This window comes from Phaseolus vulgaris, chromosome 10, assembly GCF_051622355.1.
Source record: "Phaseolus vulgaris cultivar YP4 chromosome 10, ASM5162235v1, whole genome shotgun sequence".
Classification (NCBI taxonomy): Eukaryota; Viridiplantae; Streptophyta; class Magnoliopsida; order Fabales; family Fabaceae; genus Phaseolus; species Phaseolus vulgaris.
In genome coordinates this window covers 39,308,862-39,372,703 of record NC_143507.1, presented here as the reverse complement: position 1 = coordinate 39,372,703, position 63,842 = coordinate 39,308,862, and the positions used below count along the sequence as shown (strand labels likewise).

Below are 63,842 nucleotides of genomic sequence, written 5' to 3'. Positions count from 1 at the left end.
TGATCAATATGACAAATAATGGGATTAGAAATCTAAGAAGAATGCAAAGGAGAGAAAAGAAAACTTTTCCAAAAATATGATTATTTTAAAATAAAACTTAAATAACTTATTTTTATTTATATACACTTTTAACATTAATAGTAAAATATTTAAATATTATTTTAATTATATTATTTATACTGTAAAACTATTTCCTAAATCTTACAACTATGAAAATACCTCCATTCCTATACCTATATATTCATATATCTTATGATAATAAAAAATAAATAAATTTAATTAGAAAATTAATATAGTTATTATTATAATTAAAACATAAAAGGTAAAATTCTAACAAGGATACAAAATCTAAAAAAAAAGAAAGTACAGTTAAAAAATTAATTCTCTTATTCATTATTGAAGATAAACTCAAAATTATCGCATCGTAATGGTATTTCTCTTGCTTAACTCAACTTTCAACCCTAAGACAATAGTCATGTGTAGGTGTGATTTGAAGTAAGAGAATTAATTTGAATTAAATAAAAATAAAACATAAAAGAGTTGATTTTAATTAAGTAAAACTAAAATGTATTTTCTCTATTTATTTGAACAATATATATATATATTTATTTATTTTTATTTTTAAAAAAAAAACAAAGACAGTTTAGCTTTCCAGTTTTTAAAATATATGGTTTTAATCAAATTGTGCACATTAAAATTCGAAATTGAAGATATTAACACTGACCAACTCATATACGTCTAATTGACATTTCATGACTATATCTAAAAAAAAAAATGTCATAAAAAATAAAAGAAGATAATTTATATGACAATTAACATTAATAAAAAATCAAAATATGACGCCCTACTTTGTAAAGTTAACATGACATTAATTATGGCTCAATTAATTCTACTGAGCTAAAAAACAATTAACTTTAACAAATAGATTTTTTTAATTTTGAAATGAGAAAAGTGAAATTAAGAATTAAAAGAAGTGAGAAATTAAAATGATATTATTTTAATTGTAATAATATAAAACAAGAAATGATGGCTGCATTGCATGTGAGTGGGCCTAGTGGGGTGTGACGCGTGCATTAAAGGGAACACGTCAGATAGAAACGCTGGCCGTTGATTTTCTGTGGAGGATGCGATTTTTGCGGTGGATTTGCGTTGTGACGTGTTTTGCTTTTCTCTTCCAATGTCTTCCTTTCTCGCTACCGACAAAATGACGTGTCCCCGCATTCACATGCCGCTTTCTTCACTACCTACACACGGTGGGGCCCAACCCACTTTTTTAATGGACCATTTTACCCTTGTGTTTTTTTTCATGAATAATGAATGAATGTGGTAGGAGCATAGTGTAGTAGCATTATTGTTATTCTATCATCTCATTTACTGTATAAACATTAATATAATTTGATCACTCCAATCAATAAATAAGTAATCTATAGTTATATAATTGTATAAAATATTTTATCATTTCTTTAAAAAATAAAATTATTTTAAATTTTTGAATTAATATTAATGTACTTTTCTTAATTTCTTATTTTAGGGCAACAATAAGAAAATAGAACATACTCTCATCTCCATTCTTTAATTTCTTATTTTAAGAGAATAATAAGAGAAGAGAAAATATACTCTCATACGTTTTCATTCCAAATCTCACATATAAGATAAAATAACTTTAATTTATAACTTTAATTTCCAATCACATGTTTTCTCTTTTACATATTATTTTTTGTTTTTCAATTTCGACTCATGCAATTATTTATGTATGTATATAAAATTATTTTTATATGTATATTAAATTTCTATCATAAAAGTTGAGTAAAAAAAAATGCAAATACACATATTTTTCCTAGTTTCAATAATGGGTAATGACTTTAAAATATTTTTATAAAAATTATTCTCCCTAATTTTAAGGCTGATTTTACGATGACGCTCACAAACTCAATAAAATAATACTACTAAATTTTAGGTCTAAATTAAATTTGACTTTTTTTTAACCTAACTCATTTATATTTATATTTATTCTAGGTTGCATTTTTGTGTGTTAAATAATAAGGTGGACGTTTCTCACTTGAGTTGTGATAGTTCTTGGAGCTCATTTTTTTATTCAATGAAGATAGCGAATGAACAATTAGAATAAAAAAATAATTTGTGTTCACAGAACGTAATTTTTACCGATCAGGCATTATTGTAAGGAGAATCGATCAAAGTAACTCTTTTGTAGATTCTTGTTAGAAAGAGAAGAGTGAAAAAATATTTGAAAAATAATTTTACATTAATCAAGTACATTATAATAAACATAAATTTGTTCTCTTATATTTAATACAAATACTTACTAAAAACTGAAACTAAAGATTATTGATAAAAATAAATAAATTTGTATGTCGTGAAAATAATTTAAATCAAACAGTTAGTAAATTTTCAGCAACGTTAACTTTAAAAATAAAAATAAATTATTTAAAAAATAAAAGACCTCAAATTTTACATTTAGGGACTAAAAAATTTTAGCCAATTTTTTTTTTTTTTATGTCATTATTGTAAATGTTAGTTATCTTCACAATGAATATATAGATGTTATTGGTAAAAAATATTTTTGAAAGTTAGAGAGTATTTTTTTTTAATTTGATAGACTAAAATAATATTCAATTTTAAAACATTAATGCTTTTTTATTAAATTAGATTATGGAGAGGAAGTTGGCCCAATTCTCCATGTACAAACCTCCATGAAATGGACAAACTATGTTTTCCTTACGTTTGAGTTGAAAAAAGGCAGTCTCACTAAAGGAGGTTTTCCTTTGGGCCAGCTCGGCCCATCTATTCATGGTAGTAAGTAGATGAAACTACTTTTGTCAACTCCTATTTCTACCAAACAAACGTATCATATCATAACTCCAAATATAAATTTAATTACGTCAAAACAAATGATTTATATTTTTCACCAAGCAATTGGAAAACCACTTTAACCAAGAATAGATACAAAGAGTGAGTTCAAATGCTCTTGGTTTCATCTCTAACCTAAATGATTTTTAAATGTGTATATGCTACAACATAATCATGAAATAAAAATTAATTTTAAAGATAAAAAGTAATTAGTTGCTATAATGATTAAATTATAAACCATTTTAGAGACTACAAAGAAATTTTGTTTTTAAATTAGTTTCTATTATTGCTAAATGGTTTCTAAATTTGTATCTAATTAGCAACCAAAGTTTTTGCTACTAAATTTAGAATCTAAATAATTGATAGTTAAAATTTTGGTAACTAGTTAGATACCAATTTAGAAACTATTTAACAATAATAGAAACTAATTTAGAAACCATTTTTTTAGTTTTTAAAATAATCTCTAATTTAATTACTATAACAACTAATTATTTTTTGTCTCTAAAATTAGTTTTTATTTTATAATTTTCTTGTAGTGTTAATTGTACTCCTTTTAATTATATCATTGGACAAAACATATATTACATTCCATTCCATAATACACTCATTAATTATTAGAGATTCCACAATTATTATATATAAATATTTTTTATATTGTATAAATGAATGCAAATATCTTATAGATCAGTTTTACTTTAGTTAAATTTAAAATTCACTTTTTTAATAGTAATAGTAATAAATAACAGTGATCACTTTCACTTTTTGAGAAGAGAAATAGGTTGAAGTGTTGCTATATGTATGTATGCAGTAATATCTCAAAAATCACCATTAGTGTTTGTTAAATAGTTAACATTAGTTTACTTAATTGAATAATTTAGCTTCGAATACACAGAAAGGAATTGACCCTATAATGCTATATTTTTATAAATGTCATTATCCTTAAGCTCCTTTTAGCAGAATTAGATTTTGTAACAACTTTAGAGTTCTTAGTAAAAAAATGAGTTATTACTAGAATCATATGAATTTATATGTTGGAAGCTTTTAGCCCTTTATATGCGTTTTAGCAAAGCTCATCATTCATAGGTTTGTTAACTAGTCAACTTTTGTAATAACCTATTCAATGTTTGGCTATATCTTGAGAAGCATGCAGTTCCTATAATATGGCTCTCCCTTTGCTACCTTTATCAGTGGAAGAACTTTGTCAAAGTGAAAAAATAAGCAAAATGGGTACCCTTAAGGTATCCAACAGTTTATGCAGATTTTCAAAAATCTTAGTAATTTGCATGGTGGCATTTTCTTTGGTTGATTCAAGTTATTGTGTGTGTGAGTTTGAGGCAATCTTCAATTTTGGGGATTCAAATTCGGATACGGGTGGGTTTCATACAGCTTTTCCTGCACAGCCTGGTTCCTATGGAATGACTTATTTCAAAAAACCAGTTGGTCGTGCTTCTGATGGAAGGCTCATTCTTGATTTTCTTGGTAATGAACCAATTGTTATAACACTATTTTGCACTGTAAAAATTTGTAATGAAATGAATGTGTCATGTAGTGTTTTTACCTTATTCTATTGATTAATATTTGATATTGAACATGCAGCTGAGGGTCTTGGACTTGCACATTTGAGTCCATATCTTGAGTCTATTGGATCAGACTATAGTCATGGAGCTAACTTTGCATCTTCAGCCTCCACTGTGATTCCCCCCATTGCTTCCTTCTTTCTCAGTGGACTCAGTCCATTTTCCCTTTCCATTCAACTCAGTCAGATAAAGCAATTCAAAGCCAGAGTTGATGAACTTCATCAAACAGGTACACAGAAAAATGTCACTACAAATTTACATTTGTTTTATCTAATAATAATGCACTCACCTATAAGTCTTCCTTTTCATGCACCCCACAGGAACTATATCATCATCTGGTCGTTCCTCAGGAACTAAAATTCCTTCTTCACCAGATATATTCAAAAAGGCTATTTACATGTTCTATATTGGCCAAAATGATCTCACTTCCAAAATAGCAGCCACTGGTAGTATTGATGGAGTGAGGGACAGCTTTCCTCAAATTGTTTCACAAATTAATGATGCTATCAAGGTTTGAGTATATATATTCTGCATGTTATGCAGTCATTTTTTGGAACATTTTCGAGTTATGTTCATTCAACCTTGTTGGCAAATTATATATTTCATGTCACAATCCTTAAGAAAAAGCTTTCTTAAACAATTATACTCCTTCCACCCCTAAAAGTCAATGGTAAGTTTTCTTAAGCTCTACAAACTTTTCTTATAAAATATTTTCTTACATAGTAGAAAATAATCTCATTTGCTTGAATATAAAGGAATTCAGTGTAAAAAAAGAGAGTTTTAGATATATAACATAATTAGGACTTATTTATGTCTTTGATATTTAAATTTTACAGTGAATATAGTTTTAGGTTTTCAAATTAAAAAAAAAATCTCTCACATTTACTAAAATATGGTTTTAATCTCAAAATATTAAATTTAAATAATTGAAAGGATTTTTAAAAACTATTTTAGTCTCTCAAATTTATTATATAAGATAAAAATCGCATTTTTTAATTTGAAAAACTAGAATAAACTATTTTAAATTTGGAGGACCAAAATCATATTTTTTGTTTGTTTTAAGAATTAAAAACATAATTCAACCAAAAATTATTTACTCCTCAATTTTAAGGACTTAAAAACATAGTAAACGTAAAACTATTTTTTTTTCTCTTTTGTTGGAGGATAACTTCCAAGTTAGATAATAACATAGAATTTTAGTTTTTTGAATTCTACAACATAATATCAGTTGATTGCCTTTTCAAAGTTGATTTTTTCTTGGAAGAGATTACTCGGGTGTGTATATATAATAAATTCATATAACATTTTTTTGCATTAATTTCTCTTTCAATTTCTTTTATCTTATCAATATTTTACAGCACACACACCCTCTGTATTATGTAACATTTTGTATAAATTTGTTGTACTAAAAAAAAATTATGTTTTTAGGAGCTATATGCATTAGGGGCACGCACATTTATGGTATTCAATCTTGGTCCTGTGGGATGCTATCCAGGATATTTGGTGGAGCTTCCTCATGCTAGTTCTTTTGACTTTGATGAGTTTGGATGCATGATTTCTTACCAGAATGTTGTAAATTACTATAACAAATTGTTGAAGTGGACATTGAGCCAAACCAGAGAAAGATTAGCAGATGTTTCCCTCATCCATGTAGACACTCACTCTGCTTTGTTGGAGCTCTTTCACCATCCCACACTTTATGGTACAAACAAACACATTCCCTTTGCATGTTTATATGTGTAATCCTAACTGCTGATTTTGAATGGTTGAAATTACTTATACATGATGATCATGGTTGCTTATGCATAAAATTAATTTCATTACCAAGTTGTATATGCTGCAATTATACACCAACCATTCTGATTTAACATGTGTAAAGTTGGTTAATGGTTCATGTTTGTTTTCTTTGAACAGGATTTAAGTATGCTACCAAAACATGTTGTGGGTATGGAGGGGGTGACCACAACTTTCATCCCAAAATTTTGTGTGGTAATGTGCTAGCAAGTGCTTGTGCTGAGCCCCAAGAATATGTGAGTTGGGATGGAATCCATTTCACAGAAGCAGCAAACAAGATTGTTGCACATGCTATTCTAAATGGTTCTCTTTTTGACCCCCCTTTCCCTCTCCATGAACGTTGTGATCTACAACCTATTGGTTGATCCAGTGCTTGCAAGTAAAGGTCTTTCTTGTTTACCTATTTAACTATTTTGAAACAGTCAACTATCAAGTTGTTAAATAATGTTTCGATTTTCATCCTTGTTTGAAGCTGTTCAAACAAAAACATGGTACTTATTGTTTGGAGAAAAAAACATATTATGATATAAAGGTTGGACTTTGGTTGTATATGGTATGTGATATGAACTATCCTGCTTCATGTTATGCAGAAGATAATTTGCTTCCAGAGTTGATTTATCTTCCTTGAAAGGTTGTTATGAGTGTGTTGTAGTGCTTTGATTTGAGTTCCAATAAAATTTTCTTAAATTTTAATGATTGTCACTTTCATTAATTTAAGAAAAACTAAAGGGTGTGAGACAAAAATCAAGCCACAAAAACTCTGGTACTTCGTGTACAAACAGAACATGAAATCAAAGTGCTACTGATACTTGTGGTAACTATATAAATATAGGATAGTTTCTGTTGATAAGGATCAAAGTTAAAAAGATAACATTTATGTACTCATTCGTTTGCATAAAGTATCAGAAGTGCTACAAGAGAGAAAGGAGGAAAACTAGATCACCAAATATTAATTACATTTTAATTTTCAAGGATTGGCTGGGTTCTAAGCGATGAAGCTAATGGTAATTTAGTTTCTCCAATCCAAAATGTGTCAAAAAGCTCTTCCCCAGCTGAGTTTTTCTCCATTTTTCTTATTTTTCTCTTCTTGACCTCCATAATCAAAGCTAACAAGATCAAAGCCAAAATGACCAACCCAATGAAACCTATTGCAAACCCCAACACCCACCATGTGGTGAATCTCTTGCCGTGACTCTGAGTATGAAATTCATTTGGGGAAGAAAATGATGGAATTACAAGAGTGTAATGTCCTGGTCTATTTACTTCACAAACATATGGCTTAGTCATGTTTCTGAATTTCACCAACCCCTTAGCAGTAAACCTAGCACAAATAGGAGTGCCTTTTCTCCCACGTTCATCAACATGAGGAAACCAAATTTTGATGGGATCACCACGGACGATAAAGTTAATCTTCTCACCCACCAATGCTGATTCTGAAGAACTGTAAGCCATGACACCAAGAACTGGAGCCACCATTGTGTAGTTAGGCACATTGTAGTAATGAGAAGAACAATTGCCTAAGTTTTCATACAAAATGGCTATTCTTTTCTGGCTTGGTCGAGACATAATTTGTGGTGGAAGGTTGAAGAAACTGTAGTTCATTCCTCTTGACCATAAAGAAAAACTGCGCAATCTAACAACTGAAACTTCCATACCTGTTAAGTTGGAAGGAATGGAAACATTGTAGAGAACACCTGTTCTAGGATTTTTTATCTCTTTATTTGCTTGCATGCGAAGAAAGGAATCCAATGATTCCTGATCATAATAAGTCTGCAAACCTTCAACAATAGATGATGAAAACAGACACACAATTACCAATGTAACTTGCCACCATCTATGAAACCCCATGAATGTCACCCCAGAAGCCTTCTTTTGTCTCTAATATTCAATTCTTGAATGATTCTCATTGAAATCCATGCATGCACTAAACCCATTGAAGCTTTTACGATGCAGTAGTAATTTCACTACTCATCAATGGAAGGAAGGAGAAGTTTTCTCACCACAGACACAAACTCCACTTTCTTCTATTCTAATTTGATTAAAGAAATACAATATACTAACTAAATGTAACACACAATCAGAATCCTTCCCTAACCAAGTATATGCCAAACTTTGGTTGAGAAGGTGCAACAGACCAGAATATCTTTACAACAAACACATTTGGCTTTCTTTTCTTCCTTCTTCACACAAGAGTTTCTTATAACACATATGAAAACTTGTACAAGGTTCTTTGATGATGCAACGTTATGGAGACACTTTATGGATTTGGTTGAGAAGTTAAATGTGTACCACCTTAAAATATGATTAGGTTCCAAAAAGGAACAAGAACACAAGTCTGAATTCTTGAAGTCTTGTTATATGCATGTGGAGATCCTGTTGAGGTTTGTTGTGGCTAGAAATGAGAGGTGTATGTGGCTATATGCTGTATTGTGATGACATTGGTCAAGAAATGAAAAGGGGCATGGAACCTTTCAGAGTTGGTGATGCCTAATAGGGTGTTATTTTGTTATTAACCATTTGTCATTATTAATTATTGGATTGTTGAAGAAGAAGGATATTAATTGAGGTACATGTTTGGTCCTACATGCATTATATTTAGAGTTTTGGTCAAGGAGAGAAAAGGGAAAGAATGAGTTGGTAAACACCTGTGCCAACCAGGACTTGGGTGGAACAGTCTGGTACAAAACATGGGGCGAAAGGCATGCACCTCCAATGCCTATTTTAGGTAAACCATTGTTGGAATGACAAATTAGTTTGTGAGTTTCAAATTACTAGTATAATTCTCATTGGTCTAGGTGTAATTAGTGTAGTGAGGTTAAATATATGTTAATTATTTGCTAAGATGGCATTGGTTAGGCTAAAATTTAGCTTATATTCTTTAAGTAAAATTCCAGGTTTTAATTTAGAAAAAAAATGGGTAAAGGAGAAGTCTTCTCTTTAAATATTAAAATTAGCCATTAGCAAAACAGTGGATATTTATAAAAATATTTTTTTTTTTACAAATTATATAACTAAATTTTGTTCAAAATATAAACATTGTTAAACTGGATCTTCAAATTTTAGGAATACGCATTGTGGCGACATTGTATATTAAGAAATTGAGCAATGATAATTTGACACCTCTGGCTCTAAATTACACTTCTTCAAATGACAAAAATATTCTTTTACATTTCATAACTATCATTTGAAATGTGTAATTTGGAGTAATGCAAAAGGTGGATGTCAAAATAATATTTTTTTAAGAAATTAGAATGACAATAATGTTAATGAGGATTTTAGGTTAAAGAAAAAAAAAGGAAAATAGTAAAGTAGTTTGAAAGAAAAATCTTCAAAAAAATTTGTTAGATTATATATATGTGGTTAATTAATTACAAATATTTAGTATTTTATTGAATACATTACTTACAACACATTTGTATTTAAAATAAGTTATTCATAACAAGATGTATAGTTGTAAAAATAAGTTAACTAGAGTTGATCAACTTGGTGTTAAAGCGGTCGAATTTACTTGATATATAATTCTAAAAATATTAACTTATTTCTAACTTGATCACATAACATTTAAAATAGTTGCTTTTAAAATAAGAAAAAAAATAATCTTTCTTATATATTAAGCAACACATATATAACAAATTAAAATTTTAGAATTAAGAATTAAATACAGAATGCAGAATAAAATAAAAATTAAGAGTATATAATAAATTGTAAAATTAAAAATGTCATAATAATTTACTCTTCAATCCTTATAAATTTCAAGTTTTATTAATTTTAAGATTACTTTTATCTATCAGTACCAAGAGTTTGAATTGTTTATATAATAAATTAAAAAAAATTAAATTTCAATCTAAGATTATAATTATAATTAGGTGAATTTTTTAGGCGAACAAATGTGAGTAATCATGAATAGGTTGGGTCGTAAATGGATCGAGTATAATTTTTTGGGGCTATTATACAAAATGTTTAGGCTTCTTCTTCCATCGTCCCCCACAATTTTGAAAATCTCAAAACTGATCTTGACCTATTATTTGAAAAGGGGTACTGGAGTTTCTTTGTTAGTTTATCTTCTTCATTCATCTCAGGTGCTAGTGCAGGATCTTTGTAGTTGTGCAGAGTAGGGTGACAGAGTAGGTTACGTTGCCGAAGTATTGCTGAGGTTCTAGAGATATATAAACTTCATTTGTGAATCATATATTATTTCACATTTAATGGCGTTTGATTAGAGATGTGTGTTGTTTCTGCTAGGGAGATGGACATAGAGAACTATTGAAGTCTTCGTTTTTCTCTTTCCTTCGTTGGGGTTTCACTGTGTTCACGCTACTCCTTCGGCTCTCAGTCTCGGGTGAATGCCAAATGGGGAAGGTACCTGCAGAAGTCACTCCGACGCTCAAGTCGGTAAAAATGGTGTTCATGTGTATAGTGATAATGACGCACATTCTTCCTTTGAATGTATGCTATTTATATTATTTTAATGGACTTACCTCATTGGATCTGATTAGTGGAATGAATCACACTTATGGTTGTATTACCTAATTCTTAATGGTAGTTTAGCTTCACTGACATTGGTTTAAGTATTAATGGTTATATCTGTCGATTGACGAGACTGTCCGTGGATCTTGGTCAACTCGATCAGGAAGACTGAGTCACTGTCTCCCTACATGTGAAAAAGAATCATAAAATGGATATAAAAAAATTAGCTGACAAAAAAGATATAACAACAATAGTTATAAAAAAAAAATTGTATATCATTCATTCTGCTCACACTTATTCCTGTTTCTAAATTATATTTTAATAGTTTCTTTAAAAGAAAGTCTTAATAGATAAAATTATAATTTAATTTCTCCATTGTGAATTGATAATATAATTTATTTATTCAAAGATTTTATCTATTATAAATTTTAATTATAGTATAATTTATATATTAGTTTTATTTATTCTGTATTTTGATTATATGCAAATAAACTTTGTCCCAAAAGCAATGTATAAGATAAAATACTAGTTTGTTGTTAACTTTTTTTTGATAAAAAACCATTTGCATGAAAGAAGTAATTCTATTCATTACCTCAAACAAAATTATTTTCATAACAAAAAGAGTATAGAGTAAATAGTTTTTTTTTTCAGGGTGTTGTAGTGATAGGTGCATACTAATATCCCATCTTATGAATGAAGGGGTTAATCATCTAAATTCCAGATCATTTATTTTTTTTACAATTAATGTCATACCATGTATAGAGTAAAATTACCTTAAAATGTACACACACAAAAATATTTCCATCCACATGTAAAATAAATCACTTTTTATAATTAATTTATGAAAACGATAAAAATATATAATTAAGTAAAAATATGATTTTTTTTATATGGACAGTAGTTAAAAATAACAAAAAAATGCTAAATTTCTAAATTATGTAAAATTGTAATTTGTAAATTTCCCACTTACATTATGCTTTTTTTTCAAAATGTCTATAGCATTCATTGTCCCTGGTTGTTTCCAGTTGCGGCACTGATTAAGCATGAAAGAAAGAATTATTTTACCATGATACCCTTTATATTTACACAAAGTTTACTTTAATTAATATATTTTTTTTATCCAAATTATTTCTTATCCAACTACAATAATTTATAGATATATTAATAAAATAAAAATAAATAAATTTATATAATAATAATAAAACATATATTAAGTAAAATATAATCAATTATATATAGATTATATGTTAAACGGAAAATGGATTATATATAATATAAATAAAATAATATTAAATAAATTTATATAATAAAAAAAACATAATTATCTATGATAAAAAAAATTATATAATAATAATATTATTTATAAAAAAAATAATATTATTTAAATATAGTATAAAAATTATTTTTTAATTAAAATTTTATAATTATAAATATTTAAATTCCATTCTATTTTATTTAATAAATCATTTATATTTTTTAAGTTAGATATTTATATATAATTGCTATTATTTTAAGAATATTGTTTTAATATTATTATTTTTCTATTGTATAAAAATCTATTTCTCGATATTATAATTAGTTATAATAGTAATTGAAATTATAAGCATAACCCTAACCCATTCTCAAATTCCAAAATATTAAAGTGATCTAGGTATAAAGTCTACACCCTAACATAAGACATGGATAATTAAATATTTCTTATAATTTTTAATATTACAATTTTTATTATAAAGAAAAAAATTATTTTTATTACCTTTTTACAATATTAAGTAACTCATATTTTTTTAAATAGAAATTTAACTATATAAAAAATAATATATAATTTTTTAATTAACTAAAATTTACATATATATATATATATATATTTCATATTTTATTATTCAAATATTTTTAAAGATAAAAGTAATTTTGTAAACTTACATTTTAAACCTTTTAAAAAAAGTTAAAAATTCTCTTAAACCATTTCATCACTCACTCACCCAATAAAATTTTCCCATAAATCCATTTTATATACCTTAATCCGAACAATCTTACTTTTTTTCACACTTTTCTATCAAATCCACACTCTCAATGAAATTTTCCTATAAATCCACTTTATATACCTTAATCCGAACAACCTAATTTTTTTCAAACTTTCCTATCGAATCCACTCTCTCACATCATAGGCATCCACACCATTAAAGTTTCAATTTTAGCAAATTATCTGCTTTAAAAACTACAAGTGGTCTAGACACAGAACAATTGGTCCCATATAAGATATAATTCCTCATTCTATACTCATATATGACTTAAATTTCTTACACAGGGAAGAAGTGAAAAGATAATGGTTTCCATTCAGAGCCATATACATAAAATTTGCTACATTATTTTAACAATGAAATGGGTTCATTACAGGGGTAATAGAGGTAGAGAGGAATTCTATTCTACACCAAGGGATACATACCACTCTTACACAGCAGATAAGAGCAAACAAAAACAAATGGTGCTCACAGAAGATAAACTTCACTTGGTACTTGCCAACACCATTCTATTCAGTTCCAGTAATTTTCTTCTTCAGTACCTCAATGTCTGTAGCTAGCTCCTTCCTGCTAGACTGTATAGAAATACACATAAATTACTTGTAAGATGAACACTGAATAAGACGTGTTGCAGAGGTATAAAAGGGTAAGCATATCTCTTGGTAAAAGTGATCATTCAATCACTTTTGAATTTATTCAATAGCTCATTTGCCCCATAACAAAACATCATAGCACCAGAAAGGAAAAAAATGAAAACAAAACGTACAACTGTGTTAACACCAATGCAATCTGAAGGCATGGTAAAATCTTATGTTCTAAAATCTAACATAGTGAAGTATTCATGATGTGTATTACTTACCTTGAACAGAAGGTATCGGTAGACAAACCATCCAGTGTATCCTAGACCTACCAACTCCAGAATCTTTGGAAGCTGAAACATAAACAGTAGTATTTCAGAATGGTTCACCAAGGTTTTTTATATAGCTTATGAACTCAAACATATATAACCAGAAGTGACAATACAATAAGGTAAAAGTGAATTATATTCACCAAGAGTGATGGCTTACCAAGGGAACTGAGTTGATTGCGCTCACGAGAATCGAAGAGAGCCAAACAGCAACTAAAGCCCCACCACCATAAATAAGCACTGTGGACTTGTTTTCAACAGCATCCCACTGATTATGATAAATGGAGGATATTATTTCCACTTGGTTAAAACTAAACATACTGTTTGCTCAGAGGGAAGGGGAAGGGGAAGAAAATGAGTTTGAACCAAACATTGCGCATGCTTGTGGATTTGTTAAAAGGAAGTTCATGACAAAACCAAATTGCTGAAATCATCCAAGTAGTAAACTTCTTGCCTTTTCCTTCAAATCTGTGAACAACTCATTGGCATCTACTGAGGATGATTCCTCTGAAGAAGCTCTGGTCTGAAGCAGAAAAGATTTTCGGGACACTGAAAAAGGAAAGAAACATCAACTTAGAATTATTATTAGATAAATGAATAAAAAAAAGAAAAGAAACAATAACATGAACAATGAATAAGCAACAGAAGAATTACTAGTCCTAAAGGTAGGAAGGGCATTGAAAGGCTTAACCAAGTAACTAAGTCTAAGACCCTTGGACAAGTATTAATTGGTGGTGGGCATGAATTGGCCCATTCACATTGCAGAAACTAGCTTAACTTTCTGGATTAAACTTTGATTTAGCCAGGTGTATCCATTCAATACAAGATGTTTACCACCCTCATCAATTTCAAAATGCAGAAGTGTTTCATTACACAATGAGCATCACCTTGGACAGGGATGATCAAAACATGGAATAAGTTCAAGCTAGATACGTACGTAACAATCCTTCTTAATCAGTTAATAAGGATTAAAACACATAAAAGAGGAAGTGAGATAAATTATTTCATGAGAGAACAAGATAAAAGAATTGGACAACAGCTTATTAGCACCGACAGGCCTCAAATTAAAGATATAACAATGTAAAAATACAAACATACTATATATGACAATAATAATGCAGAATACTTCATGAGTTTATGTAACTGAAACCCTTTTCCCTTTTTCATTTTATTCTGAAACCAATCTTCGCGGTCGGAAACTAAACATTGGCATCACCCAAAAGGAATTTGAAAACAGTTCGTCACTTCATTGAAGTCTAACCCCATTAGTAAATCAAATCACTCCAATTAAAACATTTCTACCCAATTCTTTGGAGCCACCAAAGTTTACACCTTTTTGTACATTAACTTGGGAGGAAACAAGATTTGAAAATCAAGACCAACAAGGAGAATGGCATACCAAATTAAAAACGAGAGAAAAAGCAAATGCATATCAATTGTAAAAAAAAAAAAGGCGCTTTTTTCTTTTTCTTTTTAACAAATTTTTGAAACACCTTCCTAGAAAACGTAGTATTCCTGAAGATTAAATTTTTTGAAACATGTAACAAGACCAACAAGGAAAAAGAGAACCTGAAAAGTGGTTGACGGAAGGTGAGAACAAGGTGGTGCTGGTGACACGTGGAGGCAGAGAAGGCAAAGCTGAACAGCGGGTAACGTTGGTGGTGGTTGGAACCCGAGGGAGTAGCACCGTCACTGCCGCCGCCGCCGCTGCCATTATTAGTATTAATTAATGTGAGAAATGAGAATAGTGTGATGGGTAACACTCTATCTATCCCCAAACCAAGAAATTTGGCACTTTGGTTGGTCTCACTTTGTTATTCAAATATATTTATTTTTAGAAAAAAATAAAAGAAAGAAGCGAAGAAGATGTTGCTTACACTGACTTGTTATCCACTACCATAAACAATCTGGTAGACCTATTCCACCCTATTGACACGTGGACTAACCTCGCTCCCTCATTGGCCACTTCCCTATCTTCTAAATCCACATCCCAATCAAAATTTCAACTCCTCCCAAAATCAACCCTACCAAGCTTACACTTATACCTACTAAATACAATTGCTTCACTTCAATACTCCAAGAAAGCTGGGTCCTTTATGCTGGGCCAGCCCATTGAAAAATTATTTTGGGCCGGCCCATTTAAATTTTCCTTTTTGGGCGGCCCATTATCCAGCCATCACACTCCCCTTGCTCTTCCTTGCCCTACCTCTGTAACCCACACTCACCTCACTTCAAACCACCACCCTCCTCGTCCGTTGAGAACAAACCGCCACTGACCCGTCACCGGAATTATGCTCCGCCTCGCAAAGCCGAACCCTTTTCTCTCCGGGTACCACCTCATCCAGCGCTGCTCCGTGAGCGGCACTGCGAAGGGCAAGGCAAAGATCAAAGCGGGCCAAGCCCTGAAACGCTCCCGCATCACCATCAAGAAATCCGGATCCGCATCCCAAATCGTTGAGCCACCCATGTCGCGCGAGCGCCAAGAGCGCGAGAATCTATACGAGCGGTGTCTTCAGGCCCCCACCCCGGTCCGCTACCTCACCCCGCGGCAGCGCGAGCGCGAAGCGGAGCGCGAGAAGATGGGGCTCATCGGCAAGGAACGGCAGCGGGAAATCGATATGATGAGAAAGAAAAACAACAAAATTAAGGTTTCGGAGAAACCCACGATAATTGGGACACCAGGGTTGGACTATATCTCACTGGGGTTGGTGGATGAGGAGAAGTTGCCCAAGTATGAGTTAACGGTTGAAGATGGGAGGAGGTTGGCGAAGGAATATAGTAGGGTTTTGATGAGGAAGCATAGGGCGAGACAGGCTGCGGAATCGAACCTTTTGAAGATGAAAAAGGAGGCCATTGAGGCTTTGCCTGAAGGTTTGAGAGAGGCTGCTTTGGTTCCTGATTTGAGTCCTTTTCCTGTTAATAGGTTTATGGCTACTCTCACTCCTCCTATTGAGGGTTACATTGAGCAGGTTAGGGAAGCTGCTAACAAGATCAGTGGGATGGAGAAGATTAGGTGATTTTTGTATTGGAATGGAATTGGTTTTGTTTGTGAATTTTGTCCACTGTTTGGTGGAATGGCATGGAATAGCAAATAATGTTGGTTGGTAATTGGACTGATTGAAATAGAATGTAATGTGATGGCAATGAAATATATTTAGTCTGATGTTTTTGATTGCTGTGTGTTGTTATTTTGAGAGTTTGTTCATTGATCATATGGGATGGATTGAGATGGAACCAACTTGTTATTGTTTAGAGGTATGCGATGCAATTATTGTTAGCCGATTTAGATGGCTTGAAGTTTGATGAAATTGAATGAAGTGAAATGTGACGATGATTTTGTTTTGTTTTCTCTCATTTTGAGGTATCGGATGAAATCTTCTAATGGTATCGTGATTTTATTTCAATTCATTACATTTACACATTAGTTGTTGCAAGTTTCTGTCTCATTTCACCTTGTTTTTCGATGAACAATTTGAAAGGATTAGGTTTTGAATTGTGTAAACCAATTGACCGTCTAATGATAAAAGTGCAGAGAATGAGAATGATTTCTCTGAGAACAAACCAAATTCTGGTGCACACTGCATTAACTACTGGATACAAATCATAGAGCTGATGTTGTAGCTGCTGGCTGAAACCAGTCATTGCACTGGCTGATTATGCAATTTTGGCACATTACAAGCCCTAAATTACAGCTTGGTGCTAATAGTTTCTGAGGGATGGATCAACTAAATTTTGCAATCTAAATTCTTTTATAGACCAGTTCTTTGCTTGTCAGTTTCCTGTACATAAACTCTGTAAGTTATCGAAATGGATAAATTGAGGTAAGTTTAGCCAATTCATTTTGATAATTAACTTATAAAATTATCATACTTCGATAAAAAATAAACTAAAAACAGTTTTGGTTTCTATACTTTTGCAAGCAATTTTGGCAGAGGTTAGAGGTTGTCTTTTAACATGTCTTTTGCATTTGGATTAAATTAATTCTTAGACTATAATCTGAATGATATAAAAAAAACATTGATAATACTTCTCATTTAAGGTTTTAAACCTCTTATCCCTAAGCCATCAACTTTAAATATTGTAATCACCATAAAGGAAATGTTCTTATATACTAAATAAACTTTTGAAAAATACACGAAAAGCTAATAAATTCTTTCTACAATTAATTTAAATACACATACACAAATTATAAATTTCAAAGTTTTAATTTTTATTGAGAGTTTTTTAAAATAATAAGTGGAAATAAATTATTTCAAATTTATTTTCATTTAATCTATTTAAAAGAATTTGTTTTTTTCTGATTTATCCTGACAATAATTTGAAATATCTTAAACATGGCCTTTTCTCAATTACCTTTCTAAGATATGTTTCGTTAAATTTATTTATAAACATTTTTTATGAAAGAACTTAAGAGAAAAAATGATTTTTATAAATTAAAATTAGTTAACATATAAAATAATTTGTAAAAGTTCTTCTCTATATTTTATCTAAATTCTTATTTTTGATTTGTCAATAAAATAATCTAAATTTATAAATAATTTCATTTTAATTTATAAAAAAATCATTTAATTTTCTTTTTCATTTCTACTCTTAAAATCTTGTTCAAACTACCTTAATATACAAAATTTAAATTTCAAATAACTATAATTGTTTATATTTGTTGACATAGTTTTAAAGATAATTTTCTATAATGCAAGAGACATGATGTCTTAGTTTTTTTTTGATAAGTTTCATTCTCTCATTTTTTTAAGGCCATACAAGAGTATTATAAAACTTATTTAAATAGTTTTTTATTTATATTTTAACTTTTTATCTTCCAGAAATCTGGGAATGGACCAACAGAACCAGACAAATTCATTAATCTCAGGTAAAACGGACCGAACAAAAAAGTAGATGTTTTCTTCCCGCACCTCCATAGTTTCTTTTGTCATCTAATAAATAAGACAAAAAGACCATTTAACCCTAAAAAAATATTATGGATTATATAATTCAAAATTATTTTTGGATTAAGAAATATAAATCCACAATATATTTATTTTTAAGAAATAAAATTCAAAAGATATTTTCAAAAATCTCTTTCTAATTCTATAATCCAGAATCTAATTTTTTTAAGAAAAAAAATATTATAAATTATAAAATTCAGAAGATATTTGTAAAATCCAGAATGTGTTTTTAATACACCACAGAAAATGCTGCAGTTGAGAAAAATACGATGGTGCATGGATGATAACATTGTAAGATGGGGTGTTGGGCTTGAATGCAGAATATGCATCATGCACTAACTGGGCCATGGCTTAGGGAAGTGAATGAGGAATAAAATTTTGGGCCTCACTGGGTCAATTCTTGAAACCATCCTCAGTATTTCCACTGAGTTTTGAAGCTGCCGAAACTTCATATTTTAAACAAACGAAGCATAATCTTCAGCTTCAGAATGAGGCAAAGTCATATTATCTGTTAAGTAAATTTAGAACCTGACATTTAACAGTTGTCCATTCTTTATATCTTCATCATACTACTGTAGCTGCTACCAATAAAGTTTAACAATATGATGCTTTTCTGCTAAAAAAACCTTGAACCGCAGTCTGATCTGTGCATTAAGCATCATACATTTATCTTCATATTTCCAAAACAGGACGAAGCTATATTTCGGATGGCATCCCAGTTCCACAACATTAATCACCATAGAAATACATTTCATGATTTACACCCAGACCAAAACTATAAAACAAGCAGCAAATGTAGACACAGGCATAAATAGTCCATAAAATAATAATAAAACTATTTAAGAATATTAAGTTTAGGGACTATTTGAAGGGCCTTATAAAACTTAAGCGACTACTTATTAATACTTTTATGACTGCTTAAAGAGGGAGTTATCCTAAAAATATCAAATTTGCTTGTTTACTCAAAATCAACCACTCCAACAAACAACTGCCAAGGAAATAAAAATCCCATCACATACCCTAACGGATTGGGCCAGGTTTGCTCAGATAGGCAAGAAATATAAAACGTAGAATCTGTGAAACATTACCTTGCTAACATTCTATATAGGACAAACTAACCTATGAAAAACTAGCTCCAAAGACATAATAATGCTCCGAAGACTGAACACTCTTTTCACTAATTTTCCATGACAAACAGATTTCACATATCAATCTATAGCCACCAACACAAACTTAACTCCTTTAAAACCATAACAAGAATTACATTCAAACCAAACTTCCTCGTGACCTTGTTTGTTGCGTCCGATGATGTTGGAGAAACAAAGACAAAGGGACCAGGAGGACAGATCCGAACACCCGTTACATGTTCAATAAAAAAAGATAATAAAGGCCTCAAACTAAATCAAAGATATTTTCATCCCCATTTCATCATCCTTACACCCCAAAACCACCAAATTTTTTTTTTAAAAAGAGTGAACAAATGTACACAATCATCAAGGATTACTATGATTGCAATTACAGTCACATCGGCCACTTTGCAATCTCCTGTGAACAAAACCACAACCATGACCGAGATGACTTTCCAGAATTAATGGTTATAACTTTTACATGCCAAGTGTGATTCCTCCATCCAAGACAAGTTTACAAATTGAGTGTTTGGATCACCATCCAACACGCCCATTTTATTGGTAACCATGTGCTAGAGGGGAATCCAAACAAAGCAAAACACACTATAACTTATAAGTACATGCTTGGATAACCCTTCCAAAAGTACGCTCAGAATAAAAGACACAATAAACACCCTTCTCCAAAAAGTACGTTTAAAACCGTCAACCAAGCATGTTCTAATCCATCTCATTCACAACAACCAGATCAACACAAAAATAGAACAAAGGAATCAATCAAGAAACACAAAACAGAACAGAACAGTGTAAGTATAACACCGTATAACAGGCTCTCTTATTTCATTAACACTCACCATCCATATATGGCACAGTACACAGACAGACAACACCTTAATACCACACAAAGTCAATCCATCCATTCCATCAGCACCACATCATAACAATTACATAATCTCAACAAAAAAAGAAGCCAAAAACCGTTACCGAAACCCTAATATTTCAAATCTTATCGATATCCTCATCCTCGAACTCGATATAATCATTGCCAGCGCCATCGTCCTCTTCATCGAGGCCAGCGCCGATGCCCTCGTTGAGCCTGGTGCTATCGGGAAGCTCACCGTAGGCCTTGAGGAGACGGGCCTCGTCGGGCATGTACTTCAGAATGACGTCGGCCTTGTCGTCCTGGTAATCGCGAAGGCCAACGAGGATGATGTCGCCGGCGGCGATCCAGACCTTCTTGTGCATCTTGCCGCGGATGTGGCATAGGCGCTTGGTGCCGTCGATGCACATGGCCTCGCAACGGCCGTTGCCGAGCATGCGGAGCACCTGCGCGTACTCCTGGCCGTCCTCCTTGAACACCAGCTCCCGCTTCTCGTCGTCCGCCTCGTTCTTCCCACGCTTCCGGTTCTTCCCTCCCTTTCCCTTGTTCTTCGGCATCCTCGATTCGAAACCCTAACAATTGATCCTCTCAGCACACAGAAGCTGCTTTTCTTTTCTTGTTTTTCTGTTTCAAGAATGGAGAATTTGCGTTGCCTTGCGTTGAGACGCAGCAAAATTGGGCTCGTTTGGTATTTGTTTGGTTGGGTATGCGTGGGGAATACGAATTAAGGGTGGTTTGGAATTGACCCTCTTGTCCCCGGTATAACGTCACTCTCGTACCGATGGTGCATTTGAAATTTTCCTCTTTTATCTCTTTAACTAACTTTTGTGGATAATAATTTATAATATTAAAATATAACAAATTTGATAATTATTTATTTTAAATTGAAATTTTGAATTTTAAAAAAATAGAGAAATTTTAGAAAAATGTAATTTTTTTACAATTTTACACTTTAGATAAAAAAAATTTAAAAATAATTCTTTCAATAAAAACCACCTGCACAATAAAAAAAAAATGACATACAATAAAATTAAAATAATTATTTATTTTTATAATTAATTTTAATAAAAAAGTATAGTTTAATAACATATTTTTATTTTAATAGTTATTATAATAATAGTAATTTTTTTTTTCAAAACAAAAGTATACAATATTTAAATTATTCATCTTTTAATAAAAAATAATTTATTTATTTATTTTTAAAATAATTAAATAAGTTTTCCATTTAATATGATAATTTATTTTTTAAAGAAAAAATATACTTTATTATTGTTATAATGTAATAAATAAATTACTTAACAAATCTTTTACTTCTTATGAACTGTAATTAAGCTCAAATGAACTTATGAACATTAATTTTTGATTTCATCTTACAAAATTGTAAGATTATATATTTTAAATTAGTTTTTTATTTTTAACATGTAATTTATTGTTATAAGATTATAAAATTATCAATTTTTAAATTAATTTTTTCTTTTTAACATGTGTGAATAGAAATATATAATAAAATTTGTAATGATATTGGTAAATTTATGTTATATACTAATTTAATAAAAATTATAATTATTATAAATTTATGATATAATAATAATAATATCACTATTTTTTCTAATGTAAAATAGTGTTATTTTGTTACTTAATCAAGATTTAGGTAAAGATTAAGAATGAGAGGTGTAATTTTATTTTAAAATAGATTAAATGATAGGATTATCATTTCTTCAATGTCACGTTTTTTTTTTATTTAGTTACATGGTCTATTAATTATTAACACGAAATTCAATAAAACTATTCAGAAATCTTAAAAAAATAAAGACATATATGTTTGTAATACTTGAAATCGGTCGAGTCGAGAAAAATACAAACTTTAAGAATTAATATTAGTTAATATCAATTCAGATTCAAAAGATAACAGGACAATTAACTAAGGCTTATTATAAACTACACAAACCACGAATTTCTCTGTGCAAATTAATGATTTATATAAAATTTAAGAAATATTTGTAAAAATAAAAAAAATAAATGATTGATTTAGTTTGATCAAATTGCAATCTTTACATAAAAAATTAACAATTTAAAAACAATTCTAAAAAAAAGTATAAATTGTTAATCTAAGTCCTAAATTTACTATTTTTAAAGTTTTTCTACTAAATACATGTGAAATATAACTTTATAAAAAGACAAATACGAAAGATGTGTCCTAATTTTAAAACTTCTTATGGGTTGAACTTGTGGTCATGCAATCACAGCAATTAAAGTTGTTTATGCAATTATATGTAATGATTTCATAATTTTTATATTGACATTATATTTAAATTAGGTCAAATTATCATATAAGTAACTACTTATCACACAATTCATATAATTAGTCTTAACCTCAATCCAATCTTAATTAATTTATTATTACATAAACAACTTAACATTTCAAGGACTTTAACAATGTATCATATTATAATACTTGTACCGTTTCGTCCCCAGGCGTTGACCAAAGTCAAAGTCAAAGTCAACGTATGTTATGACCCATCAAGGGAGCCCAAGGGAAGAAAGTCAACAGGTTGACCGCTGAAAGCGACGCCAAGGTGAGGCGTCGCCAGGTGTAGGCGCCGCCAAGAAGAGGTGTCGCCAAGGTGAGGCGTCGCCAGGTGTAGGCGTCGCCAGGTTAAGGCATCGACGGTGCCACCCCCGATACCCATGGGTAGGAAAGACTGTGGAGGGGGCGACACCGCAAGAGGCCTCAGTACCTCAGAACAGTAATAAAGAGAAGAGAAAGGTGGCTTCAAGGCCACAGTTCTAGTACCAGTAAGGGGTAACCTGACTCGTGAAGTACCCACGCCACCGCTGGGAGACCCTGGGACAAATACGACCCATGAAAGGGTCACGCCCAGGGGAGAACCACGTGCATGGTACGAGAGAAAAGTAGATACACTCCCAGGGCAAGTGACTAGAGGTTGGGGCGCATGAGTTGACACCCAGAAAGTCACCCCCTTGCGCCAGATGCACTTCGAGAAAGGAGGACTTGCACGATGGATTATCCCTAAGTTGGGTTACGACGCTGTAAGGCCCTCCATGAAGAGTAACGATCAAGTCAGAAGAATACGTGGCAGTAAGCATTGAAACATCAAGGTATATCAGTTTCCCTGAAAGTTCCCTAAACCCTAAACCCTAAATTCATAATAAGAGAAGTTAATCGAGGGAAGCCAAAGTCACTTAAGGTGAGGTTGAGGAAGTTTTAATCCTCTTGGTCATACATGTTTTCGAAGTTGATCTTGAGCATTAGGTCATTTTTCTTCCCTTTTTTTTTATAGTAAACAATTTTTTGGGCAACTGAAAGTTTTAGTCCACTTTGTCATACATGTTTTCGAAGTTGATCTTGAACATTAGGTCATTTTCTTCCTTTTTTTTTTTGGTAGTGAACAATCTATTAGACAACTAAAAGTTCTAATTTACATGATCGTACATATTTTCAAAATTGCTCTAGAACATTAGATCTTTTTTCTTCCATTTTTTTATAGTGAACAATCGAATAATTATTTGAAGACAATCTCTTCAACATGAAACTTCATTGGAAAGGGCATATAGAGAGGCCAATTGTGAGTGTAGATGAGTCATAAACACATTGGATGACTTTGAAAAGGATATTGCATAAACTAATTGACTTAAATTCTTTGAGAGAAGTAAGAAAGCCTACCTTAAAAAGGGACATAATGATTATCTTTGTCATGTTTGATTCGATGTTACCTGAGACAAAGGATCGAGTAACTATTTTGTGGATGTAAAACTTGATCATTTCTCAATAGTTTTATGAAAAAAAAAACTTAAAAATTGTTAGATTTAAGGGCCTTATAGTAGGATGAATAACAAATATATCTCTTTTAGTTCTCGGAGTGTGACTATTTACGTAAAAGAAGTAATTACTTAGTGAACTATGTTCATTCTTAAACTAACATATTTTTCACTTTAATTCAAACTTACTGATGCTTCTATAATATATTTAGACAAATTGTTTTATAAAATTTCTAAAATAGAAAAAAATAAAATAAACTTCCTAAGATACTACTTCACAAACAATATATACAAATTCCCAACTGTAATATAAATCTATGTCAAACACAATATTTCTGCCTCAAGAGTAATGTTTATTGGCATTCCTTTTCTTCTTAAACGTTCGTACGCTTTGATCAATTTACATCTTGAACGGTATTGCCCTTTAAAATCTTGATTAGAAATCATCCAAATATATTACGTTGCACCATGCTGAATTTCTCTCATTGATGGGAATTGAGATCAGAAGCAATAACACCAAACACAAAGTAGTTTACAACATTACCATACTAATGGCAAGTTTGTGTCACAGAAGAGAACAATTTTAGAATGTATGAGCTACATTTCAGAAATAACATTTTTGAATTGTAGTTAAATAGTTTATATACTCATGGTGCAAGTAAAATGTCCTTGGAAAAGAGCCGTTATTAGTTGTTATAGTCCATGATGTTACAAAGGACACGATTTTTCTGTCATCTCTTTTCTATTTTATTTTGAGTGATTTTAGGAGCAATGCTATAGGTTTGTACTTGATACAATCTTCCATTCTTCTCTCATCTCCTTTCTCTTCCCTTTCAAGAGTAGTGTTCATATTTGTGTTTGTTATGTGTTCTTCTGCTGAATTTGGTTATAGTACATGTTATTTTATAGCAAAATTTGCTCACTGGGAATGTTTCCTATATCTGCAACTTGCTTTTTAGTCCCCTTCTTATGTGAAAATTCCAAAAATAAGCTAATTTCCAAATCATATGTGGAAAAATGGATACCACACAGTCTCTGAAAAGTGACATGTGTGGTGGAAAATCACCTTATTTCTGCTAGTATATCTGGTTTAATGTGAATTGTAGATAGAGTCTGGTAACATTATCACATTATAGATTGCTATATTACAATGACATGTTGAAACTTCTAAATTTAGATCCTAAGTTGATAAAGAATTGGATTCCACACACCCTCACTTCAAATTCTTATCCTTTGTGATATTTAATACAGTTAGAATTGGATTCCTGTCCAGCAACAAGAAGAATATTCTCATGCTACTACATTACTCATTGCTTAATTTTACAAAGGCATGCTTCTGCATGCCCTCATCATACAGATATTCTCATGTTCAGATTTTGTGTTTATATCTCTTTTCCTTTCTCTTATTGGAAGAAATACACGAATGTAAAATAGAGCTTGTCACATTAAATTTAAGAAATGTTTTAGTTTTCTAAATGTAAATGCATATAATCGAAATCAGAAATTCAACAAGAATGCAGAAAAAAAAAACCTCTGCTATTTCGGTTTATTTTAGATATACTTACTTCAAAAACAATTTTTAAAACTTAATGACAAATTAATTGCTGAACAGTGCAGAATTATTTTATTGAGTAATTTCTTTAACCTAAAAATGAAAAAAAAAAAACGCTTACTTTCACTCTGTTTATGTTAAATGATATTCACATTCCTGAGAAAGTTTTAAAATAGTCATTTATCTCTTATGTTTGTTTACTAAATGACATTTACATTTCTTCTTATTTTTCAATAGTCATTCATATTTTTTATAGTTTTAATAATGACACATATCTACCTTCTATTTATATGAATATTTTTTTAAAATTAAAGTTTTGAAAATTTAGAAGAATAATTTGATTAATTAAGACTAAAAATTTCAAATTTCATCATCAATTTAAATATAGTAAGAATGTCATTGGCTCAAACGATTTCGACGTAGTCAACTTGATATTATTTGTTTGAATGATGTTGGTGGAGTTTTTTTAACATATGATTTGTTTGAATGATGTTAGTGGAGTTTTTTTTTTCACATAAGGATAATGGTAGTTAAGATTCAACTCTTATCAACCTCGTACATAAATTTTTTGGTAATGTCAACCAAAATATTTTTAACTAAGTTTTTCGACCAACCTTAATAACACAAGTTAGTATTAATGTCAGTATTATTTCTATTAATCAAAGTTTTCTTCAACATTAATAAAACTATTTTTTGGCCGATATAAGTCTTTTTTTTAAGTAAACACATAGAAATTATTTTCCTATTAACATTCTTGAATTATTTATCTACCCATGTCAATTGACATTTATTAAAGTTTTATTGACTTTGAATATTTTTCAATACATATTAAGCAAATTTTTATAGTACAAGTGTGCAGAGATTAATTATTGTCATTATCGGTGTAAACATTATATTTTAATCAAAGTCACTAGTATTATTTTATGGAGATTTTCTAATTTGTTATTTTTATATTTAGTAATAATTCAACTTCTTTACCCAAACAAAAAAAAAATGAAATTTAATAAGTATAAATTATCTTGTCTAAATAAAATATTTTTTAATTAAAAATAATTTAAATTCAATGTATTTTAATTTGCTAAAAATTGTAAAATATTGTTCTTGTACAACTCCTTGATAAAAGGCATTGAGTGCAAATAGCTAAAACCCGAGTCATACTATGTTTAAGGTATGATTTCAATTCGGATAACTTAGAAACTGATTTTTTTTTTTGCAAACAGGAATGGAAGGCAAGTTCTCTTCTCCTAGATATCTTCTCAATCACACGCAACACTAGTCACCTAGTGCACATGCCTGTATATTTAATTCGAGATCTAAAAAGAGGTCAGGGCTACCAATTGGAATAGAAATGTTCACAACTAGAAATGGGGGTCAGTGCCTGATGGTGAGCTCAGCTCTAAGGTGGAGAACACCATTGATGAAGTAAAGACTATCCTCAGCCATAAACGAGGTCCATGGAATAGCAAATAAGTTTCTATAACCAACGGCCTTTCCCCCTGTGAACATGTAGTTGCCTTTGTACTTGCTAACGAATTCTTCTGTTGGCCTAGACCTTGCAGCAAACTCATAGTCAACAGCAAAGCTCACTGAGCCCTTCTCCTGCATTCCCAAGAACAGCCCAAAGCAATGGAAAGAGCTTTGTTGATCCATGTTGCAATGGGCTGATAGGAAAAAACCTTGTCCACCCAAATGGAATGCTTGAGAATAAACCCGGCCAGATGGGAACAGATTTGCGCATTCCTCACGCTTCAAATCCAAGTACACCACACACTGCTGCCGGGGAAGTTCAAATTCAACCACTTTCACTGGGCGATACTTATATGCCCTCTCCACAAATCGACGGTTTGAAGAAGCAGAGTCTTCTGCTGCCAGTGCCCGCTGGCGGTGTGGAGCCTCAGCCTTGAAGAATAGGCCCTCCAGTACAAGCTTGGATGCAACATCATGGTCAAAGTCAGAACAGGTTAATACCTTCTTAAGCTTTCGGCAGGTCATGTAAGGGAAGCGAATTAAACGAGCAAGATGGGCACCCAAGACTTCTCGCCTTTCTTCCAGTTTAGGATACTGCTGTCGAGACCACCTTAACACAAAATCATATACAGCATCTTCTGATGCAACCTGGAGATCATCGCTAGACAGTATTGCCTCTACTCCAGCAAGGGGCAAGCCCATAACCTCTTCCTGGAACCTGATCATGTACAAGATTTATTAGCATTCATAAATTAAGACGAAAACAATGAAAAATAGCAACAAAAAAACAGGTGTTTTACAAAAGAATGAACTCATTTAAGAATAAATAATTCCACAGCAGGAGAAGTATTTTCCAAAAGACATTTTGCCATGGAATTCTATAATAGAAAAGCCTCTAAATTATGTATAACCTATTAATAACTTGTTTGGACACTTTTCTCTGAAATGGGAAATATCAAGTCCAATTTAAAAATGCAGAATATACAACTGAGAGCTTCAGGAGAGCCATGCATAACAGGTTATTCAAAATCAGGACCTAAATAAACCATAAGTTGATTAACCAAAAGTAGACCAGATGTATTATCTAAAAGGTACCAATTATTAGATGCAATTGCAGACACATTGGAGTCACTTTCAAAAACATACTTTTTCTTCCCCGCCTCTTTCTAGTTTCCAACAACAAATAAAAAAAATTAAAACAAAATACAGTAAAGCAGCTACAACTGCTATCAATTTTACTACCAGCAGCTAACAAGAGAGGCAAAATGAAGAGGAAGTACTAAACGCCACTTGATACAAGTAAAACACCAGAGCTAGACAAGGGTTTGATTGTAATCATTGAGTATCAGATAATGTGATGAGAGAAAAATAAAAATAAAAATAAAAAGCTGAAACGCTTACTTGGTTATATCCTTGTATCGACCAGCCAGATACTGCTTTGCAGCATCAGTCAATGGTTGGACTGCATCAGCCATTAAAACACTAGAAGGAAGCTCCAGATAAAGCAAAGCAGAGTCAGGTGTCATAGGCATGTTCCGCAATAACCGGCTACAGAATCTCATGCACGAAGCAACTTCAAATTTGTCAGCAGCCATCAACACATCCAGCAAAGCAGGTGCTGTAGTAGTGGTCAAGGTATTACTGTACATAAAGTTGAGAAGCTCCATGAGAGCAGCTTCTTCTGCAACATACAAAGAAGTAAGTCATTTCTAAGGTAACTATTTGAGGTAAAAGAAGCAAATTTGTAAAAAGAATCTAAAAAGTACATTCCTATACCTGAGGCATTAATTCTGAGGGAGACATGTCTCTGCTCAGACTCCCTCATCCCATTTGAGAAAAGCTGCATAAAGTAAATAAATACTACTAAGCAAATACATTTTTGGTAAAACAATTCAAAATGTACCCGGTAAAGAAGAAAGATCTTCATCTACCTTATAGAAGAAGGGACTTTTAGCAGCCAATATAGGAGAACTTATGTGCAGTGTTTTAACTCTAACAACGGCACCTGCAGTGCGGTCCATGCTCCAGTCTGAATCATGACTATTTGTAGCTTCATCACCTGCATTAACCACACCAGACTCATGAGTATTCATAGAGCAGAAATGATAACTTCATACTAAAACAGAAAGGAACCAAAAGATATCTATATCCGTTCCTTGTTTAAAAGCAAGGGGAAGGTCATATTTTCTGATAACAAATAAACTTCTCTAAAAATCACACTCGTGTTTAAATAATATTATCCATTTACAGTTAAATTAGAGCATTTTTCATTGCAAAAATGTAGTCTTAAAAAGACTACATAATTGGGAAACTAGGGGCATGTTTCATTCCCTTCTCATATAAAAACAATTTTCCTATTCAGCAGTTCATTTCTCATCCAATTTTTTTGAAAATGATTTCCAAAATAATTACTTTAAAAAACCAATAAACAAAAACAGCAAGGTTATATTTTCTCATCTTCTTCTGATTTGATCTTGTTTGAGCTCTACCTCAATTCCACACTCCACTCTCGCCTTACACTACCCTCCATCAACTGTCCGGACAACATTATTTAATTACGTTTTGAAAACAAGGAACAGTCATTTAAAATACTAATCAAGCAACACTACATGTACAAGACTCAATTCAAATACCAGAATGAGGTTCTTCAACCATTGCAACGGCTTCCTCATCTTGGTTTTCACGCTCATCTACATCAGGTTGATTCCCGTTCAAAACTTGCTCGTCTGGCATCGCAGCAGGATCCGTGCCTGAACCCAAAAGAGAATAAATATCTATATTAGCCATACAATGAGAAAACACACGCTTCTACGCAATCAATATCTAGCATTCCCTTTCAAGAAAAAAAAGAACTATCAAGTTTATACAAAATAACACACTCAATCTGTATTTCCAATTTCAACACTTCAATGGCCCTTTTTTTCTAATTTTGTAAAAAACACGTTGTAAGTTCAAATCAGAACCATTTCCACTTCTACCAGTGAATAATTCTAGAAACCCTAGAAATTACTTTTCCCATAAAAACGACAGAAACAGAGGGAGTGGGAGAGAGAGGACCTGTATCCTTTCTGATATCCTCACGGCGACGCTTGCGGTGGCGCGCCCAATCGGCAATGGTGGCGCAGCCGTCCGAATCCGGTCCGGCGTCGGCAGGGTCAGCCATGATCTCGATCCGAAGAACCCTGTCGGAGAAATTGCTGTCATTGAAGGCGAAGGCGAAATCGGCGTCGGAAGTGGAACCAGCGTGAGACCAGTCGGATTCCATGGCCACAACCGGGTCAAATAGATCCGAAATCGAATCTTTCATGCGTCTATGGAAGAATCGAAGTTATGATAAGGTCGAAAAATGGATAATAGGTTATGGTTTTGAAGGGTTTAGAGAGAGATGAGTGTGTTTGACAGAGAAAGAACTCAGAATAATAAGAAGAAGAAGGAGCAAAAACCATGACCCCCATATACTGCATACATTTCTGAACTTCATCACTAAGGTAAAATTGTTTTCTTTTTCTTTTCTCTCTCAAAATTTATTCTAATTAAACCAAAGTGTCTTTTTACTTTTTATCAGGCTGTCAAAAAAAAATTGAATTAACTGAAAATAATAATTAAACTGAATTAGATTTTAAAAACTAAATATTTCATAAATAAATAGAATAAAACTAAATTTCTTGTATTTTTTTAATTTATCGATTTTTTAAAGTTATTAATACTGATTTTCTAAAATCAACTGTAAATTTTATATAGATTTAATTTAGTTTTAAGTTTTTTATAAATTTGATTATTTCTAACAAATTTTTATATATATTTAGTATTTAAAAAAATTATATTTTTAATTAAATATTTTTTGTTCAATTTTTTTTCATAACGTTTATCTTACTCTTCTTCAAGAAATATGATTTTTTCATAGTTTTACATATCTAAAACAAAATTAATTTTTATTATTTTAATTAAAAATATGATTTTCAGTAAAAGAAATAAAAGTTAATTATTTTCTTTACAATAGTTATAATATAATTTTATATTAATCACATTTATTAACATGTGGTCATTAAGTAAGATATTGAAACAGTCATCTAATGAATAAATTAAAGTTAATAAATATAAAATTTTGAGTATTCAGTATAAAAAATTAATAAAAACTTAATTAAAGTTACTTAAATTTATAAGTAAGTTCGAAGTTAATTAAATTTTTTATTAATTAAAATTTATTTCAAATAATTCTAATATCTATAACAATATAAAAAGAGATATTTAATATACACATCTAGTTTTTTAAGACATATTTTAATATACACATCTGTTTTTAATTTTATCCTTTATAATATTAAAATATAAAGATATCTGATTTAAATTAATTAAGATAATTATGATTAATATTTATTAATTAAATTATACCCAAAAAAGAGAATATGAAACTAATTTCAGTATAACAGTTAAATTATAAGCACAAAATAAAGAGTAAAAATATTTTTTTCATAAAAAAATTTATTAAATAAAAATATAAACTTATTTCACATTTAATTTAAAATATTCTAAAATATTAATAGAATGAATTTATTTATTTGGAAGAAAATCCTTTGTTTAAGTCACCATGCTATCGACTTTCAGCTAATTCTTTTAGCTTTCTTCCAATTAAATTGTAAAGTTTCATGACTAAGTTGACTGATTTCTTAATGTTTTGAAATTAAACTTATTACAGCAAATTTTTGGAATCGTATTATTAACAATTATCAACGCAAAGAACTAAATTTGATTTATTATAACGTCATGGATTAAATTAACAAGGAAAGTATATTTCAGGACTATCAAAATTGTATTATTACATTAGGTCAAAACCTAATTAATATACTCTTCAAAATTATGTTTTAACATTAAATAAAGGTTTTATCACTATGTGTAAATAAGGTTGTATTTTTCAATGAAGGACAAATTTACATATGTACATAATGTATGTAACATTAAATCTATTACATCTAGATATCAAATTCAGTTTCTTTTTATTTGAAAAAATGTTAGACAGAGATAATATTACCATCATCACTTAATATGGGTTTTTTAAAGTGTTGTTTATAGGTATTCTTTGAATAATCCTTAATATGTGGATCGATGTATAATTTATATGTATGAGTGCATCTTCGTAAGTGAGTTGCAATCTTACAAAACCAATTTGTAAAATGAGGATTGCACCTCACTTATATATTATAATTCAACCTTATTATTAGTTGATGTGAGATCTCCAACATACCCCTCATGTCGAGGAATGAACATCTCAAGTGTGAGATTTGATATTAGTGGGTGGTTTAACAAGAGCCTGATAACAATACCATAATAGCCCCCAAAGAATTTGACTATGATAGACTTCGAATCTCTTCAGGATACAATGAGTATTCAAATTTCTCTAGGTTATACCTTTTTAACGTCACCCTAAGATTAAGAACTCTCAAGAAAACAAAAAAAAATGTTTTATTAACACCCTCTGTCACTAACACAGACTTGACACCGCTTGTGTGACATTAATTGACGCTGCAGACGTGACATTTGGTGAGGATGTGACACTGGCTCTATATTATAATATATGATCTGTAGCACACGCAAAACTGGTTACCCGTGTGTCTGTAAGTGGTTACTTATGTGACGCACGCAAAATTGGTTACCCGTGTGTGTAAGTGGTTACTTATGTGATGTTTATGGTCACCCACTCTTCATGAAAAAAAGTTCAATTTTTTTTAATAAGAACCATATATTACATCGGTCAGATGACTTAATCAGTGTAATAACCCTACCATAACTACCCAGCCATAGGTTCCTCCACATATACTGGGACACGCAAAATTGGTTACCCGTGTGTCTATAAGTGATTACCTATGTGACGTTTATGGTCACCCATTTTTCATGAAAAAAGAAATCATTTTTTAAATAAAAACCATATATTACATCAGTTAGATGACTTAACCGATGTAAAAATCATATATTACATCGGTTAGATGGCTTAACCGATGTAGGTTTCTCCACATATACTGGCACCACACAAAACTGGTTACCCATGTGTTTGTAAGTGGTTACCTATGTGACGTTTATGGTCACTCACTCTTCCTGAAGAAAAAAATCAATTTTTTTTAATAAAAAACATATATTACATCAGTTAGATGGTTTAACCGATGTAAAAATCATATATTACATCGGTTAGATGGCTTAACCGATGTAGGTTTCTCCACATATACTGCCACACGCAAAACTGGTTACCCATGTGTCTGTAAGTGGTTACCTATGTGACGTTTATGATCCACCCACTCTTTATGAAAAAAAATCAATTTTTTTTAATATGGATCATATATTACATCGGTTGGATGACTTAACCGATGTAATATGAGCCATTCTGAGTAAAAAATATATATTACACCGGTTGTTTCTAAGAACCGATGTAATATATTATTTTTTACCCTACTGCTCATTCGCGCACAATCTCACTATGTCACGTCATTGTCACATCTACAGCGTCAAATGTGTGTCATGTGTCGAGGGTGTCAACATATTGGAAAAAAAAAACACTCTCAAAGGGACCACAGAGAAAGCTCACAAGAGTATAACTTCACAATGTGAAGAATTACAATGGTTTAACACTTAACTCAAAGACTAGATGCTCTATCAACTTGATTAGACATTCATAGTGGCTCTTGTATTTTCAGCAAAATCCCTTGAATTGCGTTACTTTTCTTTCTTTTGTTCTTTACCTTCAATCTCTTTATATAGTTTTTAAAAATTATCATTTGATACTTGAATTGATTAAGTTTGGATTTTGCAATATCTTTATCTTTTGGTGATAGACGCTCGAAACAAAAAAAAGTTTGGATTTGTAATCTTTTAATTTGTTTTTGCTTCAAATGTATTTATGAAACTAATTCAGTTATTTGCAATATAGGTTAATAAAAACAAATTAAAACATAATTAAAAAATCTTTTCATTTTAGATAACACATGATACCGAAATAAATTACTTGAGATTTTTAAATTGTTTATATTTAAAAATATTTAGAAATATATTAAAAAGATATTTGCAAGATTTAATTTGAAATTAGGAAAATATAGATTTTAGAGATATACAAAAACAGGTGTAAAGACCTAGATGATTTGTCAAGCTCCTATGACCATTAGACAATTTGATGACTAGAAAATCTTTTGTGAAGTTTATTATCTTATGTTTTGAAGATAACAAAACTAACTATAATTTTTTCTTGTATCTTGAATGATCTAAACAATGTTTCTCTAAGTATAGTACTTAGTAGATCCTTTGAGAGTCTATAACATGTGTTCGTGATAGATGCTATGATAAAACTTGTTAATAATTCAGATTGAATATTTTACTTGTGTTTATAATGATTTAATAGTGTTTTGAACAACTACAGTATGTAGTAGACCAACTGAGCTTTTACAAATTTTGTTCATGTTAGATGGTTTACAATGTTATTTATGCTAGACGATCTAATAAATGTGTTAAACGAATAACAAGTTTTTTTTTATCATAATGGTTAAACGAAATCTTTTGAATACATATATCTTTTAGAAACACATTCAATCAAAGATATATTATATCCAAAAATGAAAATAATTAAATTTACGTGGTTTATAAAATACTCAATTCACCCTATTTTTTTAATATCTTCAAAATCCATCTTTTCTTAATAAGAATTGTTCAAAAATAAATCTTGAAAATATTATTTTAATATATTGTGAATATCTCTATAATATTTTCTTAAAGGAAATGATTTAAATAAATGAAAATCATAAGTACTTTGTTTTTGCATCATGTGTTATTTAGAATAAAGTTATTTTCTGATTATGTTATGATTTATTTTTACTAATTCATATTGTAAATACATTCAAATTAGTTTCTTAAACAGTTTCAAAACAAAAACAAATTGAAAATATTACAAATCCAATCTTTTTGGTTTAAGCGTCTAGCACAAAAAAAGATGAAGATATTAGGATACTGCAAAATCCAAAATGAACATATTCAAGTATTAGATGAAATTTTTTGAAAACTATATAAAGAGGTTGAAGGTGAAGAATGAAACAAGAGCAACTCAAGTAATTCAAGTTATTCAAGTCATCTTGCTGAAATTAAAAGTTACAGTGAGCGTCTAATTTAGCTATTAAAGCGTCAAGACTATTGGGTTGGGTGTTTGAACCATTATAATTATTCACATTGTGATGTCTATAGTGTCGCTCTATAATGAACACGAACACACAATTATGTCGGTGTTATCCCACCGAAGAGCAAATTTCTTTCTAACGAGCAAAACTCTTCTCTAGTGTCATTGTTGCCGAAATACCTATTTTAACTCGTATATCATATCTCATATCTAAAGTATATTAGTTCAGAATTACCTTTTCTAAAAAATTTGGGAAAATTTTCTCTAGTGTCTTTTCCTACATTTTGAACTAAGAGAAAGCCTCCCTCATAAATAAGAAATCATATATGTTATAATAAATAGAATCAGAAGTTTCATATATCACTATAGTGACGGTTGTCTCATCCATATAATATATTATCAATATATGTTAAAATGATTGATATTCGTCCAGATTTCGAAAGCACTACTCAATTTTTCTTCTTTTTTTATGAGTTGTGGGATCGAAGTTTATCAAAAAAACAACTACAATTGCATATAATTGCATACAATATCGTACCCAATGTTAAAATGGTTGATCTTTATTATTTTTTCCTTCATAGCAATTAAGATGCATGGTTTTTTCTTTAACTTGTGTTTTATGGAAAAATTGACTTTTAACAACCTAAATGTTAGATGTGATTGAATTTTTTTATAAAAGAATCTTAAAAGTAGAAAAATGCTTTAAATATTACATTTATAACATTTAATTTAAATCATATACCAAGATGAATCAATAAATTCAATTTCTTTTTTTATGCCTATTGTTCTTGCCGGTTGACTAGATTGTCTTCGTGCGTAGCAATGACTCCTTTGTCTTCGTTCCAATCTTACCCTTCATCGTCGTGAATACCTGAAACAGAGAGACAAATGGGTGCCCTCGCGACCGTTTGTACTCCGACGCTCAAGTCAGTAAGGGCAGAACACACCGTTGCACCTCCGTAACAGAACACCAAGAACACCACAAACATCGTGTTCAGGAAGTGCGTAACTGAATCGTAACTGAATTCTCTCTCTTGTTCTCAGATCACTTGTGTGTAAAGTGTGAAAAAACGTACCTTAGTCTGCTAACAACGAGAGCTTATATACCTTTCCGGTGCTTCTGTGACGTGTCTTCTTCTGACTTAAGCGTAACTCTGTGTGGGTGGCCTTATGACACTGTAACCCAACTTAGGGAAATCCCAGTGTGTAAGTCTCCCTTATTGAAGTGCATCCTCCGCGGGGGGTGACTACGTGGGTGCCAACTCATGCGCCCAAGCTTCTAGTCACTCACCTTGAGAGTGTTTATGCCCTCCTCACATGCCATGCATGCAGATTACCCCCTCGGACGTGACCCCCTCATGGGTCGTCTCTATCCCAGTGGTTCCCTGACGGTGGCGCGTTCTATCGCGTCCCCACGCCTCATGCATAGATACTCCGTGAGTTGGGTCTCTCCCTGCTAGTACTGGGGGTGTGGCTTGGAAACCACCTTTCTCGCCTATTATCACTCTTCGAGGTACCAAGGCCCGAGGCCTCCACGCCCTACCGTGCCGTCCCCTCCACGGTCACTCCTACCCATGGGTATCGGGGGGTGGCACCACCCAGCTACGAGCACTTCTTGGTCCGAGCCCAGTCAACGCCCGAGGTTGGTCAACGCCCGAGGCCTGGTCGACCCCCTTTTTTACCTCATTGCGCCCCTAATGGGTCCTACCAAGTGTTGACTTCGATCAACGCCCGAGGACGGGTTGGTACACCTATATAATCCAAGGCATACTAAGATTAAAATCATTCGTATTACAAGTTATACACTTTCAATAATCTCAAACTACTATTAGAAATGTGTTAGGGTGTTCAATTAATGGATCAATATTAAGTTTGCTTTGATATGAAATTGAAAGGAGATGATTGTAAATCATGATTGAAAGCTCAAATATACCAATGCGAGCACTCAAATATCATTATGCACTATCTAGGATGTTCATGAGCTTTGAAACATGATTATTTTGATCTTTTCTATTTTGTGGTGAAAGTAACCACCACTTACAATATTCAGACTTGAATGAGGATTTATTCAATAAATATTTGTACTTACGATTTGTAACACATTTCTACTCAAACCATATCTCCTAAGTAAGATCTAACACAATACTTAATGATTATCCAAACACCCTATTTTTAATTTTGCAGGAATTTATATTTATATTTATAGTATAATCATTAAAATATTTATACAATGTTGTATATTATAAATTATTTCTAAATTACCAATAAATATATTTTTTTTGTTAAAATATCTTAAAATTTTAAATATTTTAAGTTAGGTAAGTCATGTTTAAAAAAATACACTCAACAATCTCATGCATGCACTTAGGTAGGTCATGGGATTTAAAAATATATACTTATAATATGCATTAGTGTTGTGTTTTTATTGGAGACATAACACTCATGTTGTATATAATTTACACTAATGTTGTATATTATAAATTATTTATAAATTATCAATAAATATATTTTTATTTATTAAAATATCTTAATTATTTTAAAAAAATACCCTCAACCATCTCATGCACTTAGATAGATCATGGGGCTTAAAAGGATATACACTCAATTTAAGAATAAAGAAGAATAACTTATATTAATAAAGAGAAATTTAGAAAATAAAATCTTAAAAATTCTAACGGTTCAAATACTAGTTTTTTAACCTGCGTACAATTATTTATTTATTAAGTTTTTATCATAGGTCCTTTATAATTTTAATGGTGAAAGATTGGTGGATTAAGTTCAACCAGATTTTATTCCTCCTCTCTCCTCCTACACACCATTAAATTATATTTATATTGATTGTTAAAATATTAAAAAATAACTTCTTAGTTAAATGTTTGTAAAGAAAAATAGTCCACTCATAATATTAATTTTATAAAACTTATATAATTTTTTTTCTAATTTAAAAAATAACTACATACATAAAATAAATTTATATATTATTTATTTAAATTTATGCTAATAATTATTTAGATATTTTCAAAATATTATATAGTTTTTAATATAGAGAGTATTTATATAGATAAAATATAATTTAGTTAAAATTATATTTTTTATAATTCCCATAATTTGTAAAAATATAAATTAAAAAATAATTTCATTTAAAAATAATTTATAATATACTATTTAATTATTTAATTTGTTATCTTATGTGCATCAAATACTAAATATGATTATAACATAGCAAATTTTTATATTATCACATATTTATTTTATTCTATCATATTTTATCCATATTAACCTTAAAAGTTAAATAATCTTACCATCTATATAGAAATAAAGCAATAAACACCACGGTGTCCACATCCACACTAAATCTCTATGCTTACCTTTTTCTGTTAAATATTTTTTTTTATCGAATTTGAAGAGGATTATTAAAATATTATGACACAAAAACATATAAGATTATCATAAAATTAGAAGCACAGGCTAACAATGAATTTCTGGTATAAGAATTTCCAAATTTTGAATTTACTTATTGTTCAAAGATAATTAGCCTCCTCCATTGACCTCTTCATTCAATTTTTTTTAAAACCATTTTTCTCTTCTCTGACCAGGGTTGAATATTCATTACCTAATTAACTAGTGGAAGAATGTTTTAACAATAGGCAGAGAAAGTTAGTAAAATAGTATTATAATTGAGTAAACTTGTAAGAAAATTATGTATAATAAAATCAATTATTTAAAGAAAACTACCTTAAAAACGTGAAGAATAATTATAAAATTATGGCATAATTAAATGTTTTTCTTTTTATTAACATTTTCTTAATCTCCAACTTTTGCGCATATTTGCAGAATATATGAAAAACGTTTATGCTTTTAACATTTGATGACATATATACACGGTGCATAGTTTTAATTTCTAAAAATAATAATTAATAATTGATATAATATAATAATGATTTAATTATCATATATTAACCTGTAACACTTTTTTTTAGGTAGGAAATAATATGTGAAGATAGTACATTAATGTATAATAGAAAAAAAGTAAAGAATTCAAGAGGAGATAATTATTAAATAAATATATTACAATGCTTTAAATTTTCTTATCCACAAACTGTTAAAATTTAAATAATATTAACCTTTTTATAATTTAAATCATTTTTAAATGCACGTATTTAAAAACATATTTTTTTAGATAATGACAACTTTTTATTGTCACCATTAGTAATTTTTTAAAAGTTGATTTTTATATTTTGGTCATTCTTCAATGCGACGATATTTGTCAGGTTTTCAAGATGTATAAAGTCTTCCTTTATTTTATCTTGAAAAGCTTATCACTTTAACTCATGGTTTTATGAAAAACATTAAATCTTCATTATTAATAAATAATAAATAAATACAAAAGATATTTTACAAAACATAAAAGTAATTTTCAATATATAGTATATGACGAGTTTAAAGACTTTAGTTCAAATTAAATACGTACATGAAGAGTCTATAATCCAGGCTAAGGATGTTAAATTAATTTAGATAAAAAATACAAAATTAAATTGATTTTAAATGATCGAATTGAGCAATTTATTAATAACATTGAGACAAAATTAAATATAATAAACATTAAACTTTCTTACCAATAAAAAATTTCTTACTAAATTAACCGACTTTCTTATTAAATATAAAGACAATTAAACTAATTTAATGTTTCTAATATAATTCAAGCAACTTTCTCAATAAATGTAAATTACTTAACATAATCTCATATTTAGCAACAAAGAAATATAAGAAATTTGACAACAAAATCCAAGAACTAAAATATTTATAAAAATTAAGTAAATAAAAAATTAAGAGAGTGAAAAAAAAAAAGCGTAGTCTACTTTGGCGAAGAAGTTCATAAGTATAAATCTTGGGATCATGGTTCTGATGTTATTATTCTGCGTTTCTCTCACCCCTTTACTTTTTTTCCTAATAAATCCTTCAAAAGGAAAACCGTTTTCTCCTGTTCTCTTCTTTCAACCTTATCTTAGGTTCGGTTCTGCGTTAACGCATGAAGGATTCGAATTCGGATCTGTTTGACCCGGTCGTGGCCATGGAGTCCGAGTGGTCCCGCGGCGGTTCTACTTCCGACGCCGATTTCGCCTTCGCTTTCAACGACAGTAACTTCTCCGACAGGGTTCTCCGGATCGAGATCATGCCTGACCCGGTTGATGCCCGACCCGATACTGATGGCTGCACCACCATTGCCGACTGGGCGCGCCACCGCAAGCGCCGCCGCGAGGATGTAAAAAAGGATAACGGTAATCTCTCCCTCTCTCTGTCACTCCCTCTATGTATCTGTTTCTGTTGTTTGTTTGAAAAAAAAAATTCTAGGGTTTCTATAATTCTTCACTGGTAGAAGTAGAAATGGTCCTGCTATTGCACTTACAACATGTTGTTTTATACAAAATTAGAAAAAGAGGACCATTGTAGGGTTAAAATTGGAAATACGATTTGGCTGTGTTTTTTTGTATGAATTTGAAAGTCTTTTTTGCCTAAAAAGAGTGTGTTAGATGGATATTATTTGAGTAGAAGCGTGTGTTTTCAAATTGTATGCTTAATATATATATCTATGCTCTTTTGTATTCAGGTGTGGATATTGCTTCGGTGCCAGACGAGCAAATATTGAACGGGAATCAGCCTGATTTGGATGAGTGTGAAAACCAAGATGAGGATGCTGTTGCAATGGTTGAAGAACCCAATTCTGGTATTTGAATTGAATGTCTTAAAAATATTACGCTTGGAGAGTGTTTTTGATTAATATGTTCAAATTCTACTTGAAGTGTTCAGGCAGTAGAGGGGGTGATGTAAGGCATAGCGTAGAGTGTGGAATTGAGGGAGAGCTTAAACAAGATGAAAACAGAAGAAACACAAATCTCCTAGTTGTTTTGGCGTACTTGTTTTGGGAATAGTTTTTAAAACTCAAATGATTCTGGATGAGAAATTGATTGCTGAGTGGTCTAAAATTGTTTTAGCGAACAGTTTTTAAATCCAAAAAATGAGAAGAGAATCAAATATGTCCCAGTTGTATAGGTTTTTGAGAACTTACATTTTTCCAATGAAATGCTCCAGTTTAATTGAATAATATGATTGAAACATGAGTGCGATTTACTTAATAAAGAGAAAATTTCCAGAAAGTATGACATTCTCCCTTTGTGTGAGGAAACAGACATGGATATCTTTTGGTTCCTTTTTTTTAAGTATGAAGTTATAAATTCTGTTCTATGAAGGCTTGAGTTTTGTGGGATTAATGTAGGTGATGAAGCTACCAACAGTATTGATTCAGACTGGAGCATGGACTGCTCTGCAGGTGCAGTTGTAAGAGTTAAAACGCTGCACATAAGTTCTCCTATTCTGGCTGCAAAAAGTCCTTTCTTCTATAAGGTAGATGAATATCGTTGTCTTTATTATAGGATGCATTTTGAATATTTTTTCCAAAATTAAGTTTTCTTAGCAGTTTATTTACTTTATGCAGCTTTTCTCAAATGGGATGAGAGAATCTGAGCAGAGACATGTCACCCTCCGAATTAATGCTTCTGGTATAAACATAAGAATATGATTTTTAGATTCTTTGCACAATTGTTTTTCTTTTCCCTCAAATGTTTGTTTACAACTACCATACTTCTTTTCATGTTGCAGAAGAAGCTGCTCTCATGGAGCTGCTGAATTTTATGTACAGTAACACCTTGAATACTACTACTACAGCACCTGCTTTACTGGATGTGTTGATGGCTGCTGATAAATTTGAAGTTGCTTCATGCATGAGATGCTGTAGCCGGTTATTGCGGAATATGCCTATGACACCTGACTCTGCATTGCTTTATTTGGAGCTTCCTTCTAGTGTCTTAATGGCTGATGCAGTCCAACCATTGACTGATGCTGCAAAGCAGTATCTGGCTGGTCGGTACAAGGATATAACCAAGTAAGTGTTTGCCTTTTGAATTTTAATTCCAGTTATATTATCTGACACTCAAGCATTACAAACTAATACATATATTGGATGGAGTTTCTTTGCCTTGATCTGTCTTTTTTCTTGTATTGAATGGCCTATAATACTCCTCATCATCCAGCCTCTCTTGTTTGTGATGGTACTAAAATATCTTATTTGTCAGTTGTGGCGGCTACATTTTGTGCTTTGTTTGAATTTTTTCAATTGCTCATATTGTTGGAGACTGGGAAGAGTTGGAAACAAAATTCATATTCATAGAAGAGACTCCTATATGTGTGTTCATTGCATCTAATAATTGGTACTCTTGTGTATAATACTTTTGGTGGATGGCTACTACTTTTAGTGAATCAACTTCTAGTGTGTTTGATCCTGCATTTGAATGCCTGTTATGAGTGTCTCTCTCAAAGCTATCTGTATTCTGCATTTTTTACAATGGCATTTTGAACATTTTATTAATAGGTTATAAATATTTTAGATAGGGTTTCTCTATTATGGAATTCCATGACAAATTCCATTCTTTAGAAAACACCTGTTTCTTTGGTTGCCATTTTTCACCGTTTAGGTCTTCGTATCATATTTTTTTCTGAATCTTGTTTACGTCCAGGTTCCAGGAAGAGGTTTTGGCCTTGCCCCTAGCTGGAATAGAGGCAATACTGTCTAGTGATGATCTCCAGGTTGCCTCAGAAGATGCTGTATATGATTTTGTGCTGAAGTGGTCGCGACTGCAGTACCCTAAACTGGAAGAAAGGCGAGAAGTCTTGGGTTCCCGTCTAGCTCGTTTAATTCGCTTCCCTTACATGACCTGTCGAAAGCTTAAGAAGGTCTTGACCTGTTCTGACTTCGACCATGATGTTGCTTCTAAACTTGTACTGGAGGGCCTATTTTTCAAGGCTGAGGCTCCGCACCGTCAGCGGGCACTGGCTGCGGAAGACTCCGCATCTTCAAATCATCGTTTTGTGGAGAGGGCATACAAATATCGCCCTGTGAAGGTGGTAGAATTTGAACTTCCCCGGCAGCAGTGTGTGGTGTACTTGGATCTGAAGCGGGAGGAGTGCGCCAATCTATTCCCATCGGGCCGAGTTTATTCTCAGGCATTCCATTTGGGTGGTCAAGGTTTTTTCTTATCAGCACATTGCAACATGGATCAACAAAGCTCTTTCCATTGCTTTGGGCTGTTTTTGGGAATGCAGGAGAAGGGCTCAGTGAGCTTTGCTGTTGACTATGAGTTTGCTGCAAGGTCTAGGCCAACAGAGGAATTTGTTAGCAAGTACAAAGGCAACTATGTGTTCACAGGGGGAAAGGCTGTTGGGTACAGAAACTTGTTTGCTATACCATGGACATCCTTCATGGCTGAGGATAGTCTTTACTTTATCAACGGTGTCCTCCACCTTAGAGCTGAGCTCACCATCAGACACTGACATCGTTTCTAGTTGTAAACTTCTATTCCAGTTCGTAGCACTCACCTTTCTTTATTTAGGTTTTAAATTCTCATTTCCTGCTAGCATGTAATCTTTTCAAAGCTAAATAGGAAATGAGGTCAAGTTGTTTGGATCAAGTAAATACAAGAAAAAGTAAGTAAAAGTTTAAATACAGTTTAAAAGATTATAAAATAACATATATATATATAATAATGAATTTACTTATGTTACTATAAATTAATTTTAACTAAATAATAGATAATAATTTTATAATTAGTTAATAATTTTTATTATTATTTAATTTTATTAATATTATTTATTATTTATAATTATTTTATTATAGTCATCATTACATAAATTTATAATATTTTTTATTATTTTAATAATAATAATTATTTATATTATATAATTAATTATATTTATCATTAAAATATAAATGTTAATGAATTAATAATATAAAAATATAATATATATTTAGTATAATAACTGTAAAATATATAAAAAAATATATTCATAATGAATTACATAATTCATTACGGAAATTCATGATTTATAAATCCTTTTATAGTTGTGAAGAAAGAAGCTGGAATTTTAATTCCTTGTTTTCTGTTTTTAATTATCTTTTGATTTTTGTGCTTTCTTGATGTTGTTTCGTTTGTGTAAATTCGTCTTTTGGAAGCAAACTGGGCCTAACTTAACTTCTTTCTATTCGTTTGTGTAGATTCGTCTTTTGGAAGCAAACTGAGCCTAATCTAACTTCTTTCCATTTCTGTGATTCGCACATGCTTAGAAGGCTTTATTTAATATCACATCTAAATTTAAATTCATCAAACAAATAGAGTGCTAATTTTTCATTTATTTTTCTGCTTTGATAATTTTATTTCTAAGAAATTTAATTCTGTTTTCATGGATGAATTTTAATTAATTTTTTGGTTTTGCCTTCAGATTTCCATGGACTATTTATATCAAGATAGTTTTTATTTAATCAAGATGTATTTAATATTTTTCAGCATGATTTCTTTAAGAAATAAAAAATATATAAAATGAAAATAATTTTTTAATAATAACAATTTAGAATATATTGTCCATTTCTTAAGTTACTATTCTCAAATCCCAAATTACTATTAAAAAATCATTTTTTCAAAAGCCGCTTCAATTTATTTTAGAAAACTAAAATTCTTGTTTCTCTTTCAAAATATTTTTCAAGAAATAAAAAAATATAAAATGAAAATCATATTTTAGTTAGGAATTTTAAATAAAGTGTAGAAAATAGTAAGTATTTTGAGATTACAAAATATTATTGCAACAACACAAATATAAGTAATTAAACTATTTACAATTGTATATTAGTATCTAAAGCTATTTGTTACATGTTTTCTGTTAGGTATATGAGGAATGATATGTAGAAATGAAAAGCTGGGAAGTAAACTTTGGAATTGATAATACATTAATTTATAATATAAATAGTTACTAACTAAAATTTTGGCACTTAAAAATTAAAAATATTAATTTAAATTTTATTTTATAAAATTTTATTAATAAGAGAAATTATTTTAAATTTCAATGATTTTTTAATTTTGTATCTAATTTAGTTAATACAATAATTAATTATTTTTTTTTAAAATTTAATTTTCATTTAATGATTTTTTAATAATATTATGCCTATAATATATGATGTAGATTTTACGACTTTAATATTTTTTTTATAATAATTTAAGATGTAAATCCACTTTTACCTTTTCTTTAAGCGACCGTGATATTTTATATAAGATATACTTTGTTTTTTTATTTGTTTTTTTTTTCTTTAAGAATTTAATTGTTATTTAAAGATAAGTATATTTAACAATTAATTCTTGTTTAAATTGATATATATATATTATTATATTTTTATTATATTTTTTTATTTTTTAATACAATGTTGTTTAATGATTTTTTTAATTTTAGTTTTTAAAATTGAAATTATTTTTAAATGAGTTTATAATTATTTTTATATTTATTTATTTTTGTACAAAATTAGTTGATATTTAAGAATTTTTTATTTATATTTTCTGAAAAACAGTTTGAAGTAAATAATTTTTATTTTTTCTAATTTTTTATAAAAGTAGTTATTGTTTAAGGATTTTGTTTATTTTATATTTTAGAAAAAAAAATTAAAGTTTGAATTTTTTTAGTAGAGGTAATGAGTCAAAGAGAAAGAAAGAAATAAATATAATATATATGAAATCGTGAGAATGTTTTTCCTTATATATTTTTAGTCTAAGTGAAGGTTTTCTTTATATATTTTATCGTGTTGTAAGAATGAAATATCATCTTACTAGATTAATAAAGAATGTTATTGTTTGTACAACTTTTTCAAAATGATATTAAAGATATATTTTTGAAATTATTAGAAAATAAAGAGAAAAAAAAGAGCAAATTGTCAAGATTGTTTTTAAGAGGTGGATATGAAAAGAAAAATAAAAAAAAACATCATTATCATTTGACAAAAAGGAAAAAAGGAGTTATATATAAAGCAAAAAATTATGAAGCTCTTACTTAATTTGGCAAGAAGCTCTTTATTTGTCCAAATGTTAAAATTTGTTTTTTGACATAGAAATGGTTTAAAACCTCTTACTTATCATGAAGTTAGAATATCTTATTTGAAAAAGGCAATTAACAATATTTAAGATACTTTGAAGAAATATAAGGTTGAATGAGAGAAATATGGTTGTACTTTGATGTGTGGTGGTTAAACAGGTGGAGAAGAGAGATTTCTTAGCAACCTTTTGGTAAATAGTTCAAGTGGAATACTTTTCTTAAATCTATTGTTACTGGTAATGTGATCAAAGATGTCAAACAAATGTTTCAACTATTAGATTCCGTGACAGAAGAAATTGGAGAGGATAATGTTATGCAAGTTGTGATAGATTTTTTTGATCAACAAGAAACTATATATACATATGAACCACTTAAGGGGTGATCCAACCCATATACAAAGAAAACAAGAACAACCTAACAACATAAAACCTTCCAGACATCTACTCTAAATATAACCCTGCCAAAAACTCCTACAGTTAACAAACTAAAGCGAAGAAAGACAAACCAACGGATCAAGACACCAATCAGAAAAATTAAAACAAGTAAAAGGGAATTTAGAAGTGATCCAAGACCAAACATTCAATTGAGCCAAAGAAAAGATCTCTGAAGAATCCAAAACTCCACCTTTAAAAATAATGTTATTCCTATGACTTTAAATCTCACTAACCACCGCAATCCAAATATTTCTCATCCCTAAATTGACCGACTCTGAAGCATTACTCACCCTGAACTGTAGAAAATGGGAGTAAGCGTGAAGAAGAACAACTGACGAAATACCTAACCACGCATGACAAAGATTCCACACCAGTCAAATTACTCTAGAGTAAAAAAAACATATGATTTAGCTCCTCCTCTCTTACCCCACAAAAGCAGCAACAAACACTTTCGACCGCAACCCCGCGTGTGTGTAAATTAGTCTTGGTAGCGATGTTATTTTCCAACACCCTCCAAGCAGTAACCAGAGCTAAAGGCATAGCCTTAATCCTCTAAAACAATTTAAACATCCTCGCCCAGTCCCCCTCATTCACACCTCTTAGAATCCTGTAAGCCGATGATGCTTCTTATTTTGTGACGAGCAAAAAAGATATTAGAGGATAAACAAAATTAGTTTGGTCTCCTTGTGCAATGAGGATAAAGAGTTATAAAATCTAGCAATGAGGGGTTTGAGTTTCAATTGTAGTGCTACTAGGTGCAAAATAAATTGGATCATATTAAAGGAACAAATGGCTTAGAACAACAAATATTAAATGCTTTTGTCTTTATTAAGTTTAGTATTCAACTTGAGATGAGTTAAACTATTAAAGAGGAGAAAGAGATTACTTATGATCCTATATGTTTATCTGATATTGAATTAAGTGATTAGTGAATTATCGAAAGATTCGATCTTTACCTACCAAATAATATTTCCTGGATGAATATAAATGAATATTTTACTCTTAAATTGGAAACTCCAAATAAAAAAGGGAAGATGATTATTTGTTTAAACATTAAAACTTGTGCAGTTAAGTTAATTATAAATGCTACGATACTTGTAATGTTTTTTTTTTTAATAGGTCCAATAAATTAAACTATCAATATTCATAAAAAGATAAAATCTACCATTACAACAGGTGAAAGTGAAATTGAGGATATGGTTAGAGAAGTGGAGGAAGATGATGCAGATGAGCAATAAGGAAAGGTCAATTATTGGAAGAAGATGAAAGCAGTGCATTAATCTCAAAGATTACTAAAGAGAATATAGTATTAAAATGTAATATTTAGATATAGAAAATTGTTGTCTTTTATCATCATGTTTTAGTTTTACGAGTTGAATACTTAACTAGTTAACTTTATTTTTATATATGATATTTCTAATATTTTTTCCTCCTTCACTTATTTTTCTTAAATTTATCATATAATTTATTTATCTTGCAATTCATAATAATTCAATTCACGATTAAAAAATAAATGACAAGTGATTCACAATTCAAATATCATTGGATAAAATTAATTTCAACTCACTTTAATTAATATATACATTATAACCTCTTTACAAACATGCATATATAACTACTTCAAACAAACAATTGATCAACGACCATGTCAAAATCAAAAGTTAAAATGATAATCCTCCAAAATCTAATAATTTTTCATTTTCTCCATCTTAATTCCAAATCATCTTAACACTTTCATTTCCAACTCAATAACTTAACCACAAATCAATATCCAAATAAGTTTCAATAAAAGAAATTTATTCCTCTTACCTTTATTATTGTACTTCTTTATGCTTCTTTAGGAAAATATAAAAAAGTTATAAAACTTTGAAAAATTCTAATTTGCTTTTAGAAAACATATTCACAAACAAAACAGGTAGCTAAATTAATAGAGACTAATCTATTCAACTCAAATATCACATTCATACTAGTAAAAGTCACATTCACACTCAAATATCCAGTGCAAAGACGTCTAACAACTGTGTTAGACCTGTCTAGAACAAAAAAAATGATAATATAGAAGTTGATAGATGATCCCAATCGTTTCCTAATAAATCTAATAACGATTCCATTGAACAAAATTCAAAGCAAATGTGCAAGCAACAAAAATTAACAATAAAAAAGTAAAGTAAAGGGGGATTTGTGTTTGTTTAGCAAGAAAATAGAATAGATGTTGTAAAATGAACGAAAAACAGGTGACTCCTAAGTTCTTCCACCAATAAAGTCTTTCCATCTTATCTAAATATTATTAACCTTCAATTCTCACAAAAGGCTAAATTAAATCAAACATGTATTATTCCAATTGTATTCAGTACCCCACTTGTATCCATGTGTCTACTAATGTATTCAATACCCTACTTGTATGCATGTCTCTACTTATGAGATGTTTATTTTTTACCTTTTGAATCATGCACCCAAGAGATTAATTAGAAAAATGTAAACTAATCAAGAAATCAAATTTAGAGAAAAGAGTTGAACCCTAAACATGCGTTTGAGAACAACCTCTTACAAAAACTAGATTTAAAAAAAAAATTAAAAGGTTAGAACAAAATGCTGTAGAGAATTGAAAAACAAAATTTTTATTGATCAGAGTCTCGGAACTCAATGGAGAATTACAAGGGAATCAACCCAAAAGGTTTAGCCTTTCATGACGAAGATTAAACAAAAAAAAATATATAAAAAGGAAATAAAACTAGGTTTAGAGTGTGCTGTGACGCTATAAGGAAAAAAACGCTCCACGTTCTTCCTCTAACGTCTTTTTTATAATCTTCTTTTCTTTGCACAAATTCAAATTCATAATCAGCCTAAGGACATTCTTTATAATTATCAAATGTTTCATTTATCCGTTTCGAATTATTAAGAAAATATTTTCTTTCTCGTTAAGTTTTAGATCTCGTTCTCGCTTCTCTTTCAAATATTTTGCTTTCAAACTAAGTCCATATTTGCACATTCATTATAATTAAACTTAGTGTTGTTGTGAGATATATTTGAAGAAGGTTTACTTGAACAATGTCTACTTTTTTGTGTTTTTAACAAGTGATTTTAATTTCAGGTTTACTAGAAGATTTTCTTACCATTATGTTTTTGAGATATTGCAAATTTAATTCTCCAATTCTTTCACTTAGAATTCGTTTATCGTTTTGATTCAAAGAAGCAACTCACAATTCTTCCAATTATCGTTTTAATTAGTATGATAAAAATCAAGTAATTAAAAAATATTAAATAAAAATATTAATATTATCAATAGAAAATAAAATATTTGTTTTCTTATTCTAAGGAGATTCCTATTCAAGCAAGGTAATCACTCTAAAATTTAAAGACCTAAAGCAAGTTATCCAAACATGACTAAAATTAAGCACAAGACAAAACAAGTTGAGAGAAACATTTTTCTCAAATGTCCCCATCAAGATCGATGACTAAATCCTAAGAAAAAAATAAAGAATAAAAGATCTTTAATGTAAAAAATCTAATCTGGTAGAAGTGTAATCTGACTCCTCAGCAACTACAAGGTATGATTAGATTTGGAAATAAATGAATCATGTAAGATAAATTGAAGAGAGAAAGAAAGAGAAAGAAAGAGAAAGAAAGAAAGAAGGTGGGGATGGGGGCCTATGATTCACATACAAAAATTATTAATGCTAATTACTTTAAAACCGTTATAAATATTTATTTCATGACATTTTTTTTACTCATAAAAGAGATGTACATTTAATATTTTTTTTTAAATTAATGAACGAGTATTTAATATTTTTGAAAATACAATAAATGTCTTTAATGTATTAATAATATTTGTATATGGTTACCAATTATGTTTGAATTAATTAAATATAACCATTATTTTTGAAGTTCAAACGAGTAACTCATCAAGTGATTCAAAAGAACGTACGAAATTTTTTTTTTAATGTAATAATTATAACAACACATTAAATTTGAAGTTGAAATATTATCAATGAAATAACTAATCTACAATCGCAAGTTGCGTTGATGTCAGGGTTAATTGTTAATTCATTAAGAAACTTTTTAAGAACATAAGTAGATTCAACGTAAGAGTTGGAGGTAGAAAATCAAATGTGGTAAAGTGTAAAAAATCAACAAATCAAAAAGTAAAGGATCATATAATGCTATTTAGAATGAAGTTATGACATGTGTATATTACAATCACTAAAAGTTGAAAGAAAAATAATTTTTTGCTAAAAGGTGAGTTCATGTTAGGAGATAATTTTTTTTTAAAAGATTGTAGACTGATATATTTGACTATATAGTTGTTAAAGTAACATTTTTCTTAGAATAATAATTGATTAATGTGGTGCCCCACTTACTATTACCTTTACATTAGTACCAATATTAATTCATGTCTATAAATGTAATAATCACATTAAAAGATTTTTAATTAATACCATATACGTGTCACCCATGTCATTGAGATTTTCTTTCATATTCAATTCATCAATTTTAATTGTCCACTTCATCAACCATTTCCCAGCCTATATAAACGTGAGGTTCTTAGACATGGATATTGCATTACAATCCTTCTCTCTTTGTTATGCATAAAATAGTGTCTTAGTTAGGTTAGAAATAGGGTATCAAACCCAATTGGAGCTTCTTTCACTCCAATTATGAAAAGATATGATGGTATGCCTCTGCTGCTAGTTCATGGATACCTATGGTTTCGTAACAACATGTGTTTGAAGTCAAGGGTTTGCATGAACTAGGAGATGAGTTACCTTGATTTTTTGGTATTGTTGTGAAGGAAGTTCCAAATGGTATCACATCATTCTCTCTTTATTTCATTGTATATCTTGTTTTCACATTTGTGTTTGAAAAAATCATTTTTGGCTTTTGATTTTTCTTTTGTCAATCCAAAATCTGGTTGAAAACACTCCAATGTGATGCTAAATTAATCCTTGTATATCATAGAGAAAAAAAAGTTTTCTTTTTGGGTGTGCTTGATATGGTTTTTATGGAAACAAAGAAACGAAATTGCATTCAATTTTGGATGTCCTGACTTAATGCTCAATAAATTTTCTGCACAACACAAAGATTTGTGGGGGTTTGGGTAAGGAACTTTTATTCTAAATCATCTTTTTCTTAGTCTGACTATTACTTAGATCCTATTGTGTGTCTTACAGGTTTGAGTTAGGAATAACAATGGGTTATATAATCATGTGTTGGATCTATTTTTGGCATGTACTCTCGGTGTCCGTTGCTGGTTTCTTGTGTTATGTTTTGTAGGTTGTTGCAACTTCTTCTCTGACTTGTAAGGGGTGGCTATACATGGATCAACAGTGGATGAGAGAGCCCATATTCCAACCAGATGAAATATTGAACATATTGTTCTTTTTTGAATCAACATCCTGATGCACGTTGTAGATGTAAAGGTCCATGATGGCTTGAAGGTGAACCAACCAAGCACATAAACACAAATGAAAATCAAATCAACGAATATGTTTGAGGTTGCTCCTAGTGAATCAAACATAAACAAAATTCAAAACAAACGTGGAAGCAACAAAAATTGGCAATAAAAAAAAAGTAAAATAATGGGGGATTTGTGTTTGTTTAGCTAGAAAATATAATAGATGTTATAAAGCATGTGACTCCCAAGTTCTTCCACCAACAAAGTTTTCACATGTTATTTAATTATTATTAACCTTCAATTCTCACACAAGACTAGACTAAGTCAAATATGTGTTACTCCAATTGTATTCAGTACTCCACTTGTATCCATGTGTCTATTGATGTGTTCACTACCCCACTTGTATGCATGTGTCTACTAATGTATTCAATACCACACTTATATGCATGTGTCTACTTATGGGATGCTTCTCTTTTACCTCTTGAATCATGCACCCAATAGATTATTTAGAGTAATATGAACTAACCAAGAAATCAAAATTAGAGACAAGAATTGAACCCTCAACATGCGTTCGAGAACAACCTCTTACAAATGCAAAATTTCAGAAAAAAAAATTCTAACTAGGTCATATTGTGATAAACTCTGATATTTTCTAAACTATGATTTATTATTAAATATTTTTTTTAAATATTACAGAAAAAAACAACTAAGTTAAAGAAGTGATAATAATAAGTAATTAAAATAATATTAAATAAAAATAAAATTATTATTAGATTTTTTTTCTTTTTACTCATTTCTTTCAAATCAAATAGATTGTTTTACTCATTTCTTATTTCTTTTTCTTTATTTCTATAATCTCATGCATGATAATTTTTAATATCAAGTCGAGATGATTACGAGTGTGAGCGACATGATTGATTTGAACATTAACGTTTCCAATATTATGTAAGTCTCGAAGTAATCTACATATATTAAAATATATTTTTATTGAATTAAATTCTTAAAGATTAATATTTAAAACATTGTCCGTAACACTCCTCAGAATATCATAAAACCATATATAAACTTTATTAATTCACTTTACATAATTTATCTATTAATAAAAGAAGAAAATAAAAAAAATAATCATTTCTATATTTATTTTCAAATCTCGCTCCTACATCTGGCTATATATTTGCTCATATACATAGTACAATCATCTATAGTACAATTATCGCAGTTCATAAACAAACAAAAACATAGAAGGCAAAGCTATTATGACATACGAAAATAGAAATAAAATAACTAATTTGATTATTAATTCATAATTAATTTAGTTTTCTTCTTACTTAAACACAGTCATACAAAATTCAAATATCAATCACAATAATTTGTTTTCCTTTCAATCCATAATACTTTGATTTCATTTCAATCACACTGACTTGACATAAATTCATTTGCCTCACAGTAGCCTGATTTCCTTGCAATCATCGGTACATTTGATTTCAGGCCAATCATAGTGATTGCATATGAATCTATTGTCTTCCAGAAGACTCGTTAATGAAATTGTGGCCACATAAATCCATTGGTCTCGTGGTACCTTGTTTTCCTTTCAATCTCCAGTATTTTTTTTTTGTATTTATTTATTTCATTTCAATAAGTGATAACATATAGATTTATTATCTTCTGGAAGACTCATGAAGTATGCACCAGAAACTAACATCTAATCAACTCCAATCGGATTAGGATAAGTCCAAACATCCATACCGTGTAACTACAAGCGGTCACAGTGTGTATGAACACCCTTTTAAGCTTCTCACCAACTGATACCTTAGTCTATGTGACTTAGTTCACCAGTAAAGCAAGAGGATCCCTGTTTGTAGGTTTTTCATACTTAATGTACCAAAACACAATATCTCATACATTATCCCGAATGTATGACATCAGTTTTATGCAAGCTTTTTTCAATCACATACAACACATATCATTCACATACAATGCATATCAATAACTCATACATACATCATTTAAGAATTCTCAAATCAATTATATATATATATATACATATATATAAATTTAATAGATTAACTTATTATCTAAATTAACTATCTAAGATTCTATTAAAAAAATATAGATAACTTCTCTTACCAGTAATTTCTTATCCCGAGTATATTCGTGTTCAAGCAGGGGAACCACTCTACAATCTAGAGACCTAGAACAAGTTATTCAAACATCACTAAAATTTAGCATATGATAGAACAAGTTAAGAGAAACATTTTTCTCAGTTGTCCCCATCAAGATTGATAACTAAATTTTAAGGAAAAACATAGAATAAAGGATCTTTAGGGTAAAAATGAACTTACTCTTTTTGAAAATCTGATCGGCTAGAAATGTAGTATGACTCCTCAACTACTCCGGGTTATGATTGGATTTGGAAATCAATGAATCATAGGAGAGAAAGTGAAGATAGAAGAGAGAAAAAAAGTGAGAGGAGAGGAGCTTGGAGTTCACGTAACAAAAATATAAATGAAACATTTAATATTTAGAATATTGATGTTAATTCCTTTAAAAAAGTTATAAAATCATCTATTTTATTTCATGACAGTTTGTTTATTTATAAAAGAGATGTACATTTAATATTTTTAAAATTAATGAATCAGAATTTAATATTTATTAAAATACTATAAATGTCTTTAATATAGTAATAATATTTATATATAGTTACCAATTATGTTTGAATTAATTAAATATAAACTTTATTTTTGAAACTCAAACGAGTAACCTAATCAAGTGACTCAAAAGAATGTACATAAAAAAAATATTTTTAATGTAATAATTCCAACAAAACATTAGATATGAAGTTGAAATATTATCCATGAAATAATTAATATACAATCGCAATAATTAATATACAATCGCAAGTGGAATTGATGTCAATGTTAATTGTTAATTTATTAAGAAACTTTGTAAGAATATATAATAGTAGATTCAATGTAAGATTTGGAGGTAGAAAATCAAATGTGGTAAAGTGTAAAAAGTCAACGAATCAAAAAGTAAAGGGCCATACAATTCTATTTAGAATGAAGTTATGACATGTATATTACAATCGCTAAGAGTTGAAAGATAAATAATGTTTTGCTGAAATGTGAATTCATGTTAGGAGATTTTTTTTTTAAAAGATTGTAGACTGATATATTTTTAAAGTAACATTTGGTGTATTTAACTATGTAGTTGTTAAAGTAACATTTTTCTTAGATTAATAATTGAATAATATGGTGCCCCACTTACTATTACCTTTACATTAGTACCAATATTAATCCATGTCTGTAAATGTAATAATCGCATCAAAATATTTTTAATTAATACCATATACGTGTCACCCATGTCATTGATATTTTCTTTCATATTCAATTCATCAATTTTAATTGTCCACTTCATCAACCATTTCCCAGCCTATATAAACGTGAGGTTCTTAGACATGGATATTGCATTACAATCCTTCTCTCTTTGTTATGTATCAAAGTAATGTCTTAGTTATGTTAGAAATAGGGTATCAAACCCAATTTGAAACTTCTTTCATTCCAATTATGAAAAGATATGATGGTATGCCTCTGCTGCTAGTTCATGGATACCTATGGTTTCATAACAACATGTGTTTGAAGTCAAGGGTTTGCATGAACTAGGAGATGAGTTACCTTGATTTTTTGGTATTGGAGTGAAGGAAGTTCCAAATGGTATCACATCATTCTCTCTTTATTTCATTGTATATCTTGTTTTCACATTTGTATTTGAAAAATTCATTTTTGGCTTTGATTTTTCTTTTGTCAATCAAAAATCTGGATGAAAACACTCCAATGTGATGCTAAATTAATCGTTATATATCATAGAGAAGAATAAATTTTCTTTTTGGGTGGGCTTGATATGGTTTTTATGGAAACAAAGAAACGAAATTGCATTCAATTTTGGATGTCTTGGCTTAATGTCCAATAAATTTTCTACACAACACAAAGATTTATGGGGGTTTGGGTAAGGAACTTTTATTCTAAAACATCTTTTTCTTATTCTGACTACTACTTAGATCCTATTATGTGTATTACAGGCTTGAGTTAGCAATAACAATGGGTTATATAATCAGGTGTGAGGTCTATTTTTGGTATGTACTCTCGGTGTCCCTTGTTGGTTTCTTGTGTTATGTTTTGTAGGTTGTTGCAACTTCTTCTCTGGCTTGTAAGGGATGGCCATACATGGATCAACAATGGATGAGAGAGTCCATATTCCAACCAGATGAAGAATTGAACATATTGTTTCTTTTTTGAATCAACATCCTGATGCAGGTTGTAGATGTAAAGGTCCATGATGGTCTGAAGGGGAACCAACCAAGCACATAAACACAAATTAAAATCAAATCAACGAAGATGTTTGGGTCTGCTCCTAGTGAATCCAACAACAATTCCATTGAACAAAATTCAAAACAAATGTGCAAGCAACAAAAATTAGCAATAAAAAAAAGTAAACTATAAGGGAATTTGTGTTTGTTTAGCAAGAAAATAGAATAGATGTTGTAAGATGAACGAAAAGCATGTGACTTTCAAGTTCTTCCACCAATAAATTTTTCACATGTTATTTAAATATTATTAACCTTCAATTCTCACATAAGACTAAACTAAATCAAACATGTGTTACTCCAATTATATTCAGTACTCCACTTGTATCCAGGTGTCTACTGATGTATTCAATACCCCACTTGTATGCATGTGTCTACTAATGTATTCAATACTTGTATGCATGTTTTTACGAATGAATTCAATACCCTACTTGTATGCATGTGTCTACTTATGGAATGTTTCTCTTTTACCTCTTGAATCATGCACCCAATAGATTAATTAGAATAATATGAACTAACCAAGAAATCAAAATTAGAGAAAAGAATTGAACCCTCAACATGCGTTCGAGAACAACCTCTTACAAACGCCAGATTTATGAAAAACACATTCTAACTATGTCATATTGTGATAAGCTATGTTATCTTCTAAAATATGATTTATTTTTAAAATAGATTTATTTTTAAATATTAAAGAAAAAAACAAGTAATTTAAAGAAGTGATAATAATAAGTAATTAAAAAATATTAAATAAAAATAATAAAATTATTAATATATTTGTTTTCTTCTTTTTACTCCTTTCTTTCAAATCAAATAGATTTTTTTTTTCAAATTTCTTAATTATTTTTCTTTATTTCTATAATGTGAGGCATTATAATTTTTAATATCAAGTCGAGATGATTACGAGTGTGGGCGACATGATTGATTTGAACATTAGTGTTTCCAGTATTATGTAGGTCTCGAAGTAATCTACACATTTTAAAATATATTTTTATTGAATTAAATTCTTAAAGCTTAATATTTAAAACATTATCCATAACACTCCTCGTAATATCAAAAAGTCATATATAAACTTTATTAATTCACTTAACATAATTTATCTATAAATAAAAGAAGAAAATAAAAAAAATCATCATTTCTATATTTCTTTTCAAATCTCACTCCTACATCTGTATATATATTTGCTCATATACATAATACAATCATCACAGTTCATAAACAAACAAAAATATAGAAGGCAAAGCTATTATGACATACGAATTTGATTAAATAACTAATTTGATTATTAATTCATAATTAATTTAGTTTTCTTCTTACTCAAACACAGTCATACCAAATTCAAATATCAATCACAATAATTTGATTTCCTTTCAATCCATAATACTTTGATTTCATTTCAATCACATTGACTTGACATACATTCATTTGCCTCACAGTAGCTTGATTTCCTTACAATCCTCGGTACCTTTGATTTCAGGTCAATCATAGTGATTGCATATGAATCTATCGTCTTCCAGAAGACTGGTTAATCAAATTGTGACCACATAAATCTGTTTGTATCATGGTACCTTGATTTCCTTTCCATACCCAATACCTTTTTTTATTTATTTCATTTCAATCAGTGGTAACATATGGATTTATTATCTTCTGGATGACTTATGAAGTATGCACCAGAAACTAACATCTAATCCACTCTAATCGGATTAGGATAAGTCCAAACATCCATACCGTATGACTACAAGTGGTCATGGTGTGTATGAACTCCCTCTTCAGTTTCTCACCAACTGATACCTTAATCTATGTGACTTAGTTCATCAGTGAAGCCAGAGGATCTCTGTTTGTAGGCTTTTCATACTTAATGTACCAAAGCACAATATCTCATGCATTATCCCGAATGTATGACATCAAGTTTATACAAGCTTTCATCAATCACATACAACACATATCATTCACATACGATGCATATCAATAACTCATACATACATCATTTAAGAATTCTCAAATCAATTATATATTTACATATATATATATAAATTTAATAGATTAACTTATTATCTAAATTAACTATCTAAGATTCTATTGAAAAAATATAGATAACTCCTCTTACTTGTAACTTCTTATCCCAAGGATATTACTGTTCAAGCAGGGGAACCACTCTACAACCTAGGTAGCTAAAACAAGTTATTCAAACATCACCAAAATTCAGCATATGATAAAACAAGTTAAGAGAAACATTTTTCTCAGATGTCTCCATCAAGATTGATGACTAAATCTTAAGGAAAAACATAAAATAAAGGATCTTTAAGGTAAAAATGAACTTACACTTTTTGAAAATTTGATGAGGGTAGAAATGTAGTTTGACTCCTCAATATGATTGGATTTAGAAATCAATGAATTAGAGGAGGATATGATTGGATTTAGAAATCAATGAATTAGAGAAAAGAAACTGAAGATAGAAGAGAGAGAAAAAGAGAGAAAAAAAAGGTTAGAGAAGGAGGGGTTATAGTTCACGTAAAAAAATATAAATGAAACATTTAATATTTAGATTATTAATGTTAATTCCTTTAAAAAAGTTATAAAATTATCCTATTTATTTCATGACATTTTGTTTATTCATACATTTAATATTTTTTAAATTAATAAATGAGAATTTAATATTTTTTAGAATACTATAAATGTCTTTAATGTAGTAATAATATTTGTATATGGTTACCAATTATGTTTGAATTAATTAAATATAACCTTTATTTTTGAAGTTCAAACGAGTAACTTAATCAAGTGACTCAAAAGAATGTACAAAAAATAATATTTTTAATGTAATAATTCCAACAACACATAAATGAAATAAGTAATCTATACTCGTAAGTTGTGTTGATGTCAGGGTTAATTTTTAATTCATTAATTTTTTTTAAGAACATATAATAGTAAATTCAACGTAAGAGTTGGAGGTAGAAAATCAAATGTGGTGAAGTCTAAAAAATCAACCAATCAAAAGTAAAGGGCCACACAATGTTATTTAGAATGAAGTTATGATATGTGCATATTTTAGAACCGTTAAAAGTTGAAAGAAAAATAACTTTTTACTAATATGTGAGTTTGTGTTAGAGAATATTTGGTGTATTTGATTATGTAGTTGTCAAAGTAATATTTGGTGTATTTAACTATGTAGTTGTTAAAGTAATATTTGTTGGTTTTTTGTGTTGTGTTTTGTAGGTTGCTGCAGCTTCTTCTCTGACTTGTAAGGGAGGGTCATACATGGATCAAAAGTGGATGAGAGAGTCCATATTCCAATCAGATGTAGAATTGAACATATTGCTTCTTTGTTGAATAAAGATCCTGATGTAGGTTGAAGATGTAAAGGTACATGATGGCTTGAAGGGGAACCATCCAAGCAAAGAACACAAATGAAAATCAAATCTATACGTGGATAAGTTATATATTATGTGTCTCTTTTTGTATAAGTTTTTTATATGATGATTTTTTGAGAAATAAGAAGTTATTTTTATAAATAAAATAATTAAATAAATATAGAGTATTTTAAAATGTTTAAAAGTTATGATTTCTAAATAACTCCTCAAAAATCAACTCCCAAAAACTAAGGATGTACCTTCCAAAATCCAAACTATAAACAAAAAACTTATGTTTGTCCTTTGAAATAACAAGAGCTACATATAAGATGGTGGCTTCATAAAAAAGAGACCAATTCTAAAAAAACAAAAATAAAGTAATATTGTATCTTTCTTAGCATGAAGGCCAGTAAAGATAATTTGAGAAATAAGAATATTATGTTGAATATTATAGTGATAATAAATTCTAAAAACAGGAAGAAGAAATTTATCTTATATTCTTGCATTTGGAAAATATGTCATAGCTGATTTGGGGAAAAGTAATATTGTCTAATAACAATATATTCTTCACTTTTTCTCTTGGGAAGTAAAAAGAAAAAAAATGTAAGAAGGCTTTGAAGTTTGTAAAACTTGCTTCGTTATGATTTATATGTTCTCATAAAAACAATATTATTTTTAAAGGTGAGAGTCAAATAACACGTCTGTGATTGAACTTATTAACTCATAATCTTGATTAACCACAAAGATGAAATATATTTTTTTAAAATTTTGTATGAATTGCTGACAAATTCTTTAATGTGTTTAAGTGTTTAGGTGTAATTTTGTTGTAATTATTACTGTATACGGATTTAGATATTGGTGTACCTTTTATTAATATATAAAAAATGTATGCAATGTTTTGTCTGAAGATTAAGAGAGATATTTAGATCTTAAGTAATCTTAGGTTGGTATTTACGTCACAATATTTTGGAATTATTAATTAAACCAAAATAAAATCCATAAATTCATTGCTCGTAGCAATTTTTTTTTGCTTTAAAACATTTGTATCCTATTTTTATTGTTATTTTGTTTTTATATTTTTATAAAATAAATATATGTTTTGTTTTATCATTTTATGTATTTTTTTTCTCATATAAAGTTAATATAGTTAAATATATTATTTATAATGCATTATATTAAATTTATGTTATAGTAAAAAAATTAAGTATATAAAATCCAACACTTTAAACACTTATAGTTTAACTCTACAAGAAACGTGCACAATTTTTTTTTTTTAACAAAATTATGTTGGAGTCTTTATGTTAGTTTTTCTTTTTTCTTTTTTCTTCTAATATTCGAAAACAGAAATTTATTCCTCTTACCTTTATTATTCTGCTTTTTTATGTTTCTTTAGCAAAATATCAAAAAGTTAGAAAACTTTGAAAATTTATAATTTGCTTTTAAAAAACACGATTCACAAACAAAACATATATTTACATATAGCATACATATTAGTAATAGTTATTTTGTGTTCAAATTAAACGAGCATCCATTTTTAAGTATAGAGACCATGTGTTAAGACTCGTCTATCACAAAAAAAAAATGATAATATAAAAGTGATTTGATGATCCTAAGTCGTTTCTTAGTGAATCTAAAAGTGAGTTCATTGAACAAAATTCAAAACAAATGTGCAAGCAACAAAAATTAGCAATAAGAGTAAATGGTGACTTATGTTTGTTTAACAAGAAAATAGAATAGATGTTGTAAGATGAACGAAAAACAGGGGAGTCCCACGTTCTTTCACCAATAAATTCTTCACAAGTTATTTAAATATTATTAACCTTCAATTATCACACATGACTAAACTAAATCAAACATGTTTTACTCAAGTTTTATGTACCCCACTTGTATCCATGTGTTTACTGATGTAATCAATACCCAACTTGTATGCATGTGTCTACTTATGGGATGTTTCTCGTTTACCTCTTGAATCATGCTCTCAAGAGATTAATTAAAACAATGTGTACTACTAACCAAGAAATCAAAATTAGAGAAAAGAATTCAACCCTCAACATGCGTTTGAGAACAACCTCTTACAAAAACCAGATTTAAAAAATGTTAGAAGGTTAAAACAAACTACTACAGAGAATTAAAAAAAAAAATTTATTGATCAAAACCTCAAAACTCAATGAAGAATTAAAACTCAACCCAAAAGGTTTAACCTTCCATGACGAAGATGTAACAAAAAAATATAGGAAAAGGAAATAAAACTAGGTTTAGAGTGTGTTGTGCTGCTATAATGCAAAAAAAGCTCATCGTTCTTCCTGTGACGTCTCTTTTATAATCCTCTTTTCTTTGCACAAAATAAAATTCATAATCAGCCTCATGATATTTTTTATAATTATCAAATGTTTCATTTATTTGTTTCAAATTATTAAACAAATATCTTCTTTGTCAATCAGTTCCAACTATCGTTCTCGCTTCTCTTCCAAATATTTTGCTTCAAAACTCCGTCCAGATTTGCAAATTCATTATAATTAAACTCAGTGATGTTGTGATAGATATTTGAAGAATATTTACTTGAACAATATCTTCGAAGGAGATTTTTTATGTTTTTTGTTCTTTTAACAAGGGATTTTTAATTTAAAAAATTTGAGAAAATATATGTGTAGAAAATTTGCTTCCAATTCTATTTCTGACATATATGAGATTTAATTCTCCAATTCTTTAACTCAGATTTCATTTGCTGTTTTGATTCAAAGAATCAACTTGGACTTTTGCAAGATTTGGCCCACTCCTAGTGGCACATGTTTCATTCAAGGCAATTTTTTCCTGCACCCAATCAATTGTGATTGGCACCCAACGAACATTTTAAAACCCAATTGTACCCTTGTCATGTTTATTTTGAAAAATCTTGTAGGGTGCGCTGATGCAGATGATGCCCTCAAACCTTTGCGCAACAAGACCTTCGCGTTCCTGGCTTCGTCTTTGTTCAAGGGATCCTTCCACTTAACACTACGCTACCAGAGAAATGTCAACCAAGGTGCGAGGATGCGAACCCCCGTGCGAGAGATGGTGTTGGGTGCGAGAATGACAGAAACAAACTTGGGTGTGTGATTGGGTGCAGAAATCACTAAACCCTAATTTCTTTTCATTAAGGGTAATTCGGTACTTTCACAAATGCAAATGGGAGCAGGTCCAATTTGATTGGGTGTAGGAAGAATCAGCATTCATTCAAACTATTTAGTCTAATACTTCTTTCAAACTTCTAGTTTAACGCTTCTATCAAATCGTATAATCAGAATGTCTGCTCTAGGAAATATTGGACCGTCTATCGCGATTAAAATATAAGATTAACAAAAATAACAAAGGCCAAAATAAACTTAATTAAATGAATCTCAATTAAAACAATAAATTTATCCATAATTATAGTCCAACCATCTATTATTAAATATTAATTGTGAATGGAATTATTTTTATCCAGAAAAAAATAACTTACTAAAAAACACATTCTAAGTGGGTCATGCCATTATAAGCTATGTTATATTCTAAACTAGGATTTTTTATTAAAAAAAGAAAAAAATATGAAAAATATTTTTAAAACATTAGAAAAAAAAATAAAAGCAACAAGTTAAAGAAGTGATAAAAATTATATATATATATATATATAATTGAATAATTATAATTCTATTCTTTTTAAAATTATACACACAAGATAATATATGTTCTTGTGGGTATTTTTAATTTTTATGATAATAATAAGTAATTAAAAAAATATTAACATTATTAATAGAATATAAAATATTTCTTTTTTCTTTTTACTCCTCTCTTTCGTATTAAATAGA

General features: G+C 29.8%; 7 protein-coding genes across 7 annotated transcripts; 3 read left to right on the top strand and 4 right to left on the bottom strand.

Annotated features, from left to right (window-relative positions):
- Positions 1 to 3,978: 3,978 nt before the first annotated feature.
- LOC137819501 (GDSL esterase/lipase At4g01130) lies at positions 3,979 to 6,932 on the top strand. Its single transcript, XM_068623375.2, has 5 exons — positions 3,979 to 4,347; positions 4,465 to 4,674; positions 4,766 to 4,956; positions 5,874 to 6,147; positions 6,360 to 6,932. Exons 1-5 carry the CDS (start codon positions 4,029 to 4,031, stop codon positions 6,602 to 6,604), a joined length of 1,239 nt encoding a protein of 412 aa, XP_068479476.2. The 5' UTR covers positions 3,979 to 4,028; the 3' UTR covers positions 6,605 to 6,932.
- Positions 6,933 to 7,124: 192 nt separating this feature from the next.
- Positions 7,125 to 8,196, bottom strand: LOC137818737 (uncharacterized). The gene has a single exon (XM_068622317.2). The coding sequence runs from the start codon at positions 8,085 to 8,087 to the stop codon at positions 7,200 to 7,202; it is 888 nt and encodes a 295-aa protein (XP_068478418.1). The 5' UTR covers positions 8,088 to 8,196; the 3' UTR covers positions 7,125 to 7,199.
- Positions 8,197 to 13,015: 4,819 nt separating this feature from the next.
- On the bottom strand, positions 13,016 to 15,523 carry LOC137819107 (CURVATURE THYLAKOID 1A-like protein). Its single transcript, XM_068622849.2, has 5 exons — positions 15,201 to 15,523; positions 14,086 to 14,180; positions 13,792 to 13,899; positions 13,584 to 13,655; positions 13,016 to 13,299 (listed from the first exon to the last, which is right to left on the bottom strand). The coding sequence occupies exons 1-5, from the start codon at positions 15,343 to 15,345 to the stop codon at positions 13,234 to 13,236; spliced, it is 486 nt and encodes a 161-aa protein (XP_068478950.1). The 5' UTR covers positions 15,346 to 15,523; the 3' UTR covers positions 13,016 to 13,233.
- Positions 15,524 to 15,714: 191 nt separating this feature from the next.
- On the top strand, positions 15,715 to 16,807 carry LOC137819106 (copper ion binding protein). Its single transcript, XM_068622847.1, has one exon. The coding sequence runs from the start codon at positions 15,923 to 15,925 to the stop codon at positions 16,646 to 16,648; it is 726 nt and encodes a 241-aa protein (XP_068478948.1). The 5' UTR covers positions 15,715 to 15,922; the 3' UTR covers positions 16,649 to 16,807.
- Positions 16,808 to 20,505: 3,698 nt separating this feature from the next.
- Positions 20,506 to 21,345, bottom strand: LOC137819105 (eukaryotic translation initiation factor 1A). The gene has a single exon (XM_068622846.2). It carries the CDS (start codon positions 21,133 to 21,135, stop codon positions 20,698 to 20,700), a length of 438 nt encoding a protein of 145 aa, XP_068478947.1. The 5' UTR covers positions 21,136 to 21,345; the 3' UTR covers positions 20,506 to 20,697.
- Positions 21,346 to 27,161: 5,816 nt separating this feature from the next.
- LOC137812568 (BTB/POZ domain-containing protein POB1) lies at positions 27,162 to 30,887 on the bottom strand. The gene is made up of 6 exons (XM_068614649.1): positions 30,435 to 30,887; positions 30,011 to 30,127; positions 29,309 to 29,436; positions 29,154 to 29,217; positions 28,779 to 29,058; positions 27,162 to 28,095 (listed from the first exon to the last, which is right to left on the bottom strand). The coding sequence occupies exons 1-6, from the start codon at positions 30,682 to 30,684 to the stop codon at positions 27,282 to 27,284; spliced, it is 1,653 nt and encodes a 550-aa protein (XP_068470750.1). The 5' UTR covers positions 30,685 to 30,887; the 3' UTR covers positions 27,162 to 27,281.
- A 9,479-nt stretch (positions 30,888 to 40,366) lies between these two features.
- LOC137812560 (BTB/POZ domain-containing protein POB1) lies at positions 40,367 to 44,061 on the top strand. The gene is made up of 6 exons (XM_068614636.2): positions 40,367 to 40,802; positions 41,132 to 41,248; positions 41,798 to 41,925; positions 42,017 to 42,080; positions 42,181 to 42,463; positions 43,095 to 44,061. Exons 1-6 carry the CDS (start codon positions 40,553 to 40,555, stop codon positions 43,906 to 43,908), a joined length of 1,656 nt encoding a protein of 551 aa, XP_068470737.1. The 5' UTR covers positions 40,367 to 40,552; the 3' UTR covers positions 43,909 to 44,061.
- Positions 44,062 to 63,842: the final 19,781 nt, after the last annotated feature.

Excerpts from the sequence above, each read along its gene's own strand:
- LOC137812560 (XM_068614636.2), top strand. The coding sequence starts at position 40,553 with ATGAAGGATTCGAATTCGGATCTGTTTGACCCGGTCGTGGCCATGGAG. Across the intron at positions 41,249-41,797 it reads GGTTGAAGAACCCAATTCTG|GTGATGAAGCTACCAACAGT; the intron begins GTATTTGAATTG and ends GGATTAATGTAG. Across the intron at positions 42,081-42,180 it reads CCTCCGAATTAATGCTTCTG|AAGAAGCTGCTCTCATGGAG; the intron begins GTATAAACATAA and ends TTCATGTTGCAG.
- LOC137819106 (XM_068622847.1), top strand. The coding sequence starts at position 15,923 with ATGCTCCGCCTCGCAAAGCCGAACCCTTTTCTCTCCGGGTACCACCTC.
- LOC137818737 (XM_068622317.2), bottom strand. The coding sequence starts at position 8,087 with ATGGGGTTTCATAGATGGTGGCAAGTTACATTGGTAATTGTGTGTCTG.
- LOC137819107 (XM_068622849.2), bottom strand. The coding sequence starts at position 15,345 with ATGGCAGCGGCGGCGGCGGCAGTGACGGTGCTACTCCCTCGGGTTCCA. Across the intron at positions 13,656-13,791 it reads CAATCAACTCAGTTCCCTTG|CTTCCAAAGATTCTGGAGTT; the intron begins GTAAGCCATCAC and ends TTTATGTTTCAG. Across the intron at positions 13,300-13,583 it reads ACCGATACCTTCTGTTCAAG|TCTAGCAGGAAGGAGCTAGC; the intron begins GTAAGTAATACA and ends ATTTCTATACAG.
- LOC137819105 (XM_068622846.2), bottom strand. The coding sequence starts at position 21,135 with ATGCCGAAGAACAAGGGAAAGGGAGGGAAGAACCGGAAGCGTGGGAAG.
- LOC137819501 (XM_068623375.2), top strand. The coding sequence starts at position 4,029 with ATGGCTCTCCCTTTGCTACCTTTATCAGTGGAAGAACTTTGTCAAAGT. Across the intron at positions 4,348-4,464 it reads GCTCATTCTTGATTTTCTTG|CTGAGGGTCTTGGACTTGCA; the intron begins GTAATGAACCAA and ends TTGAACATGCAG. Across the intron at positions 4,675-4,765 it reads TGATGAACTTCATCAAACAG|GAACTATATCATCATCTGGT; the intron begins GTACACAGAAAA and ends TGCACCCCACAG.
- LOC137812568 (XM_068614649.1), bottom strand. The coding sequence starts at position 30,684 with ATGAAAGATTCGATTTCGGATCTATTTGACCCGGTTGTGGCCATGGAA. Across the intron at positions 30,128-30,434 it reads GGATATCAGAAAGGATACAG|GCACGGATCCTGCTGCGATG; the intron begins GTCCTCTCTCTC and ends TTTTGGGTTCAG. Across the intron at positions 29,437-30,010 it reads GGTTGAAGAACCTCATTCTG|GTGATGAAGCTACAAATAGT; the intron begins GTATTTGAATTG and ends TGGTTAATGCAG.